The sequence below is a fragment of the Mizuhopecten yessoensis genome, unplaced genomic scaffold, assembly GCF_002113885.1.
Source record: "Mizuhopecten yessoensis strain PY_sf001 unplaced genomic scaffold, ASM211388v2 scaffold3961, whole genome shotgun sequence".
Lineage (NCBI taxonomy): Eukaryota > Metazoa > Mollusca > Bivalvia > Pectinida > Pectinidae > Mizuhopecten > Mizuhopecten yessoensis.
In genome coordinates this window covers 577,993-650,081 of record NW_018405306.1, presented here as the reverse complement: position 1 = coordinate 650,081, position 72,089 = coordinate 577,993, and the positions used below count along the sequence as shown (strand labels likewise).

Below are 72,089 nucleotides of genomic sequence, written 5' to 3'. Positions count from 1 at the left end.
GATTCTAGAGCATTTGTATAAAAAAAACTCCAGCGGCTAGCTTCCTGGAAAAGGGAAGGTAAGTAGGATTGTTTCACGAAGACATTACTACCACACGGCGCACACACCTGGCTCATAATCATATTAGTTCATTAAAGCACATCAAAAACAAGAATCCAGTTCTTATGTTAAAACAAATCCTCCTTAATGATTCTATACTTCTTGTTAGAAAAAGAAGAAAAAAAGTATACAAATACACACAATGATATCCGAACAAAACATGCTGAGTTAAATCGTTAATGGTTAGATAACAATATGACAAGATCTGCTTATGTGTGTAAAGGGTTATATTATTGATATAGACACAGCACTAACGTATGGTTATACCTCATGATTCCATACAATAAATTAACAAAGACTTTTGTGATTAATGAAAATCGTTAGTACTGCTGACATGAGAAATGAAGAAAGATATAACCCAGTAGAGCCTCAGGTAATTCTCAGTGGAAACAAACAGCATTCAGTACACCTGTTTGGGATGGTTAACGCAAAGTTATATATAAGTAAGTTTGAATTATATACGCGACACCCAATATATTTTTCTTGAGAGTAGATAAACTACATACATAACTTGTTCTATAGTTGGGTGCCGTTTACTAACTAACAGCTTCATATATCTTATGGATGGTGGTAGTCGGACACAGGATGTATTGTGTGGTATATTTATGAGTTGATTATTATCATACATGTAAACTGAACCTATATTCATACGTAGCTGTATTGGTGCCTGTTTTGATGGACAAGAGGGTAAGGTGAACCTTCGAATTAACAGATGCTATAACTGATAAAGCTTGCCGAGTAATGTATAAAAGACTGACCCAGTAATTCAATCGCCTGAAGAAACATTTATTTGATATATATTTTCCAAAGCTTCTTAAAATACTTTTTAAAAAGCTAAAAAAACAACCTTAAATATTCACACAAAACATCTTTACTGAACGAAATACCCACTAAGCAAGCGTTCGAAAAACATCCTTATATCACGTATTCTCTCATGTCAGGATTAGAATATATATAAGTTTGGAATTTGCCCTAGTATATAAAAGTTATTTCACCGAATTTTTGTTTCGTTTCCTTTTTTTCTTATACCAAGCCTGTCAAGCCTGGTAAGTCATGACTACATATTGTATACCGGGAAAGTTTCGCCTAATCAATTATTTGCCATTCATTGGTAATATCTCTGTTCGCCCAGTCAATTATTTGCCATTCATTGATCATATTCCTGTTCGTCCCGTCATTTGTTTTCCCTTCATTGGTAATATCTCTGTTTGCCAAGTCAATTATTTGCCATTCATTGATAATATTCCTGTTCGTCCCGTCAATTGTTTTCCCTTCATTGGTAATATCTCTGTTCGCCCAGTAAATTATTTGCCATTCATTGATAATATTCCTGTTCGTCCCGTCATTTGTTTTCCCTTCATTGGTAATATCTCTGTTTGCCCAGTCAATTATTTGCCATTCATTGATAATATTCCTGTTCGTCCCGTCAATTGTTTTCCCTTCATTGATAATATCTCTGTTTGCCCAGTAAATTATTTGCCCTTCATTGGTAATATTCCTGTTCGCCCAGTAAATTATTTGCCTTTCATTGGTAGTATTCCTGTTCGCCCAGTCAATTATTTGCCCTTCATTGATAATATTTCTGTTCGCCCCGTCATTTATTTGCCCTGGATTGGTAATATTCCTGTTCGCCCAGTCAATTATTTGCCCTTCATTGGTAATATCCCTGTTCATCCAGACAATTTTTTGCCCTTCATTGGTAATTCCCTATTTGCCCAGTCAATTATTTGCCCTTGATTGGTAATATCTCTGTTCGCCCAGTCAATTATTTGCCCTTCATTGGTAATATCCCTGTTCGCCCAGTCAATTACTTGCCCTTCATTGGTAATTTCCCTGTTCGCTAAGTCAACTGTTCGCCCTTCATTGATAATATCCCTGTTCACCAAGTCAATTATTTGCCCTTCATTGGTAATATCCCTGTTCGCCCAGTCAATTATTTGCCCTTCATTGGTAATATCCCTGTTCGCCCAGTCAATTATTTGCCCTTCATTGGTAATATCCCTGTTCGCCCAGTCAATTATTTGCCCTTCATTGGTAATATCCCTGTTCGCCCAGTCAATTATTTGCCCTTCATTGGTAATATCCCTGTTCGCCCAGTCAATTATTTTCCCTTCATTGGTAATATCCCTGTCCGCCCAGTCAATTATTTGTCCTTTATTGGTAATATCCCTGTTCGCCCAGTCGATTATTTACCCTTGATTGGTAATATTCCTGTTCGCCCAGTCAATTATTTGCCCTTCATTGATAATATTCCTGTTCGCCCCGTCATTTATTTGCCCTGGATTGGTAATATTCCTGTTCGCCCAGTCAATTATTTGCCCTTCATTGGTAATATCCCTGTTCATCCAGACAATTTTTTGCCCTTCATTGGTAATTCCCTATTTGCCCAGTCAATTATTTGCCCTTGATTGGTAATATCTCTGTTCGCCCAGTCAATTATTTGCCCTTCATTGGTAATATCCCTGTTCGCCCAGTCAATTACTTGCCCTTCATTGGTAATTTCCCTGTTCGCTAAGTCAACTGTTCGCCCTTCATTGATAATATCCCTGTTCACCAAGTCAATTATTTGCCCTTCATTGGTAATATCCCTGTTCGCCCAGTCAATTATTTGCCCTTCATTGGTAATATCCCTGTTCGCCCAGTCAATTATTTGCCCTTCATTGGTAATATCCCTGTTCGCCCAGTCAATTATTTGCCCTTCATTGGTAATATCCCTGTTCGCCCAGTCAATTATTTTCCCTTCATTGGTAATATCCCTGTCCGCCCAGTCAATTATTTGTCCTTTATTGGTAATATCCCTGTTCGCCCAGTCGATTATTTACCCTTGATTGGTAATATTCCTGTTCGCCCAGTCAATTATTTGCCCTTCATTGATAATATTCCTGTTCGCCCCGTCATTTATTTGCCCTGGATTGGTAATATTCCTGTTCGCCCAGTCAATTATTTGCCCTTCATTGGTAATATCCCTGTTCATCCAGACAATTTTTTGCCCTTCATTGGTAATTCCCTATTTGCCCAGTCAATTATTTGCCCTTGATTGGTAATATCTCTGTTCGCCCAGTCAATTATTTGCCCTTCATTGGTAATATCCCTGTTCGCCCAGTCAATTACTTGCCCTTCATTGGTAATTTCCCTGTTCGCTAAGTCAACTGTTCGCCCTTCATTGATAATATCCCTGTTCACCAAGTCAATTATTTGCCCTTCATTGGTAATATCCCTGTTCGCCCAGTCAATTATTTTCCCTTCATTGGTAATATCCCTGTCCGCCCAGTCAATTATTTGTCCTTTATTGGTAATATCCCTGTTCGCCCAGTCGATTATTTACCCTTGATTGGTAATATTCCTGTTCGCCCAGTCAATTATTTGCCCTTCATTGATAATATTCCTGTTCGCCCCGTCATTTATTTGCCCTGGATTGGTAATATTCCTGTTCGCCCAGTCAATTATTTGCCCTTCATTGGTAATATCCCTGTTCATCCAGACAATTTTTTGCCCTTCATTGGTAATTCCCTATTTGCCCAGTCAATTATTTGCCCTTGATTGGTAATATCTCTGTTCGCCCAGTCAATTATTTGCCCTTCATTGGTAATATCCCTGTTCGCCCAGTCAATTACTTGCCCTTCATTGGTAATTTCCCTGTTCGCTAAGTCAACTGTTCGCCCTTCATTGATAATATCCCTGTTCACCAAGTCAATTATTTGCCCTTCATTGGTAATATCCCTGTTCGCCCAGTCAATTATTTTCCCTTCATTGGTAATATCCCTGTCCGCCCAGTCAATTATTTGTCCTTTATTGGTAATATCCCTGTTCGCCCAGTCGATTATTTACCCTTGATTGGTAATATTCCTGTTCGCCCAGTCAATTATTTGCCCTTCATTGATAATATTCCTGTTCGCCCCGTCATTTATTTGCCCTGGATTGGTAATATTCCTGTTCGCCCAGTCAATTATTTGCCCTTCATTGGTAATATCCCTGTTCATCCAGACAATTTTTTGCCCTTCATTGGTAATTCCCTATTTGCCCAGTCAATTATTTGCCCTTGATTGGTAATATCTCTGTTCGCCCAGTCAATTATTTGCCCTTCATTGGTAATATCCCTGTTCGCCCAGTCAATTACTTGCCCTTCATTGGTAATTTCCCTGTTCGCTAAGTCAACTGTTCGCCCTTCATTGATAATATCCCTGTTCACCAAGTCAATTATTTGCCCTTCATTGGTAATATCCCTGTTCGCCCAGTCAATTATTTTCCCTTCATTGGTAATATCCCTGTCCGCCCAGTCAATTATTTGTCCTTTATTGGTAATATCCCTGTTCGCCCAGTCGATTATTTACCCTTGATTGGTAATATTCCTGTTCGCCCAGTCAATTATTTGCCCTTCATTGATAATATTCCTGTTCGCCCCGTCATTTATTTGCCCTGGATTGGTAATATTCCTGTTCGCCCAGTCAATTATTTGCCCTTCATTGGTAATATCCCTGTTCATCCAGACAATTTTTTGCCCTTCATTGGTAATTCCCTATTTGCCCAGTCAATTATTTGCCCTTGATTGGTAATATCTCTGTTCGCCCAGTCAATTATTTGCCCTTCATTGGTAATATCCCTGTTCGCCCAGTCAATTACTTGCCCTTCATTGGTAATTTCCCTGTTCGCTAAGTCAACTGTTCGCCCTTCATTGATAATATCCCTGTTCACCAAGTCAATTATTTGCCCTTCATTGGTAATATCCCTGTTCGCCCAGTCAATTATTTTCCCTTCATTGGTAATATCCCTGTCCGCCCAGTCAATTATTTGTCCTTTATTGGTAATATCCCTGTTCGCCCAGTCGATTATTTACCCTTGATTGGTAATATTCCTGTTCGCCCAGTCAATTATTTGCCCTTCATTGATAATATTCCTGTTCGCCCCGTCATTTATTTGCCCTGGATTGGTAATATTCCTGTTCGCCCAGTCAATTATTTGCCCTTCATTGGTAATATCCCTGTTCATCCAGACAATTTTTTGCCCTTCATTGGTAATTCCCTATTTGCCCAGTCAATTATTTGCCCTTGATTGGTAATATCTCTGTTCGCCCAGTCAATTATTTGCCCTTCATTGGTAATATCCCTGTTCGCCCAGTCAATTACTTGCCCTTCATTGGTAATTTCCCTGTTCGCTAAGTCAACTGTTCGCCCTTCATTGATAATATCCCTGTTCACCAAGTCAATTATTTGCCCTTCATTGGTAATATCCCTGTTCGCCCAGTCAATTATTTTCCCTTCATTGGTAATATCCCTGTCCGCCCAGTCAATTATTTGTCCTTTATTGGTAATATCCCTGTTCGCCCAGTCGATTATTTACCCTTGATTGGTAATATTCCTGTTCGCCCAGTCAATTATTTGCCCTTCATTGATAATATTCCTGTTCGCCCCGTCATTTATTTGCCCTGGATTGGTAATATTCCTGTTCGCCCAGTCAATTATTTGCCCTTCATTGGTAATATCCCTGTTCATCCAGACAATTTTTTGCCCTTCATTGGTAATTCCCTATTTGCCCAGTCAATTATTTGCCCTTGATTGGTAATATCTCTGTTCGCCCAGTCAATTATTTGCCCTTCATTGGTAATATCCCTGTTCGCCCAGTCAATTACTTGCCCTTCATTGGTAATTTCCCTGTTCGCTAAGTCAACTGTTCGCCCTTCATTGATAATATCCCTGTTCACCAAGTCAATTATTTGCCCTTCATTGGTAATATCCCTGTTCGCCCAGTCAATTATTTTCCCTTCATTGGTAATATCCCTGTCCGCCCAGTCAATTATTTGTCCTTTATTGGTAATATCCCTGTTCGCCCAGTCGATTATTTACCCTTGATTGGTAATATTCCTGTTCGCCCAGTCAATTATTTGCCCTTCATTGATAATATTCCTGTTCGCCCCGTCATTTATTTGCCCTGGATTGGTAATATTCCTGTTCGCCCAGTCAATTATTTGCCCTTCATTGGTAATATCCCTGTTCATCCAGACAATTTTTTGCCCTTCATTGGTAATTCCCTATTTGCCCAGTCAATTATTTGCCCTTGATTGGTAATATCTCTGTTCGCCCAGTCAATTATTTGCCCTTCATTGGTAATATCCCTGTTCGCCCAGTCAATTACTTGCCCTTCATTGGTAATTTCCCTGTTCGCTAAGTCAACTGTTCGCCCTTCATTGATAATATCCCTGTTCACCAAGTCAATTATTTGCCCTTCATTGGTAATATCCCTGTTCGCCCAGTCAATTATTTTCCCTTCATTGGTAATATCCCTGTCCGCCCAGTCAATTATTTGTCCTTTATTGGTAATATCCCTGTTCGCCCAGTCGATTATTTACCCTTGATTGGTAATATTCCTGTTCGCCCAGTCAATTATTTGCCCTTCATTGATAATATTCCTGTTCGCCCCGTCATTTATTTGCCCTGGATTGGTAATATTCCTGTTCGCCCAGTCAATTATTTGCCCTTCATTGGTAATATCCCTGTTCATCCAGACAATTTTTTGCCCTTCATTGGTAATTCCCTATTTGCCCAGTCAATTATTTGCCCTTGATTGGTAATATCTCTGTTCGCCCAGTCAATTATTTGCCCTTCATTGGTAATATCCCTGTTCGCCCAGTCAATTACTTGCCCTTCATTGGTAATTTCCCTGTTCGCTAAGTCAACTGTTCGCCCTTCATTGATAATATCCCTGTTCACCAAGTCAATTATTTGCCCTTCATTGGTAATATCCCTGTTCGCCCAGTCAATTATTTTCCCTTCATTGGTAATATCCCTGTTCGCCCAGTCAATTATTTGTCCTTCATTGGTAATATCCCTGTTCGCCCAGTCAATTATTTGCCCTTCATTGGTAATATTCCTGTTCGCCCAGTCAATTATTTTCCCTTCATTGGTAATATCCCTGTTCGCCCAGTCAATTATTTGTCCTTCATTGGTAATATCCCTGTTCGCCCAGTCAATTATTTGCCCTTTATTGGTAATATTCCTGTTCGCCCAGTCAATTATTTTCCCTTCATTGGTAATATCCCTGTTCGCCCAGTCAATTATTTGTCCTTCATTGGTAATATCCCTGTTCGCCCAGTCAATTATTTGCCCTTCATTGGTAATATCCCTGTCCGCCCGGTCAATTATTTGTCCTTTAATGGTAATATCCCTGTTCGCCCAGTCGATTATTTACCCTTGATTGGTAATATTCCTGTTCGCCCAGTCAATTATTTGCCCTTTATTGATAATATTCCTGTTCGCCCCGTCATTTATTTGCCCTGGATTGGTAATATCCCTGTCCGCCCGGTCAATTATTTGTCTTTCATTGGTAATATCCCTGTCCGCCCGGTCAATTATTTTCCCTTCATTGGTAATATCCCTGTTCGCCCAGTCGATTATTTTCCCTTGATTGGTAATATTCCTGTTCGCCTAGTCAATTATTTGCCCTTCATTGATAATATTCATGTTCGCCCCGTCATTTATTTGCCCTGCATTGGTAATATCCCTGTCCGCCCGGTCAATGATTTGTCTTTCATTGGTAATATCCCTGTTCGCCCAGTCAATTATTTGTCCTTCATTGGTAATATCCCTGTCCACCCGGTCAATTATTTGCCTTTCATTGGTAATATCCCTGTCCGCCCGGTCAATTATTTGTCCTTTATTGGTAATATCCCTGTTCGCCCAGTGGATTATTTACCCTTGATTGGTAATATTCCTGTTCGCCCAGTCAATTATTTCCCCTTGATTGGTAATATTCCTGTTCCTGCATTGGTAATATCCCTGTTCACCCTTCATTGGTAATATCTCTGTTCGCCCAGTCAATTATTTGCCCTTCATTGGTAATATCCCTGTTCATTCAGACAATTGTTTGCCCTTCATTGGTAATTCCCTATTTGTCCAGTCAATTATTTACCCTTGATTGGTAATATTCCTGTTTGCCCAGTCAATTACTTGCCCTTCATTGGTAATTTCCTCATTGGTAATATCCCTGTTCGCCCAGTCAATTATTTGCCCTTTATTGGTAATATCCTAATATCCCTGTCCGCCCGGTCAATTATTTGCCCTTCATTGATAATATTCCTGTTCGCCCCGTCATTTATTTGCCCTGGATTGGTAATATCCCTGTCCGCCCAGTCAATTATTTGCCCTCCATTGGTAATATCCCTGTTCATTCAGACAATTGTTTGCCCCTCATTGGTAATTCCCTATTTGTCCAGTCAATTATTTGCCCTTGATTCGTAATTCCCTATTTGCCCTGTCAGTTATTTGCCCTTTATTGGTAATATCCCTGTTCGCCCAGTCAATTATTTGCCCTTCATTGGTAATATTCCTGTTCGCCCAGTCAATTATTTGCCCTTGATTCGTAATTCCCTATTTGCCCTGTCAGTTAATTTCCCTTAATTGGTAATATCTCTGTTCGCCCAGTCAATTATTTGTCCTTTTCCCTGTTCGCCCAGTCAATTATTTGCCCTTGATTCGTAATTCCCTATTTGCCCTGTCAGTTAATTTCCCTTCATTGGCAATATCTCTGTTCGCCCAGTCAATTATTTGTCCTTTTCCCTGTTCGCCCAGTCAATTATTTGCCCTTGATTCGTAATTCCCTATTTGCCCTGTCAGTTAATTTCCCTTCATTGGTAATATCTCTGTTCGCCCAGTCAATTATTTGTCCTTTATTGGTAATATCCCTGTTCGCCCAGTCGATTATTTACCCTTGATTGGTATTATTCCTGTTCGCCCAGTCAATGCTTTTCCCTTCATAGGTAATATCCCTGTTCGCCCAGTCAATTATTTTCCCTCCATTGGTAATATCCCTGTTCGCCCAGTCAATTATTTGTCCTTTATTGGTAATATCCCTGTTCGCCCAGTCAATTATTTGTCCTTTTCCCTGTTCGCCCAGTCAATTATTTGTCCTTTGTTGGTAATATCCCTGTTCGCCCAGTCGATTATTTACGCTTGATTGGTATTATTCCTGTTCGCCCAGTCAATGCTTTCCCCTTCATAGGTAATATCCCTGTTCGCCCAGTCAATTATTTGCCCTTCATTGGTAATATCCCTGTTCGCCCAGGCAATCATTTGCCCTTCATTGGTAATATCTCTGTTCGCTAAGTCAATTCTTTGCCCTTCATTGATAATATCCCTGTTCACCAAACCAATTTTTTGCCCTTGATTGGTAATTCCCTATTTGCCCAGTCAATTATTTGCCCTTCATTGGTAATATCTCTGTTCGCCCAGTCAATTATTTGCCCTTCATTTGTAATATCCCTGTTCGCCCCGTCATTTATTTGCCCTTGATTGGTAATATCCCTGTTCCCCCAATCAATTATTTGCCCTTCATTGGTAATATCCCTGTTCACCAAGTCAATTTTTTGCCCTTGATTGGTAATTCCCTATTTGCCCAGTCAATTATTTGCCCTTCATTGGTAATATCCCTGTTCACCCCGTCAATTATTTGCCCTTGATTGGTAATATCTCTGTTCGCCCAGTTAATTATTTGCCCTTCATTGGTTATATTTCTGTTCGCCCAATCAAATATTTGCCCTTGATTGGTAATATCCCTGTTCACCAAGTCAATTATTTGCCCTCCTTTGGTAATACGTTCGCCATTGTAATTTCGCCCTTTGCATGTAAGGACAAAACAGCTGTATGATGCAGTATGATTATTTTTGCCTAACTGTGTCTATTACCAAATTTAAGAAGTGCAATAGCCTTTGCGTCTTTCTACATGTATACAGGTTATGTTGTTAATAATTTTCGCTGTCGTGATAAAATTGCCTTCAAAATAGGCGAAAGGTAGATTCATGCAAAAAAATCCCGGTAAACAATACTTCACATAAAAAATATGCTAATTATCCAGAAATAAAATATGACTATGTGTTTCAGATATCTTGCTCACAAACAACTATGGAGTTGGATGGCATTGTAATGAAACAACCGGTTGGTATGTATCTATTAAGTTTACATAGACGGTAATGCTAATAAGGTTTCGTGGAACAAAGTATGAAAACATTTATACAGAATCCAAAACAGATACGTAATGAATATGGACTAGTTAGGGCTCCGTATCGGAGATACGGGTGCCCTATAGTAATCACTCTGTCTGTCTGTCTGTCTGTCTGTCCGTCCACAAATTTTGTTTTTGGCTGATAACTTTAGTATTTATTGACCGATGTACATGAAACTTTGCCAAGATGTTCAGTTCACAAAAATACACATTGTTGTTCAGAACTTAACACAGAGTCAACTGACCTTAGGTCCAGGTTACAGGGTCCAAAGGGTCAAGGTCAATTTTTGTATTTTTCACTGATAAACATTTTGTTATGATATTAAGAAGCAAAGTTGGTCGGAATTAAAGAATAAGTCAACTGACCAAAGATCAGGGTCACTGGGTTAATGGTCAAGGTCATTTGGGTCCAAAGGTCAAAGACAAAGTGGATCTCTGACTTTGACCCTGGCTCTTGATGGATGAGGTACATTATGTATATAAGGTGAAATAAAACAAATCAAAGCTAACAAATGAGTATTGTACCGGTATTTACATTTCTGTTAGCCCAGCAAATATGGAGGTAGAAGGAAACAAGACTCACATCATAGTAAATGTAAAATGTATATTTTGCTTCCTTGCGATTCTTTTTGAAGTCCAAATGTCAAACGTCAAACTCAGCTATAAGGGCAAATTGCTTCTTGATGATTATGGGGGGGATATATTGCCACAAGACGGGGCCCTTACTGACCTGTCAGTGTTCTAGTTAAACAGCATTTCGACGGCTAAACCTATACTTTCTAATATGTTCAAGACCTCTTTACTTAGGAATTAAAAAAATCTTGTAGTTCAATTTATCTAGATCATTAATATATAGATATCAATTATTTTATTTCAACATACATTTATTTTGATTTTGATTTTTGCAAATTTATCAAAGATGAATTAATTAATCTATCAGCATATCAGGTATTTTAAAAATAGAATATTTTATCACATATTACATTTTTTAATATATTACATTTTTTTAAAATATTCTTCGTTTAAACATGTATATTCTTTTTTGAACATCTTCTAATTTTATCGCCGTCAATATCAAGTCAGATTATGCATGAAGGACATATGTGTTGGAAGATCAATTTGTATAATCGTGAGAATATAAGTAGTCTGTAAGACACAAGGTTATTTATGATGAAGAAAAACTATCCGAACCAGTTATCATGGAGGAATTTAAGCAAGCTGCAGTAATAATAACTAACCCTATATTTAGAAAACGAAATTGATAAACTAAAACTGTAAACAATGACTCACAAACTACCTTTGATTGGTTGGATTGCCTAACTTACAAACATACACAGTTTTAGTGCTATTTTTATATATGTAACATTTTCAACATGTATCATTCCAGCCACCAATGAAAGCACTATTAATGCTTTGGACTACTTGGCAAATCTGGATTTCGTAAAGATCCGGCAAAAAGTGGACATAGCTGAACGTAAGTACCACACGACATACCAATGCGCAATAGCCTGGGAAATCTCGTTATTATATTGGTCGATTGAGAACTATGTGTCATCTCAGCTCGATCTATTACCATAAGTAAAACAACGACCCTCGCTTATCTGCCTTTATGTGTGAATGCCCCCGTTTACTGTCAATCCGTTATATCCCCATTCGCTATGCTCTGTGAAATACCAACTGGCATACCCTGGATAAGTATTTCCATTCATGGTTCGACACCGATAATTAAACGACCCAAGTCTAATACAGGTATTTTATGAATGGGTTCAAAGTATTACTGACTGTACCTGTTATTTTGCTCTAATATCAGAAAACGTCAATTATAAACATTACCAGCCGTGTTAAAGAGACACGTCAATCAGCTACAGTGAGATGACCCTATTATGTTCATATTTTGAAGGGAATTATAGGTTTATAGATAAACATCCTTTATACAGTAACACCATACTTCATAAACTTAATTACCTAAGTGATCCATTAAATCATGTTTAATTCACTTCTTCTGAACATTTATGGAAACTTATGAACAACTTTGTGTTTACTATCTGAAGGCATACTTTCAATTTTAAAAACTATATATTTCCAATGATACAAAAGCACGTGAAGAGATATAAATATTCTTGTGTATATCTCTGTAGGCGATCACTTCCCTGTAAAGGTGTATAACATGAAATGTTCGTTGTGTATAAATATTCGTGCTTTCTATTGAACCACGAAAATACTTGCAACGAATTTGAATGATATACGTGTATACAATTTGTTAATATAGGATATCCACGAAAGGTTTGTGCCACGAATAGATTTAAATGTCTTCAAACCACGAAGGAAAGTATCCGCCAACATTTCGTGTTATACAGTCGTGTTTAGTTTTAAAAGAGATTAGAACATCTTCGTGTATATTATCTTGAGGTGATAGTTTTTAATCCCTGCATTTTTTTTTATCAGTTTTAACAATTACGTACGTATTAATATTTACCGATTTAATGTTGTATCAATGATCAATATATCCAATGGTATTCCGTCTTTTGCGTATTGCAGAGTTATCTTCTCTTGGGAGCAGGCATTGATTATTACGTCACTTGTTTGTGAGAATAACGTCATCAATTTTTGAGTTAACGACGTAATTTTCTCACACAGACCAATGACGTAACAATCAATACCTGCTCCCAAGAGAAGATAACTCTGCAACACGCAAAGACGGAATATGACACCCTTACATACGTTCTTTATCTTAATTGTTTCAGTCATAACACCATGGGAGGTACAAAATCGATACGAAGTGTGCGATGCTAACGACAGAGTCTTCATAACCGTCACAGAAGGTAGAGTAGTCACGTGATCAGAAAATACGGTACTGAAGTCACGTGATCAGGATGTATTGTACTATAGTCACATGATAAGTCAATCGGGAACCGTCGGCACTTTCCGTAAACGAGAAAATAAAAGTGCCGACGGTTCCCGATTGATGATAAGTAGGTATGGCAGTGTAGTTTTGTGATCAGTATCTCAAAGGGTTTTATGAAGAGGTATGCTACAGTAACTTGTCATGTGAAGGTGAACAGGAAAAACATGTGGGAAATTGTTATTGATAGATTAATGCCAATAACTATATTAAGTAATAAGTGGCTCTTTCAAATTTTATCAATTCGTTCTGAGAAAATTCGTGAACATTTAAAATTTCAATCAGATTGGGGAATATTTTACTCCTTTTGTAGCACTGTAAAAGTGGCATCTTTGCAGGATTATAGAATTAACGATTTTTGCGGTATACATTTTTTCCGCAAAAATGTACAACCTGTGAACTTACTGAAAAAATAATCCTCTCTTCCCTTAGAACTTTCTGTTATGTCACTAGAATATATCTTGTGATATTAACAGACTAGTTAATCACAAAAATATCATTTTTACTGAACACTAATGTTAAAGACACCAAAACCATGCTTTGTTATTGGTAGATACAGATTTTTTAATGCTACTGTTATCAAATTGATTTCTATTTGTCTTTGTCGATTATGAGATGAATGAGGTACATGTTAGCGCTGTGACAGTTTGTTGTAAATCTCAAAAAACTAATCATGCAATTATGCTCTGTCAATACGTCAACTCTTTGGTGTTAAATGTTTAATTACTTTCCCTATCTTTACAAGTATGAGGCTACTGTATGATTTACGTTAATTTAATAGACGACTTTAACCTTTACTAATGTAAAGAGTCGAGTCTCGGAAATTTCTCCAAGCAAAAGAAACTCGGTTAAGAGTTTGTGATTTTTTAAAATATTAAAACAGAAATCAGTCAAACGTATCACATGTATGAGCTACATGTAGCTAGATGATTGATGACTGGATAAACAAAAGACGGCTTTACATATGACCTTTATAACCTTTGCAGAATCAGCCACATGCCAGCGAGTGTTCTGCACCGCAAGTCAAAGATCGCTTGTGCTCCATATCCAGGATATAAGCGGCCAGGTAAGACATCTATTTATAGATATTGTTTTATATTTGAAATGTAAGCAATACAACCATCTTCTGAATCATCTTTAAAATACCTTTAAGAGAAACTGCTTTATTATAAATACTTCAAGAAAATACCACATTGTTAACAAACCCGTAAGAACCCGTATGTGTTCCGAAAGAGTAAGCGTATTCTTCATTGGCTACAAACCTTCGTAATACCACCTCATTAAACTGAGAATTAGGGAAGTGGAAACTTAACAACAAAGTACACTGATGAGCATTATCAAATATATCGATCTTCATATCACCCTAGAGACTGAGGTGTTTCCTGATGGCAACCGTCAAACGTGTTCATAATCGTCACTGTGCTGCGTGTCCCAAAACCTTGATTATTAAGATAGTTCCTACGTAAACTACATATAGTAACCATAGCGGTGTTTATATCTATTATCCTAATGGTAAACTGATGCATCGAGTATTCACTATAGGGGACTAGTAGGCTTTCGAAAATAGCACTGCTGTATACTACTTGTTTACATGAGGAGACTACTGTGTAGCCGACACAGCGCAGATTTTGTCTTTTCCTCTATGCCTTTTTATGCAGAACCTGTCTCTATGTAGGCAAAACATTAAATAATGTGACGTTTTATTAATGCATACTGCACACTCCCCTTTAATTTCATTTTGGATATAACTAGCTTGGCCGGGCAAGAGAACTATCGCTGGCCAAATAGCTCAGTTGGTTAGAGTGACCGACCGTATTTTGGTATGGGGTGCAGGGTTCGAATCATATCGTTTCGGTTCCGTTGCAGCTTGTTTTCCTCTCAGAACACTATCGCTAATGTTTTTGTTTGTTTGATCTTTATTTATACATTTATATGTTCACATGCTTTCCGCATGGTTTGGTTTCTTGTTCAGAAATTCGTAATCAAAACTATAGTCATATCAGTAAACGGTTGTTCATTCCTTGTACATTTATATTTGCTACAGCAAACCTATTTTCGACCGGTTTTATTATATTTATTGTTTCGCAGCAGTCTCCTCGCACCTCTGGTTGACCAGTTGTCATACAAATTTGGCTGGAAGCCATGCGGACTTTAAACATATAACAAAAAAATTGTTGTCTTGTCTTTTTTCAGGAGCTTGCCCAAATTAAGAAAGACTTCAAATGCTGCGCAGGAGGAAGTGTGTGTGCTAAAGCTGACTGTTGCGCAATGGAGATGTTTGTCGAACGACCCGTCGGTCAACCAATAGCACATGTGAGACAAATGTAAGTAACTGTACATTGATGTCGAACTGCCAGGAATGTGAGAATACCTAGAATTATATTGGTCAAATTTCAGAAAATCTGAATATATCTGAATAACAAGGTTAAACTTGTACTTTATGTGTGAACGGTATTGTCTGGTCTAATGAAAAACAGCGTGAATATGTATTAAAATACTGTAGTCGTAAAATTACATGCAATGTGAATGTGTGTATAAATATCATGATCTGATTACCGAATTTAATTGTGTAAACCAAATTCCGATAACGTCCATCGTATATGAGCATGCTTGCTTATCATGGTCTGGTTGTATGCAATGTGTGAGTATGTATGGCATATTTATGTATGTCATGGTCTACTGAGACATAGTGTGAATGTGAATGTATGAATACTTAAGGATTAAATCCGATTCTGTTGAGGTTCATTGGACATAAACCTAAATGGGTCTTGAAGCAAATTCAGTGAACTGCGAATATCAAATTTCACATTTCCAAAAAACAAATTGAGGTTTTATTAAAAAAATAACCCACAAAACAGCAGGATTCAAATCTTGTATTTACATTACGTGTGATTTCGATAATCCTAAAATATTAGACTTTTGCAACCCTGAGCAACGAAAGTTGCAAAACCATGTGACGACCTCATTCACTTTGGAACCTCCTCCTGATAATATAAATCTTTCATAGCCTTTGTAAATTATATAACCTTTGTATGTACAGGACAAGTACACTGTTAAAATGACATTTATGTAAACAATAGCCAAAAACCTTTACTTAAACGATTCAAACCGATTTTCCTATGTTGTCATGACTACCCGTTTTTTGGTAGGTTTTACTGTTGTTTCCCCAAGTTCCACGTGTTTGATGGGTATGGTAAACAAGTATTTGAAATGACGGGGCCATGTTGTCCATGCCAGGGACCCGGATGTTATGATGATTTAGAGTATCCGGTAGGTACTTCCATTTCTCAAAATAGCAAGATATTGTTTAATTACAAAATCAAAAGTGTAAAATATGCTGATAATCATAGCACTATTCTACTAACAAAAATGTTTATTCATGTTTCCCATATTTCCCCATCGCGACATCTGCTTTATGGTAAATGCTTTGGTAATTTGGAAATATATATAACATTTCCCACAGTTGAGCAATTCTGGGGGATCGGATTCCGGTGCCAAGGTGACGAAGATCTGGGATGGAGCTGGACGGGCATGTTGTACAAACGCAAACACGTTTGGCATTCACTGTAAGTATAAACTATTGATATCCAACCAACACTAAATGAATACCATAAAATGATCAACAGAAAAATACGACAGCTAAAACACTTTATATATGAGTAAAGGATAAACAGCTAAAACAGATACACAGTCACTGTATATATGAGCATATACAATGACTAAATATATGAGCATGCACAGTGAGTAAAGGATCTGATAGCTAAAACAGAAACATTGTATATATAAGAATGTACATCGTGGAAAAGATCTGACAGCTAAAACGGATACAATGTATATATGAGCATGTACAATGAGTAAAACCCTTCAAGGTGTTTTTAGTAGAATTATACTTATTCACTTCTATTGATTTATATTTTATATATCAATCTGAACTTTTCATATTTTTCTATAACATGTTTTTAGTAATTGAACTGATGAAAAGAGTTTCATGATGAAAATAATGATGAAAAATGATATTTTGTTATTCCGTCAGTACAAATACAGTCACAAAGAGTAAAAACAACATAAAAGCATCGTGATTTTAAACGTGACGTCATGATCGAATTAAGACACATCATATCACCAATTGAGCTCTTTACCAAAACCCACTTTACTGTTCCACTCCTTAATCATCGAACTTTAGCGATGATGCAAAACTTTATACTTAATTAAGAACGTTCAAATTTATCCTCCGTTTTTCCAGTTGTGAGTTAGTTTGCCGATCATGCCTATCTCGTATATAATATAAAATATAAACAACTTTTTTTTATGTTAGTTCCTGCCAACATGGATGTTCAAAAGAAACTTTCCCTTTTTGGAGCAGTATTTGTGCTGGTAAGTAATACGTATGCTGATTTTATACACTCTTATTCTTCGTCCCATATTCGTTCAAGTGTATTCTGATTTGTGTATCAAAGGATTGGTGACAATTTTGGCCTTCTAGTACCTATCATCGATAAGTAATATTTATTTTGTATATATACCTTTGGGTTATGCCGTCATAATATGACATAAACTGATTAAGGTCAGCTTGGAGACAATTCCAAGACATGAGGGAGTAAAGTTGGGGAACAAAACCACAAATGGTCCCGTTTTACACTTTCATAATAATTTTAATGTTTTGTGTAAACATAAGCTGCACATAATACAACGACGGAAAAAGGTAGCACATAGTTGGCAGGAAAGTCACTGTGGCCTTGTAATATTGGCTTTTATTATATGCATGAACATTTCTCGCAATCACATTGGTCGGATCAGATACACGTGACCAGTCCTCAAAAACTCATGTAGACTGGTTATCCGGTGAATATCGATTTCTAAATATAGCCTACATGGAAATCCCCCGGAACCTGTCGTAGCGCATGCGCAGTTAGACCGAAACGCCATCTGTCAGACGATAAATAGAAGATGGCTGTTGGCGAACTTTTCTCCTCCGTTACATCAGACAATTTCCAAAACCATTTGGGGATAAAGATGCTGTTAACATAAAAAAGGCCATTGAACACGCAGTGCATGTCCTCCATGCTTATCTGAAGAAAAAGAACCTAGACGATGTCTTCGAAAGATACGATGCTGAAATGTTGCATTCAAACCTGGCTAAATCGCGTACAAAAATCAGAACCTTGAGTTTTGTTTTGTTTTATTTTATTGTTGAAGCATATAATAAAACAGTTAAGGGCTTTTGTGCTGGTAAATATGATGTTATATGAACCTGAAAGAGTGGTATTGACCGAGGCGAACCAGCACAAACGTCCATAATTGTATAATATGTCATCGATTCTCTCTACAAATGCACTTATCGGTGATAGCATGGAATTAGATTAGTTATAGATCTAAGTCCGTGGTGATAGCAACCAGAAGGCCAAAATTGACATCCATTTTTTTTTTCATTCTGAAAAATTAAACACGTACTCTTTTTGTCTGTTTTCTTTTGGGAAGAGAGTTATTCCTTCGTTTAAAAAACACATTATAGATCAGTTCACATCTCTTCACTACACAGTAATTTGATATATTTAAAGTGAAAAAAGATTATAGAATATCATTATGTATTTCTCTATTTTAAAGGATTACTTCATGTTTGAGAGTAATGACAACGAGTGATCACAGGAGGATGTATGGATCTTGCAGTCCGCTAGTATGGAGATGTATCATCTTCAGCAACTGAATAGCGGGACGTTCTCTCGTATGGAGGTTTTATCTACGCTGTGAAAAGATGATTTTATTTCCATCTTTCGCAAACATGTTGTTCCAACTTGTTTTTGTATTGTATACATGTGTTAACAGTATTACCAAAGCAAAATGTATGCTTTTCAAAACACAGACTTTATTTCTGAAACTTCAATAGTTTAACGAAGAATCTCATTACGTGGAACCGAGACGGCTGTCACTCCTCAGGGTGAATACCAATATGTCTGACGCCGGAGTAGGATGAATAAGCTGATGTATGTGTTCGTATTAACAACGCACCTGTGAATATTTCAATTTCTCATCCGGACCTTCAGTTTGTATTAAATGGAGCCTAATAAAAGAGGGATAACTTATAAATTTGTAAAAAACATTCACCACTCTGATATTAATCCATACATCTTTTTCCAGTGCCTTCTTGATTAAGGTTTTGTTCTAAGAATATTCTTGGTATTTCTTATAGGGTGTCTGAAAATAATATTATTAAACAATACCAAATCAAATCTGGAACAAACACAGTTCTCAACAAACGTGATTTATTTCAGAAAACAATAATGGCTCGGAAACAATCTACACTGCGAAATCTCAACATTTCATACCTGTACTTTTCTGGATCATACGTCGAATTTCGCTTACACCTAATGGTAAAAAAAACACACGTGTTGCTGGAACTATAAACCAAGTCAGGGGCCATTATTCTGTTTTCATGGTGCAAAAAAACCTCATTGGAAATAGGTTTTTCCGAGACAATCGTTCCCGTGTACAGTGGTTAGTGATGGTTAGATGTTTAATTTCAAAACCTCAGTTAACGCTTTTTCCGAAATATTTTTTAAATATTGAAATCGATGTCAATTGAAAGATATTTCAAAATAAAAAATGTGGTATCTGCATTGACTCTTTGGTAACCAACTTTTAGATATTTAAGTCTTGCTGGAAATATGTATAAACAACTAACTATGTATTGGTTCAATAACAGAAATATTTCTAAAATATTGAACAACATTTTTATTTAAGACAGTTCATCCAGCTGTCAAAACATATATAGTATACATGATATATATTATGTGCATTGTAACAGTTTTGCGTGTATAATCATCGTCTGTTGTTAAAATTACTTATCAATTAAACATTGACTATAACAAATATTGTTTAAGTTATTGTGTTACACCACAATTTGATAGCTTGGTTTTAACGTAGTACAGTTCCTTCGAGGCTGTTTATTCTCTTACCCTGGACTGGTGTACCCGCACTTTTACCAGTGTTAGATTAATATAATCTTTCACCCCCTTGGGGGTGAGACGGGGTAATCTCAACCCGAGGGGGAAGATTCTTAAGTTGTCAAACACGAGGCTTGCATACTTTTTTTCAGCTTAAGAATCTTACCCCGAGGGTTGAGATCACCCTGTCTCACTCCCAAGGGGGGGAATGATTATTTTTCTCTTACCCTGTTTACCCTCTTATGTATTTTATGGAGACGTTACATCAATGCAAGACAATGTTGATGTGATGCGGCTGAATTGTCGACGTGACGTCATTGTATTGTTGCCGTGACGTCATGGTATTGTTGCTATGACGTCATACAATTGTTGAGAACGTGCAAAGAACACGTGTAGCTTGTCTCAACCCTATGGTGAGATAAGAAAATCTCACACCGGTCAAATGGTGGATATCCCTGTCCTGGGTAAGATAATTCTTTGTCTCACCTTAGGGTGGGGGGATTCCCCTATTCATAACAATGGCATGACGTCACTTCAACAATACAATGACATCACGTCAACAATCCATCAACGTCACGTCAACCCTGAATTTGCCATGTAACGTTATCATTACATTGTGTATATGATACACAATGGGAGAACAGGGTAAGAGAAAAAGAATCATTCACCCCAAGGTGGTGAAAGATTCTATTATTCTCTTACCCTGGAAAGGAGTATCCGAAGTTTTCCTGGTTTGAGATGTCCTTGTCTCACCCTAGCCATAACAATTGTATGACGTCGTGTCGAAAACACAGTATCGTCATGCGAACAACGCATTAACATCACGTCAATAATGCATTGGGCCTGTAACGTTAACATTGAATGATAAATATGACAGTGTCAGCTGGGTAAGAGAACTATAGATTTTCACACTATGTTTTCAGGGTAGATTTATAGCTATCAAACTTGTAACTAACGTTGGTAGTTTTCTGGAAGCTAAGATTACGGTGACATATCATTTTTTCATTACTTAATTTTTGAGATTCTTGTTCTTAGTATTTATTATATACTGTCTAAAAATAATTATTGTATACAAACAGAAAAATAATCGCCGTTCCAAAGGAGGCAATTTTGATATTGGATTCACGTGCAGTCAACGATGCTGTCTTACCAAAACGAGGTCGGAACCATTCCTTATGAATGACCTTTGCGGTTAATAAGAAAAAAGACAATTTATTATTTAAATATATAATACCTGTCTGCAAACGCTATTTTATTTCCTACCTATAAAAATATTTTTGACTGATGAAATTTTTCGAAAGAGAAGTATTAGTTACTCATGCTTTTGTATGAATATCGTTCCGAACAGATATAACTAATGAGAATGTTTCGTTTGTATTTTGTTACTTAACTTCAGAAGATCCCTTATAAATACGTATTATCACTTGCCTTCCTAGTTGCTCAACCAAACCATTATTCAAACTAGCTACATGTACCATTGTAATACAAGAATTATGCGTAATTAGATGTCTCGCCTGTCCCCACTTTGAGCATAAGATTCATTGTGTCAAGCATTGCAAGTTTGAGCCGAATTTCGGAATTTTACATTTTATAAACAAGTTTGGCAATACATCAACATGGAGGCATAAAAGGAACAAGTGCGACTTGTAATGGGAGCCGGCCATTACATACATGTATGTCGCCCCCTATTCATAAGCAAATGTAAATAGGAGAATGGATCTCGCAGTGCCATAATACACGTACATACCAAATTTGAGCGAAATCAAAATATATGTGAATTTCGACCAATCATGCAGAAGCCAGTATACAACGACCACCTTGTTAGATCAGGAAATGGATGCTGCGGTTGAGTTCACACTGCAAATATACACTTACATACCGATTTGTAGCGAAATAAAAAAAAAACTGAATTTCGACCAATCAGAAGCCAATATACTGTGGCCATTTTGTTAAATCAGAAAACGGATGTTGCGGCAGTTCGGAGTGACAAAATACACCCACTTAAAAAATTTGAGCGAAATCGAATAATATCTTAATTTCGACCAATCAGAAGCCAGTATACTGCGGCCATGTTGCTGTCTTATTCTGTTGAAACATTGACGTTGTAACCCTAAAGATGGTACTGATTATCCCAACTTACAGTCTAAGTATAATCCTTAGTGCAACACTTTAAATGTTTGAGATACAGCATATACCACACAGCTAAAGGCAAACGCTTTACATTAAGGAAGATGCTGTTAAAGTCACTTGACCGCGAAATGTAGGCCACATTCAACATATCATGCATGGTAATCCATGGGTTATAAATATAAGACGCGTGTATGGTCCTAGTTTGGTTGGTCTAGCACTTATACTTTTTGAGAAACAGAGCTAAATGCAAAAACTTAACATTGATGAAGATGCTGTCAGAGTCAATGGACCGTGAAATATAGGCCACATTCAGCATAGGATGCATGATTTGAAATACACTATGTCTCAAATAACTACAGTCCAAGTTGAGTTAGTTACACTTTTACTTTTTGAGATACAGCATGAAACACACAGCTAAACGCAAAAACTTAACATTGATGAAGATGCTGTCAAAGTCACTGGACCGCGAAATATAGGGAACATTCAGCATAGGATGAACGGAATACAGTCCAAGTTTATTTAGTCCAACACTTTCACTTTTTGAGATACAGCATCAATCATACAGCTAAACGCAAAATAATAACATTGATGACGATGCTGTCAAAGTCACTGGACCGCGAAATGTAGGGCACATTCAGCAAATAATGCATGGATTGAGATCAAGTATGTAAGACGCATGTATGATCCTAGTTTGGTTGGTCTAGCACTTATACTTTTTGAGAAAAAGAGCTTAACGCAAAAACTTAAGGTTGACGTCGCCACCGGAAAAGTAAAACCCAAGTTCCGCCTCCGCGACAACAATCGCAGGCGAGACAAAAACCGAAAGGTATATTTGGAATATTAAAAAGATCGCTTGATTAATCTTGACCATTTTCTTCTTAAACAAATGTTCATTCTATCAGAACTTTTGACTTTTTCACTCTTAGCCATACTTCGTACAATTTACCAGACTACAGGAAAACCTTTGTTTTTGTAACTATAAGAGATAAAAAAAAAGAGCACAACAATGTCCTAAGGATGAAATCGTAGCAATTTACCAGTTCCAGGTTGGCAATATCTTTGTTGAGTTCGGTGTCAGGATTTTCTTGCAGATCGTAGACATTCCTCATATTAGACTGAGGTTCAGCACAGCTAGCAACAAAAACCTTGCCAATTCCCTTAATTGTCCGTTGATATATCACAAAGATTTGTGTTTTCTGTTATTAACAAGACATCTATTTACCACATCGATCAGATATACCCCCATGAACTTGATATCAAGGACACTAGACTCTCCTGCTTTAGGTACTTTCCTCGATCGCTTCTCACAACATGACCGACAGTAACGGCTCACTACTAAGCTGTACGATAAGCGTGGCGATTTCAATTTTTAGATCGAGAACTTTCCCTTCCTCACTAGTAGCATCCCTACATCTTGAACCCTAGGGTGTTTACATGTCGCAGTGTATTCGTTACTAAAGGAATTGACCAGAAAATCATTATTGTCGTGAAAATTGACGATAAAGGACCGACAAACATACATCATAAGGTTTCCAAAGATAGGTAAATGAAGATTGTGAAAAAGTGTCATAGTCGCAATTATGATCCCTTGGAAAATTGCTCATTCGCATTGGTGTGCCTTGTTGTTGCTTTTCAACTGACCCGATTTCAGGTATAAGAACGTGATATTATTTTGATTTGATGTTTAAGTTTAAAAGATGGGTGTCATCAATGAATCAGAAGACGCTTACCCTTCCGGAATACCTGGCTTTATACTTTATCAAGGGTCTCTTTGTAAACATTTCCTTTGTTCACATTTGCTTTAATTTTATGGATTTGAAGTTCGAAGTGCATAGTGTTACTTTTTGTTAACACTTTGATATACTCTTGTTGTTTTTCGCTGTGCTATCAAAGGCAGAAAATACACACACCACGCAATCACTGTGTTAACGGCTAAATGAGCTGACAAATCTCCAAGCAAATGAAACATTTCCACAACACCTTACACAATTAACTATCCTACACAGATTATAGCCACGTATACCTGTAGGTGATAAATTCGACGGATGTATAACGGTTAATCACTGTTTATACACAAGATAACGCAACTACCACGGTCACTGTGTTACAGGTACATGTAGCCCTGAATTTACCGTCGTGGATCAGGCTGTCATGGACAGGTAAGACATGTTTGTTTAGATACCCTGTCAATAACCAGGTATGCTACGTCTTCATATAACCATATCCGGTTCCCGTATTCATGGAACTTTTCTCATGCTCAAGCATGAATCCTGTGATAATCCGACTTTCTTGTGAGTTGCTTAAATCATGTCACGAGGTCAAAAAGGAAAGTGTAAACATTGGAAGTAGTGTTAAGCTTATAGTCCCTCCCAATTGCTTACATATCATTGATAAGATATGATGTTTATATTTCTTTTTCACTGCCACAAGTGGCTTGAGCATAGTATCTTGGTTTGAGCATGAGAACGGTTTCAATGAATACGCACCCAGGTGTTCACCATACTGATAGATATGCTCCAAGAATCTTTTATCTTTCTTTGTCTTGACGGGGCAATTGCATTTCAATAAATTTTATTGGACAAAAACAATTGAACAATTGGATGAGACAATAGATTTTTTAACCTATGTAAGTCTTCTCCTAACCGGTATAGATGGACAGAAAACATAATTAAATACATAGCTCAACAAGACACACTCATATACACTTACAAACATATAGGCTAGAACATTCAACCAAGTTATAATTATCAGAAAGAAAAAGAAACATTATATGATGACATTTGAAAACTTATAAAATACTTTCTTAGCATATCATATATATGTTTGTACACTCAAATCACGCTCCATAACACACGTACACACACACCCTCACACACACACATATATAAATAAGGGGGATTATGAACAATGCAACATACGATAATGTGGTATACTTTCAGTGTTTCCTCAATGTATATTGGCTTTGAATGCTGGATTCGAAATTCGATTAACGAATCGTTTCTGTTCTTGTGTGTTGATGTTATAGTTAATGTTTTGCCTATACCGATATCTACTACATGTATGCCTATATTCAATATATACTGCACAGTGGTTGATAATAGGACAGGGTCACAGTTCGTGTTTATGTATTATCACCACAAATAAGCAATGGTTTTGATGATAGCACAGGTTTTTGAGATAGTGGTTCGTGCTCCGACATACACAATGCAACTGTCACATGTTGATTTGATGGCCTAAAAAGAACTCTAATTATCATAAGGGGCAACTAACGTTAAATTGCATAAGTGGGATANGGGGGGGGTTGGAATTATAATGCCAGAAAAGATTTGTTAATAAACTTATAATATATAGACAATTAGTTAATATTTAGGAATTCACGAAAGGTTCATTAGACTCGTAAGAAAAAAAAAACAATAACAAGATCCACTATATAGAATTACACTCACATGACATATTTTTTTCAGTAAAGCTATCATCATGTCATCTGTGAAATTGCATTTATTTACCAAGGCAAAAAATAGCCATTTGGGAAATAAGAAATAATATCCACGTTTTGTTTTCTATGCAATAGAATCTGTGAACGGCGTAAATCTGTTGGTGTCGAACGAACCAACTACACTGTATGCATCCTTGATACGCTCGCATACGCTCTCTAGATGCGACTCTGGTATGTGTCATAGCAAAATCGAAGGCTCAGTGTGCAACACCTTGTGGGTGAGACTAGGAGACGAGACCAGTTTGATCATTTGATGTACATCAAAACAATATGTAGGTTGCATAACGGAACAATTGTCTGGCTTTGAAGTCTGGTATCGCTCCTCTGTAAGCTTCAAAGGACAGGTATCAGCCTAGCGATTGGTCAGTGGGTTTTTTACCCGAGACCAATCAAATAGCTAGCTGCATTCCTTCAAGTTTGCTATGACATATTCCAAGGGTGCAGAGAGCGAAAGTGAGCGTAACCCCTGGAGTATCGAGGATTCACTGTATGGAGTGTTTGTTTAAACATGAACTGGTTTAACAACACCCTTAATTTACATTTTGTTTGTTTTCTTTGAAGGGAGGCTTTATCACGTGACCTTGAGACCAAAGGTTATTCAGTGGTTTCCGGTGTGGTGACAACAGAGGAGTGTGACATATACACCCAGCAATTCAAGGACTGGGTGGCCAAGTTTGGCGACGACTTGCCCTTCAGTCATGACTCCCTCATGCACTACTACAGAGTAGGCCACTTTGATGCCACATGGAGGGTGCGACTGAAGGCCAAACGAGTCTTTGCCTCTCTATGGAACACGGAGAAACTCCTGAGCAGCATGGATGGGATAGCTATTGGTGTACCGCCTGAAATCGGTAATTCATTTTCTCAAAAGAAAGGATAAATTACCTCTTTTTTATTTCTTTGAGGTGTTAAAAGTCGATTGCTAAAAATCATTTAAAAAGAATTTTGTAATGTTAATGAAATAACAACAAAGATCGTAGATGAGATATACAAAAATAACGATCAAAAGGGATGCTAGCGATCAATAAAAATATCAAAATTTGAGTCTTTGCTTAAGTTTACAGCTATAACGAATTAATTTAACTTAAACTGAATTGGAATATATATATACACGTTTAAGTTGCTACATTGACGGTTATTACATTGCTTTATACTGAATCGGTGCAATAGCCAATTAGGTTTACTTTTATATAAATCCAATTTCATTTACAATTTGCACTAAGGATCCAATTGCAAAAACTGTTCTGAATATCATTCTAAGACATCCATCATATTTATCACCTATACTGTAACGTTGTATTGATTGTACCTTTGTTTTTACTTAAAACAGCCAAAGGAAAATATAGAGAGGATGGGAAAAGCTGGCTTCATCTGGATCAAGGGCGAACAAGAAAAGGACTTCATGTATACCAGGCAGCAGTATATTTAGAGGAAACTTCTGAGAGCGATCACTGTCTGAGAGTTCTTGGAAATTCTCATCTCTACCACGATAAATTCCAGGAGGCTTTTCCTGATGCCATGGTACTTGACGATGAGGAAAACGAAGAGGAGTTCTTTCTCTTCAAGCCTGAATGGGTTGACTGGTACAAAGAACAGGGATGTACAGAAAGAATAATAGCCGTGCCAAAAGGGGGAATGGTGATCTGGGATTCACGTACAGTCCACGATGCTGTCTTCCCAAAACGAGGTCGGGTCCATTCCGATAGGTGGCGCTTTGTCGTTTTTGTCTGTATGGCACCAGCTATTTGGGCTACAGACGCAGATTATAAGACGAAGCAATTTGCATACGATAATTATCGAAGCACTGCCCATTGGCCTGCACAGAAGAATATCGTGTTCAGGTCTACAACAGGAAATCCGTATACAAGGGATCTGAAACACATCTATGCGGTGGAAACAATGCCAGATGTTGCTAAAACCAGGGACGCGAAACTACTAGCTGGTCTGGAACGCTATGATTTCAATGACGGTGCTCCGAATGATCCCGGCTGGAGACCAACGTGGGACAAATCATCAGTATTCTCTCCCCGATACAGTGGCACTGACACATTCTGACGCCTTAATAGCTGGCTTTGAGACATTCGGTCGATCGACACTGCATTCTTACAATAAGACGTTTTTTTGCCGATTGGGTGGAAGTCACCTTTAAAACAGTTTTCGCTTTTATTGGAACAGTTCTGAATGTGTTAAATGAATGACGTTTTGATTAAAGCATCTGAATTAAAATAATGCATATATTTACCGTTTGTATGTGTTTTGCTGTGATATTTTCGCTTACTAAAGGTACATCAAAATTGGGCCTTTTTGGCAGGTCAATTACGTTTAAATACACTTTCCTTATGAAAGCTTTAATTTGGCTGTGGGTTCTTGCCGTGCTAGGTACATTCTGAATAACAACGCTTTATTCAAAATTAAGTGTCTTTTGAATAGAAGTTTAAGGACTACATGGGTTTACCAAACGATAGACAAAGTGTAGCCAATCAGAGGTTCCTGGCGCAGCAGGGACATCCAATAAAATATGAAAACTTCCACAAGGAAAGTTTATCAAATCAAACGAGACCTGTGATAGAAATGACCAATCAGAAGTGACTTACCAAAGTAGTAACAACAAATCAGAATATACCTATTATAACAGGCCTGAGTATTAGGAAGCTCTCGTCAATCACCGGATACAAAAATCATTATCGGAAGGTTATATAGTTTATATAGTGTAAACTAGTATATTACTAAAAACATTTAAAATGTAATCAGTTAGAAATAATTATGCTTCAGTGTGCTCTACATTTTTATAACTTATTTATGTTTTAAAGTTTGAAATATTGTTTAGATAAACTTCTTCCCATGTCTACTCTCATCTCCCATGCCTATGCCCGTTTCAGAATGCAAACGTTGCCTTGTGTTGCTCTATTTTTCTTCTCTCCTGCATTTGCACGCCGGCTGAAACGCTTTGTGCTTACATAGCGGTGTCTAATTCTTCCTTTTCAACTCGATAACATCTGCCGATTCCCTAAATTACCTTATCATGCATTGACTCGTTTGTAACGTTGTCAGCACTGTATTGTATGCTGAAAGGATCTAATTATAACCCGTTGTTCTACATTCATGACAAAGCCAGCATCTTCGCTCTTGAACTGGTCCCCTTTAACAAAGGTTCTTCAGCGACAGTATAGTTTCTTGCACCGGCCGCAGCTAGATTCTGATCCTCAATGGTACATACAAAAATATAGCACCACATGTCTGACCATGAAAGTTTCCACTTTGGCAGGTTCATTTTTTGTCTTTACCCCTGCGAGCCCGTTTCAACTGTCCTTACTTTCCGGTCCCTTCTTCTTTTCTGTGTATTTCCCCCTGAACCATCGATCTTTTCTCATTCTCGTCTGTTTCTTCCCACTTCTTTCATTGTATTGTCATTGCCGTTCTGAATAGGCTAGCTGTGCCGACGATGTACCGGTGTTCAAGAAATGTCTTGGCCTGCTCACTGACTGACTGACTGACTGACTTGCAGTCGATTTCCTTCGATTTCCTTCCTATCTTATCCTGCATGACTTATCTTCTCATCCTTCGAGTCTCGCTGTGTCAACACCAGTATAGCCTGTTTGACCTTGCACTTCTCCACTTCTGACGACAGTGGAAGCTGTAATCAAGATATTAGGCTGAATTCCCAAAAATGTTAAATGTGTATCAGTACGCTTGTATTAACAAGAAAAGACGGCTAAAAACGAAAGAAATAAACATTATTTAAAAAAAACTTATTCAGATATGAAAAATAAAGATATTGTAGGAAAACATACACCTGTGTCATGGTATTTTGAATATCCGAGCGTTAACCGCTGCGCACATAGTAATGACTTAATTTTAGCTATTGTTATGCAATGTACTAACAGTAATTTCTGGCATTAACTTTACGAAGCAATGGGAACAAACTTTGATGAACACAAATGATGTTTATTTTCAATGAATAATTAACATGTGTTAATCAAAGCTAATTTATTTTTCAGAATATGCTCTTTTTTAAAAGAAATTTTAGTCTCAAAACATTTATCCGGATTTAAAACCGTTATTTGGTTTAAAATTTACACACAATCAATATGGCGGCCCCCGTGAATTTACAATTGTGAATGACAGAGAGAAATCCACGTTACCAAGATGACAGAAATAACAGTAACGCCACTAGGTAATCATTCTGTAATATTTTTACAATATGTTAAATGTTTATTTGTGATAAAAAGTAAGTGACAAGTGGTAAAATCTCTCTTTTTCTCTAATCGAATCTTGTGATGTGAAACCCGGGGCAGGCCGCTAAAACTGATCATAAACAAAGGCTCCCAATTTCGGTCTCTTATATTCAATTTTAGAGTGTAAAGTCAACACCATATTGATGTAAAAACATTCGAATGTATGAAATACATTTGTGTAACTTGGTAAGATAATTGTCTAGCAAGTAGAAACTTACGGAATGCTTTTCTTTTGCAGGTGCTGGGCAGGGTATGTAGCTTGGTGTTACCGAGGACGTTGACATTGCTAATATCAGCTTGAATCGGTTTAAATTATATCTTGCTGTCACTACAGGTTAAATAGTATAGTCAGTCCAAACTGAATCATTATAAAAAAAAACTGGTTTATGTATTAAACAAAAGTCTGTACATAAGTAAATGAGATTCTTTTGTTAAACTATAGATTAATCTAACAGCATATGTAGCAAATTTAGATATGTCATATTTCAGATGTTGGCCGAAGTTGTATTCTGCTCTCTATTGGTGGCAAGAATATCATGTTGGACTGTGGAATGCATATGGGATACAATGATGAGGTAGGTTTGGAGTGTAACTAAAACTATAGTATGAGGTACTGTGTACATTTCATTTTTTTTTTTCAATGTAGAAGTGTAATAGGAGAAAGAGAAATGTATGGCCAGACCAGGGTTCGATCCAGGGGCCCCGAACTTGAGATGGACGCTCTACCAATTAAGCTTTCTGGTCGCCGACAAGCAACTAGGTCAAGTTCTGATATCCCTCCCTCCTTTTTCTTAGTCTTTGCCCCCGAAGACACAACTATTTTAGTATTTACAACCCAGGTTCAGGTATCTCCTTGCCAAGTATTTACCCAGCGTTTGAAACAAGGGGTTGGCAAGCTGGTCAATTTTGTAAAAGTAGAGCGGGAAATGCGCCACAGCCAGAATTAATTTTGAATCTGGCACCCTCCAAACTTGAATGCTCTACCAATTGAGATACTTGGTTGCCAACGATTGCCCCAGTATAGTTCTGCTTCAGTAATACTTAAGATGACATGGTTCTTTTTATTTGTATGTGCTGCAGCGACGGTTTCCTGATTTTACCTATGTTACAAAGGAAGGGAGACTAACACAACATTTGGATTGTGTTATTATAAGGTAAGGGATTTCAAATTGTAAAAAAAAACTATTTTTTCTGTGTGTAAATCATCTTGAATTTACTTTACATATGGTCTAGTAGTTCACTAAAGTATTTTGAAGCATTCCTGATAAAAGTGTTGTCCTTATAAGCTGTTTCTGTATATCTATGTCTAATATTTCTTCCAGCAGCAATGAAACATATTTCAGCCCACCAAGATTGGGGTTGTCATTATTATGAACGACCTCCTAAAACTAAAACTCTTATCCCACTTTTTATCATAGATGATAGAAAATTTCATTTCCTGAGGTATTCATTAAATCATATACCAAACAGCATCTGGCGAGCTAAAATGAAGAATTCGTGACGAGTTTCATAAATTTCTTATGAAATGAAAACAAGTGTTATTGTGTAAGATCCTTTTTATCACATAATCAAGATTTGTGGCATTTATTTGAGTAAAACAACAATTTTCATGCAACTTTGAAATGTTAAAAGCAGCCATTTTGACTCAAGTGCGTAAGTGTTTGATGTCATATACTTGTCCTAGGCGTGACGTCACAATCGAAACAATTGAAACTTACAACCAATCGTAGGGCTGATAGGTCATATTACATGGGGTAATACGCGCAAAAAAAATATAACATGGGTATATTCACCGGATAACACAGTATATTATGTGATAAATCACGGAATTAGATTGTTATCTAAGTCCGTGGATAAATATATATAACCTTACTCAAACCTTATACAAACTTAGGGGTATTAAAAATACCCAAGACTGAAGATGCCCACTGGGCACATTTTTTGGTATCAGACAAAAAAGATAACAGTTTCTGAGTTTGAAGTTCTAAGGCACATCATTAGAACTCTGATGTCGCTCTCTGACATTGATATCGTTGACTATCTTTTTTATTGCTACAATGTTTTTGGTATATGTTACTTGAATACTAATACTTTTTGCGATTTTTAATTTATGACTTTATGTCATATATGACACAATTTTTTCAGTCACTTTCACTTGGATCACTGTGGAGCACTGCCCTACATGTCAGAGATGGTGGGGTATGATGGCCCAATATACATGACACATCCAACCAAGGCTATTTGTCCGATCCTGTTGGTAAGCATTGACTCGCACCCTGATAATCTGTGAAACTTGAAATAGAATAACATTATAGCATACTTGCAAACTTTTTGAAACTTTCATGGGGGACATTACGAATGCACAGAATTAAAAGCATCAATAACATGTGGTTATATACATTGTACCTACAGGTAAAATAAACAACACTTCTAAATGGCATCTTTGGAGCTGTTCTTTCAGATGAAATTATCTGATCTTAGAAAATAGGATTAATTTATCAAGTTCACTGGTAAAAAATGCTCAAGTTCAAAATCAGGAGTCTCCTTCCAAAATAGGGAGATTTGGCAAGTATGTTGTTATCAACAACTTCTTATGAATATGACTTTATTTTTTGGAAACCAAAACTTTAATAAAATTGTGATATCTGCTAATTTCTTATTATTTTCAGGAGGATTACAGGAAAATAACAGTGGAAAGAAAAGGAGAGACCAATTTCTTTACTTCAGAAATGATTAAAACTTGCATGAAGAAGGTTATAGCTGTCAACTTGCATCAGACCATGCAGGCAAGTATCTGCTGAGTTGTCTCCCTTAAACTGTTTCCAAATTATCTTTTTTCGTTTGAAATTAAGGATCCACAAACAATTGCACAAAAACCTGTTCTATGAATTGGAAATTATCTAACTTGCAGGACAATAACTTAAGTAAATAATTTCTATAAAGAAACCCATATGCCTTGTGGAATATGTCGAAAGATTTAGAACACGGATATGTCCTGTTTTAAATTTACCATTTCTCATAGCATTCCTGTTTTTCAAAATCCCCTTGTCTTAGTGATGTCTTTATAAATTTGATTTATTACCAAATGTCTTAAGGACACCAGGGCCCATATTCATGAAACTGTTCTCAATTATCGATTTTTATAACCAACAATATTTGAAAATCATTTTTTTGTATGACCAGGTTGATGATGAGATGGAGATCAAGGCCTACTATGCTGGCCATGTGTTGGGAGCTGCCATGTTCCACATCAAAGTTGGGCAGCAGTCTGTTGTGTACACAGTGAGTTCACAGGAACTAGTCATTTTAACAAATCTTCTCATCTTGATAGTGTTTTCTCTTGGTGTTTGGCTATTTCAGATATTCAGGTATGGGGGCAGGGTGCTACTTATTCAGTAAACATTTCTTGTTCCTCTGTGCTCTAATTAGGGCCCAGCAAAATGCGGGTGCCCGATAGTAATCACGGTGTCTGTCTGTCCGTCCGTCAGCACTTTCGTTTCCGGAGATTATCTCAATCCGGAGGGCCAAATCTTTTGAAATTTCACATGGTTATACACTGTGATGTGCAAATTTGCAATAGTGATTTAAAGAATTCCTAAGGTCAAGGTCTCTGTTACTAAAAATAGAAACGGGAATATACTGTCAAAAATACATCATATAACTAAGGCCCTTACAGAAGGCCAAATGTTTTGAAATTTCACAAGATGGTACATGTGCAATAGGACTTTAAAAATTTTCGAAGGATGCTTTGCCATTACTTTAAAATAGAACAGGGCATATACTGTCAAAAATCTCTGTTAAATGGTCCTTTCTGAACAGTCAATGATCACTTTTGCTTTTGCTTGGTGCTTATACAGGAGCTACACTGTCAGGCATACAGCAGGGTCTTTGCTGACCTGTCAGTATTCTAGCTTTAGCAAATTTTGCCGAATTCGATTCCATGAAAATCCCTGCAAAATGAACAGCAAATGAATCCACCCTTACCATAGCACTATGTGAGATTGCCACTAAACCTGAACAATGAGAATTATAAATTCTGCGAAATTGACCATTTTAGCAAAATTAAAGACAGTAAAATAATATCTGTACTAAAATGACCTTATTGCCATGTCTTTCTTTTCTTCATTGTACAAAACAATCTTTGTAACTTGATGAATTCTGTTTTGTCGAAAAGTAAATTTATAATAGATGAATCAACCATTTTTAGTTTCCAACATGAAAATCATGATGTTGCAAAAGTCATTGCTGGTTATGATTTCCAAGCATATCTCAGCCACAGTTTATGAATGGGCATCAGACTTTGTATAAAGGTACATCATGAGAAGGCAGTGTATTATATCCTAAAATTAAGTCACTGTGACCTCAATGTCACCTTTAACGTTTACCTTAAATACTAAAGTACACTGTAGTACAGGTGTCGATCATATCTCAGCCACCGTTTCCTTCATCGGCTTCAAACTACATACATATGTTCGGAGCGGGGGTATCTGTGATGTCCATGCTTTGAGTTAAATCAAGTTAATATTTTTTAGGGCGACTACAATATGACTCCTGATCGGCACTTGGGAGCGGCTTGGATTGACAAATGTCGTCCTGATTTACTTATCACAGAATCCACATATGCTACAACGATCCGAGACTCCAAGAGATGTCGCGAAAGGGACTTCCTGAAGAAGGTCCATAATTGTGTAGATAAAGGTGGAAAGGTAAGTCACTAAACAAGACAATATTTGAATTCTTTATAAGTTTGCCAGTGAGATATCAGATTCTGTCAATATGGTGTAACTGATTTCTTTTACACTGCATCAGATATTAAAAGTGATATCGTTTTCATTATTGACAAATCAGAACTGTTCTTTCTATTCACTGCATACAAGGCTGAATGTTCTCTGACAAAACAGGGGTTGAAAAAATGGTTGTTATGGTGCATTTTTGCTTCATACAATAGGCTATTTACTAAACTATAAAATTGCTAACATCTTTCGTAACAAATCTTTCCAGATTATAAAAACGAAAAAAACAGAGTTGTGTTTTGGAGCCGACTTAATATTCAAAGATCACACAATAAAGTCCAAACTTTTTTGGTGCAGTAAAATTTTCATCGTTATATGTACATGTACTTAAAAAATCTTATGGATTTCCCATTAGACACCAAATATATTTCACTTGTATTGCAAATTATATTGCACTCATGAAACATATCACGTCTGTTGTTACCACCAGGTATTGATCCCCGTGTTTGCATTGGGACGTGCCCAGGAGTTGTGTATCCTGTTGGAGACTTACTGGGATAGAATGAATCTCAAAGTGCCAGTCTACTTTTCCCTGGGACTAACAGAAAAGGTGAGTTTTCAAGACCAAGAATCCTGCATATTTGTTTGATTATAATTGATATTTCTCTGAATTAGTGAAATTTACACAGTTCAGACTATTTGAAAGGGCTGAATTTAAAGGGCTTATCCGGAAATAAGTATATGAAGGAATAGGGAGGCACTTTTTATGGCCCAAACATCCACAATTGTTTTCATCCTGGGTTCCCCTATACAAATATATAATTACAATATTTTATAACTTCACCATTATAAATGAAAAGTGACCTCCTGCCTGCATGCCATCCTGCCCTCCGTTGCACATGCTTATATCTGGAATAGGCCTTATTTACATTTAACATATTCAATTAAATTCTATAATGTGACATTGTGAATACACAAATATTATTTTACTGGTCAAAAAAAGCATTGTACAAATGTGATTTTTTAAATAATTCAAAGCATTTAATTTCCATGGTAGTTCTTTTCTTTTACAATATATCTCTACAGTGTAATTAACATACAAGTCACTTGCTGAAATACAACAGAATTTAAATCCATGTTTTTTTTCTCAGAATAACATTTATTAATAATCAGAGACTATCATTAACGATCATGTATATTTACTATTTTCAGGCAAATCACTACTACAAGCTGTTTATTACATGGACTAGCCAGAAAATTAAAAAGACATTTGTGGAAAGAAACATGTTTGAGTTCAAGCACATAAAGGTAGGTCTGTGTAGTTAAAGTAACAAGTAGTCAAGATTACAAGTACTCAAGGTTACAAGTAGTTAAGGTTATAAGTAATCAAAGTAACAGGAAGTCAAGGTTACAAGTATAGTCGAGGTTACAAGTAGTCAAGGTTACAAGTAGTCAAGGTTGCAAGTAGTCAAGGTAATAAGAAGTCAAGGCTGCAAGTATAGTTAAGGTTAGAAGTAATTAAGGTTACAGGTAGTCAAGGTTACGAGTAGTTAAGGTTACAAGAGGTGAATGTCATAAGTAGAAGAGCCATTATAAGGGGATACAAATACGTACCTTGCTGGCGGGCTATGGTTAAAATGTATTTTGGTACTATAGTAATGTTCAAATTATACTCCATACCAATCAAGTATTTTCACTTCAATGGTAAAATCCTTATTTACGCTGTGTTAATTTGGCCTTTCACCTGTAATTACTATGTATTGTATGCATTGTACCAATATTTAATGTCATGATAAATTGCCTTAATAACTAAAAGTGAAAAAAGGTGGAAGTTAAATTACGGGATACATCACTCAGCATTCAATATCCTGATGCATTTGGTCCATTTTTCAGCTTCAAAAGTTCTACAAGTGACCAAACAAATATCTGTTGAGTAGTCAAGTTAAGAATGTGTCTATATTTATAAATGTACATGTATATATTGAAATGATTTATTGTGTCATTTTTTCAGTTTTACAGTTTATGACCACCTCTGTCTGTTACTACTGGTAAAGGTATAACAGAATTCAATCTATGATATATGGTTTGCCTTTCAGCCATTTGACCGGGCCTACATTGACAACCCTGGACCAATGGTGGTGTTTGCCACTCCTGGAATGTTGCATGCTGGGCTTTCACTGCAAGTCTTCAAACGCTGGGCACCCAATGAAAAGAACATGGTTTGTAATCTTTGTATGACTGATAACCTGTACAAACTTTTGAGATAATTCATAAGTTCTCATGTAAACTAAACCTATATGTTATTTCAAATTTATCAATTCAAATTAAAAAGTCACATTTGTGTTTGTTTTTGACACATTTCACTTTTATATGAAATTGTTCAAATCATTCACCCCTGAAATTTCATAATGAACTATTCCAACCTTTGAATTGGAAGAGTTCATGTGTCTTCAAGGGTGAATGAGTTAATTCAACCCAACATCATGTTTTTTTATTTTTACCCTGCCTTGTTCTGTGTCTTTCCATAGGTAATTATGCCCGGCTACTGTGTGGCGGGAACAGTGGGACATAAAATCCTTAATGGCGTCCGGAAACTGGAAATGGAGAACAAACAAATGGTGAGATATATGCTCTATAGTAGGGGATCCAGTTGTACGAGTTTTATAAGTATAAATTAACTCACAATAATTACATAAGTCAAGCGTTAAAACTGAGATTTTCGAACCAAATTAAAGTTAAAATCTTGTGCCTTCAGGTTTTTCTGAAAGTGGTACTTTTAAAACCCAGATTATGTGCTTTTTTTTTAAATTTTATTTCTTATAGAAATAATGATATTTCAAAATTTCATCTGTCAGATAATTTAATTTTATCTGTACGATAAAGAAATTTTATCTGTAAGATAATAAAATGTTATCTGTATAAATTCATTTTATTTGAAAGATTGTCAAATTGTATCAATAAGAAATTTACTCTGTATTAAAGATAATCAAGTATTCAGACAATATAACTTCATCTGTAAAATACATCTTGCTATTTTTGAAAGGACAAAATATTGAGAGTTTGATTATCTTATAAGTTAAATTAAATTTCATTGTTTACTTCATATAGTACCAGTACCTTTACTTATCAGCAATGTATTTTAAGTTGAGAAAAATAAAAATATTAAATATATTGATTGGTTATCTCCCTTTTACCTTTGGCCATATTTACGTTTACAGTTGGATGTGAAATTAGCTGTGGAATATATGTCGTTCAGTGCTCATGCTGATGCTAAGGGTATCATGCAGCTCATTAGTCAATGTGAACCCCGTAATGTCCTGCTGGTTCATGGGGAGGCAGTCAAGATGGAGTTCCTTAAGACGAAAATCAAACAAGAATTTAGTAAGTCAGCTGGCTATGGATAGTCTGTTCAGTGACGTGGACCAGTAAAGTTATACTAAATTTGTCCACAGAGTCTATATCTGATTTTGGTTTCAGATGAGATATATTTTTATCCCAACATATTACAGCATTCATTATAGCTTCATTACATTGTTTCCCAACATATTTCAGCATGCATTATTATTTCATCATTTGTTTTCTCTGAGGGCTATTCAGAAATAAAAATATAGACATAATTAGTATTTAGTTAATATCTAAATATTAGAAATGCTGGCTTCTCACCGTACACATGCTTTTTGTAATGCGCTCAAAGTTTAGTGCATTGTTAGATATCAACAGATATAGACTTGGCACATTCCTGAGTTGGTGCAACTACATTATATGTAATACAAATACTATACTGAAACATTAATTATTTCACATGCGAAAAAAAAGTCAGTTCACTGCTTGAAATATATATGTTCAACTTTGCAATACCTAATTCAGGAAATAAAACTATTATTGAAAACTGCAGTAACAAAGATGATCAGTGAGCTTAATTTTTTGCAAGATTTGATTGAAATGTTTAACCCTTTCACCACTGTAGACCATAATGGTATCATCCAGATCAATGCATGGTAGAGTCTACTAAAGTTACATAGGGGTAATCTTATTTATTAGTCTCCACTGAATCTTATTGAAGTTATTTTTGCTTTGAAGGTATTGGCTGTTTCATGCCAGCCAATGGGGAGACGGCTGTTATGGAGACGAAACATAACATTCCTGTCGATATTTCACTGTCCTTGTTAAAGAGAGAATCGGCCAAAGTTGGTACGTAGTATTAAACACTACAAAGTATCTACAGTGACTTATCATACAAAAACACAGATTTAGCATGTGTTTGTTTGTTATGAGGATATTTCCGCGGGATGATATTTTAACGATTTCGTGGGTCATTAACAATATCGTGAAATATGATCTGCAGAATAATATGACAAGCATAAAATGACCTGGGATATAAACTTCGTAATGTTGTCATGAAAAAGCGTGCATGTGGGGGTTGTGACGATTGCTATACATAGACAGTAATGATGTTTGTAAAAAGGTTATATCACACCTGTAATGATTTTTTAGATGATTTGTTTAACAAAACATACATGACTGTTTTTACTTAATACGTTGTAATAAAGCATATCCATTTGACTATTTGACATTATATATACTAAGTGCCCAGTCTCTATCCAAAACACTGCAAAAATTTAGTTCCTTCACCTGGCTAGATCGTGAAATCATAATCAGTGGGAATTAAACCCGCATAAATAGCCTGCTATATGGTAATTATGCTTCTTTCATCAACTTGTAACACTACTACAAAATCACTTCAGCAATGACGTTGATATCCGCTTATGACTGCTTTTAAGAGAGAGCACAATGAACAATGAAATCTGTAGTTCAGTCTTTTCAAATGATTCTCATGACGAGTGAGTTTCTTGTCCTCTGCCTGTCTAAATGTTTGGACTGAGGACTGTCCATATCAGATCTAATACTGGGAATAAGATTCATCAGTTTGATTTAAATAATAAATGCTAAGTTTACTTTGAACAAAAATAGGATTTGAAAACTTACTTTGCGAGCTTTCAAAAACATGCGCTCTTTGCTTGACAATGAAAACGGATATTTCCGAAACCTTGCAAAATAACTTTTCAATTGTTGTTTGTGTTCAAAACAAACTAAGCATTTATTGTATGTCACCTGCAAAAGTCTTGTTTCAGACAAATTTTGAAACTCCCAATATCTGAATTTAAATCCCCTACATCTGTTGTTTGAATTGTGTATTAGGCAGATTTTTTTAAACTCAGTCTTTTTTACAAACAGTCAGGGTCTGGCATTGAATCATCTTATATTCCTACAACAATAGTTTGGCATGAGGAGACAAGCCCAAACACGCTACTAGATCAACTCCTGGGTCTAGCCCTGCCCCTGGGGACTTATATTAATCCTGAGTCATAACATGTAAAACATTTGAAATTCCCATTCATTAAGAAATAGTTACTAGGCATAGATTAATAAATTTATGCCTAAAAGAACATTGTGTACCACGTTCCGAGGGACTTTGTCCAAGGGAAATAGCTGAGGCTCTTTTATTATGTACGCATACATGTCATTCGGATCTCAGCCAAATTTCCGTTCAAATATACTTGGTCCTTGGAACTATGGAATCTGTTGTTGTTTAATAAAATGGAAGATTGCAGTTCTCCTGCAGGCTGTTGAGCAATGCCAACAGCATCCTTGATACTCCAGGGGTTACGTGCACTTAAACTATATGCTCCCCTCGAATATGTCATGACAAAACTGAAGGCTCAGTGTGCAACACCTTGTAAGTGAGATGAGAATACTAGTTAATTTGATCATTCGATGTACATCAAAAGAATTTCACAGTCGCGTAATGGTAACATTGCCTGCTTTGAAGTCAGATGTCCCTTCTCTGTAATCTTCATAGCAAAGGTATCAGCTTAGTGATTTTTCTGTCTTTTTTTTACCTGAGACCAACCAAAAAGCAAGCATCTTGCCTTCAACTTTGCTTAGACATATTCCAGGGATGCAGAGAGCACAAGTGAGCATTACTCCTTGAGTGTTGCGAATGTGCCAAAACGAGAAAACTTGGTTTTGAGTATTAAAAAGCCTATTCCTCTTGACAATGCAGTTAGGTTTATTTCAACCAAACCCTTGTCAATAGGAAATCAAACTTTATGCAAATGATGTGCGCTTTCTTTCTGAGTCTGAAAGCAAAGCCTAAAATGTAATTGGAAACACTTTTGATATGTATAACTGTTAATGAGAATAATTTGCCTTGCTTGCTTAAATATCCAGATGAGTGATATAACCCTCTGCTAACTGCTAATTTCAAGGATTTGAATATGCAATTCCTTTGAATGGAAAATTTTCCATTTACAGGTCTGCTTCCCCCTGATGCGAAGAGGCCAAGGGTTTTACATGGGGCTCTGGTGATGAAGGGAAGTGTAAGTCTCTACAGTACTTTCCAGTTAATATCACTCTGTTTATTATCACTATCTGGTTAATATCATGTTTCCTTGAAACCCTGTTTTTCCCTCAGATATATGTAGCTTCTGTTGTCACTTGTTTTAATATGATCAATGTATACATACTATCACTTCATCACAAAAAATACAGGTAAATGACATTCACTGATGATACAGCTTAGTATTTTGTGAAACAAGTTTCAAGGGTCAAGGTATTTACTCAGGTAATTAACTTAAAATCATGGACATATATCATCCTGATGATGACTACGCACATAGCAGGCTGAAACCTCAAATGACTACTGAGTGTTAAAATTAGTTATTTAACACTCAGTAGTCATTTGAGGACGTAATGATGAAAGGGCGTCCCAAACCATTATTTATAATTTAGTGTGGAGAACTCTTCTGTATGTAAGATAGATAATTTATGATAAGAGTTAACCCCCTTTCCACAGAGAACCACTGTGTAGATGAGAAGTAAAGTTTCCCAACCATTCATGTGAGGTGTTGAGTATCCTTTATTCTTCATGATATTAATTGTGTACATATGCATTGGCTGTATTCTCTTCCCGCAAACAATTTTACAAAATGTGGGCCATTGGTCCCTTGTTATATTTCATTAATATTTCATTTGATTAAATCAAGAAAGTTTGCTCGAATTGCATAAGAAATAGACAAAGAATAACGCAGTCACAATCCTGAATCGTGTTCTGTCCTGTTTGTGACACAGAAGCTCCAGTTGATTGATGCAGCAGATGCACTCCAGGATTTCGGCCTAGCCGAGCACCAGCTTAGGTTTACTTCCACACTAGCTTTCGATGAGGAAGGACCCACGACAGAAACTGCTGACAAAATTTACCAGCTGGTGAAAAGGTATCAAGCCTATTATATTGTGGTATACATGTCTGCTCCAGTGGTACATTATCACATTGTTGCTATAAATATACCCTGGTATTAATAAGCCCATGCCTGATTATAAGCCCAACCATATCGCTTGCAGTTCAGTAGAAATGCAAACAAATGCTAAAATTTCATTGTCCTGTAATAACTTCAAGAAGAGTCAAGCATGATATGTTGGCCCCCTTATTGGAACAAAGTTCCTGTATTTTGTGACAGCTGAATTAACTGACCAGGCACATTGTGGCTCAGTGACTTGTTTTCATCGGTTTAGACTGGAGACAACAGTCATTTGCACTCTTTGCTTGACGAAGGAAACAGACGTTTTGGAAAGCTTGCAAAATAAGTTTTCTATTGCTGTTTGTGTTCAAAACAAACCTAGCATGTATTATTCATAACCAAACTGATGAATCCAATACCAAAAATCCTATTTCTTTTTACAGTAATAGTAAAATAAACAATATACCACCACATATTTTGCATGTATTTTTCCCCTTTAAAACAGCCAACTGAAGGACTTCCCTACCCACTATTCGTCAGATGGTAGTATCACCATATCAGATTCTGTCCTGGTCCAGGTATCTGGAGATGAAGAGTCCAAGTCAGTCTTGGTGTCATGGTCCTACCAGGTACATCTAAAGCATAATTTATCTGATATCTTCGGGATCACATAACCACTGCAAAAAACTATAACTAAACATTAAAAGCTGTTTTTTCCGGCAATACCTTTGATATCAATTCTGAAAAGAAAACCATATCTTGCAGAACTTTTTTATAAAAAAAATCATAAACTTTAAGATGATTTAAACAAGAAACGAATCTACAACAGTGATCTTGGTTAAAAAAAAAATCATACAAAATATACCTCACTCTATAATATATAATATATTTCAGTACAAATTAATAAAAAACATATTAATGATAAAAAAATGAGTGAAATTAAGGCACAATTTTTCTAAAAGGAGTTGAACCAGAAATGAACTGAATATGGAAACTGTTGGGCAAAGATTGTGCATGCAGGGTTGTTATTGCGAGTGCAGACGGATAGGGGCTAATCAGGGTTAATTTTCACAGCTAGTAGAATCAAACACATAAAACAACTGACATCATGGACAAATATATGATTAATATATTTTGGTATAGACTTATTCTTGAAATATCTTTGAACGTTTGACTAAAGTACCAACATTTTTCTTTTTTGACATTTTTTACAGGACGAAGATGTTGGAAGCTACCTCTTGCAGCTGTTAAAGTCTGAACTTGTGACCTGAAGTAACCTACATCCAATGATATATTTATATATATAGCTAAGTATAAATGAAGGCAGATTATGTCGTGAAACCATCTTATACAAAAGTGCTTCATTAAAGTGAAACTTTTTTGTGCATCCACCAAATTGACTCTGGTGAGTTGAGCCACAGAAATATTGACTCTTACAAGTTGAGACAGGAAATTGACTGGTGAGTTGAGACAGGGGAAATTGACTCTGGTGAGTTTAGACAGAGGAAATCGACTCTGGTGTGTTTAGACAGAAGACATTGACTCTGGTGAGTTTAGACAGAGGAGAGTTGACTCTGGTGAGTTAAGACACAGGGAAGTTGACTCTGGTGAGTTTAGAACGAGGGAAAATGACTCTTGTGAGTTAAGACAGTGCTGCAGCAGGAGTTAAGATGGATGATTGTTAATTGATCAAATCTAACATCTGCAGAGGAGCAGAAGGGGGAATCACATAAAGCTGGACTTGGTACAAAGAATGCCTCACTTTCCAGATGCAGTTATTGACGTACTTGACATACATTTGTTTAATTTGTACATCAGTGAAAACAGATTCATATTTGTTGATGTGAAAACCAAGTTATCCTTGATATTCAGATGTAAATATTATTGAGGAAGTAACACACTTGGTGGAGACTAATCTGAAAACGGATTTATTACTTTCCTCAAATTGCCAGTTACCTGTCTGCTATTTACAACATATATAGCAGTCTGCAAAGTCGTTGGTAACCTGCTAGAATTGTAATATTTCCAGAGATCAAAGAGTCCAGGTCAGCCTAACAGGAAATCATCATTTTGTGTCAAATTTCACAATAAATAATTTGTTTTGTTTTTTTGCATGACAAATAATACTAAAATTAAATTAAAGGTTGTGTTATTCTGTAGCAAAAAAGTTTTTGTGCACAAAATGTGAAGATTTTGATTGTTAGGTGTCATTTAAAAGCAAAACAAAGCACCTTTTGTGAATTATTTTTAGCTTATAGTTATAGTTTTTATAGCTTTGATGTGTAGTTGAGAAATGTCTGCAAAAGTTACAATTTTTCTTTTTTATTTCTTGTCACTAGCATCTGAAATTCAGATACATATAATTTTGGTTATTTGGGGTGCTAAGTACAAAAATATGTGATTGGGATGTTTAAGTATTTGAAAGCCTACTCTACATGAATGATTGATCATAGTTCAACCAAATTTACTATAAAAAATTAAAAAATATAGGAGTCAAAAGAGGGAGAATTTGTGGTGATGAGAATATTGCTTAAATATCAAGTTGAGCAAAGCAGACCCTGTGGGCCATTTGTTCTTAAGTCCTGGAGCATTAGATGATTATGAACATGGTTTGTACAAATTATCATTTAGTGAATATACAGGTTAAGACCTTTAAATGAACTTTGACAGCACAAAAATTGTTATGTCACAGACAAAATGTTAATGTTACTGAGAAAGAAAGGTTGGTTACCTGTGATGATATTTTCCTTTATATCAACTTGTATTACTTACAGATGTTAAACATACATGAACCTTGCGAAACTATCAATAAAAATGAATGTAGTAATTCATATTAAATGAACTGGAGAGAAATCATCACTCATTTGGGAGCTCAATATTTCATTACATTTATGCTCCAGAAAAAAAATTGATGCATGGATATTCCTTGCAAGGTTTTTGATCAGGTTACTAGCGATGGGACGTGCCACAGATTTTTAAAGTTATAGTTGTAATTCCATGTTTTTATGGTAAGCGGGACAACTTTTCTTTATCTGTCGTCACTATAATATGATTTGTGGAGTATTTTGCTTGAAGCTTTCTGCAAAGTATTTCAGTCATGAGGAAGCACGCTTAAAGTCGGCATAAGATCTGCGCTATCACAAGGAACTCAAATATATACCAACTTACCGCCTACATCACATAAGCAAACACTACACACATGAGTGTACATCTTCACATGACATCATCTGTTAATAGGACACTTAACTCAATAAACCAATCAGGCGACTAGTGATTGAACGAATATGAAAAAGTGAACTTAATAATGTAAAAAATGTACTTGCCAATAAAACTTTAAGATTAAATGGTCTTAGGGGAACGTATCATTGTCCATCATACCAGTGATCTAAACGATTGACCTTTGGTCAGTTCCTTGACCGAGAGCTACTGTGTACCAGTATCAAAGTAAACAGTACTATAAACATGACAGTTTGAAGACCTTGTGGTGTAAGTCAACTGTACTCAATGTATTAGCCTAACATGAAGAAATAGTTATAGATAGCTATACAGTTAAATATGTTTATATAGAACACCAGATGGGGCCAAGTGGTTAATGCCGTAGGTCGTTGGTTTTTCTCCGGACCTGCGTGGGGCAGTCGCCATGTACTGGCAGCAGGTCGTTGGTTTTTTTCCGGAACTCCGGCTTTCCTCCACCAACCAAACCTGGTACGTCCTTAAATGACCATAGCTGTTAATAGGATGTAACATACAAACAAATCAAACCAAACTTGGCACGTCCTTAAATGACCATAGCTGTTAATAGGATGTATCATCCAAACAAACCAAACCAACCCTGGCACGTCCTTAAACGACCATAGCTGTTAATAGGATGTAACATACAGACAAATCAAACCAAACTTGTCACGTCCTTAAATGACCAAAGCTGTTAATAGGATGTATCATCCAAACAAACCAAACCAAACCAAACCTGGCACACCCTTAAATGACCATAGTCGTTAATAGGATGTAAGATACAAACAAACCAAACCTGGCACGGCCTTAAATGACCATAGCTTTTAATAGGATGTAAAACACAAACCAACCAAACCAAACCTGGCATGTCCTTAAATGACCATATCTGTTAATAGGATGTAACAGACAAACAAACCAAACCAGGCACATCCTTAAATGACTATAGCTGTTAATAGGACGGAAAACACAAAAAAACCAAACAAAACCTGGCACATCCTTAAATAACAATAGCTGTTCATAGGATGGAAAACACAAACAAACCAAACCCAACCTGGCACGTCCTTAATTGACCATAGCTGTTAATGGGGTGTAACATACAAACAAACCAAACCAATCCTGGCACGTCCTTAAATTACCATAGCTGTTAATAGGGTGTCAAACCCAAACAAACCAAACCTGACACATCCTTAAATGACCCTAGTTGTTAATAGGATGTAAGACACAAACAAACCAAACATGGCACATCCTTAAATAACAATAGCTGTTCATAGGATGTAAAAAACAAACAAATCAAACCAAACTTGGCACGTGATTAAATGACCATAGCTGTTAAAAGGATATAAAATCCAAACAAACCAAACCAAGCCCGGCACGACCTTAAATGACCTTAGCTGTTAATAGGATGTATCATCCAAACAAACCAAACCAAACCTGGCATGTCCTTAAATGACCATAACTGTTAATAGGATGTAACATACAGACAAACCAAACCTGGCACTTCCTTAAATGACCATAGCTGTTCAGAGGATGTAAAACACAAACAAACCCAACCTGGCACGTCCTTAATTGACCATAGCTGTTAATGGGATGTAAAATACAAACAAATCAAACCAAACCTGGCACGGCCTTAAATGACCATAGCTGTTAAATATATATATAATAGGACGTAAAGCACGTCCTTAAATGTCCATAGCTGTTCATAGGATGTAAAAAACAAACAAGTCAAACCAAACCTGGCACATCCTGAAATGACCATAGCTGTTATTAGGACGTAAAACACAACCAAACCAAACAAAACCTGGCACATCCTGAAATGACCATAGCTGTTCAGAGGATGTAAAACACAAACAAATCAAACCAAACTTGGCACGTGATTAAATGACCATAGCTGATAATAGGATGTAACATACAGACAAACCAAACCTGGCACATCCTTAAATAACAATAGCTGTTCATAGGATGGAAAACACAAACAAACCAAACATGGCACATCCTTAAATGTCCATAGCTGTTAATAGGACGTAAAACACATCCTTAAATGACCCTAGTTGTTAATAGGATGTAAAACACAAACAAACCAAACATGGCACATCCTTAAATAACAATAGCTGTTCATAGGATGGAAAACACAAACAAACCAAACATGGCACATCCTTAAATGTCCATAGCTGTTAATTATATATGTAATAGGACGTAAAACACGTCCTTAAATGACCAAAGCTGTTAATAGGATGTAAAAGACAAACAAATCAAACCAGAAGAACAACTGAGATTAATCACTGCAGTAAAACATTTATAACGAACATTTATCGAGGCTTGGAAATCGATTCTCAGCACTACGAACCATAGCTGTTAATTGGATGTAAAACACAAACAAATCAAACCAAAACTGGAACATCCTTAAATGACCATAGTTGTTAATTGGATGTAAAACACAAACCAACCAAACCAAACCTGGCGCGTCCTTAAATGACCATAGCTGATAATAGGATGTAAAATCCAAACAAATCAAACCAAACTTGGCACGTGATTAAATGACCATAGCTGTTATTAGGATGTAAAACACAAACAAATCAGAACAAACCTGGCACGTCCTTAATTGACCATAGCTGTTAATGGGATGTAAAATACAAACACACCAAACCAAACCTGGCGCGTCCTTAAATGACCATAACTGTTAATAGGAAGTAAAATCCAAACAAATCAAACCAAACCTGGCACACCCTTAAATGACCATAGTCGTTAATAGGATGTAAGACACAAACAAACCAAACATGGCACATCCTTAAATGCCCATAGCTTTTAATAGGATGTAAAACACTAACAAACCAAACCTGGCACATCCTTAAATGACCATAGTTGTTAATAGGATGTAAGATACAAACAAACCAAACCAAACCTGGCACGTCCTTAAATGACCATAGCTGTTAATAGGATGTAAAATACAAACAAATCAAACCAGAAGAACAACTGAGATTAATCACTGCAGTAAAACATTTATAACGAACATTAATCGAGGCTTGGAAATTGATTCTCAGCACTACGACTTATTTATAATTAATACCTGGGGCATGGGAAGTTAGTAAACAATGGTCATGTAGCACAACCAGTAAAATGTTTTCCTGTCACTCACTGACTATACTTGTATGCACTCCAAAGTGTAAATTATGTACGACTTGGAAATAACTCGCCATCGGTTCCGCTTTAGTAAAACATGCTTTTAATTAACATTTATTTATTGATGTTTTAGGGTGAGGGGGCTAATGATGTTTTTGAGTAAAGCATGTTAATAAAGGACAGTTTTAAAATGAACCCATTATGAATCAATACATTAGCTCTTTACAATTAAACACATTTACATGGAACCCCAGGGACATAGGAAATATATCTTAATTAATAGATAATAATAAAGAACGCAAGAGTTCGACAGTAAACATGTTTTTTAAGAAATCCAGGGAACTAAGACATAAACACGACACTGCCGAGAGTAAAATGTTAATTATGAAACCCAGGCGACCTCGGACAATAGTTCTCTGCAAAAAAAACAAGTTTTAATACTCCAGGGAACCTAGGAAATAAGTAAACAGATGATAACGAACCAAAAACATTAGTTTTCTACAAATAAAAATACATATACATATACCTTGTAAGTTATCTGCGATAAAACATCTCTATAAGAAACCCGAAAGGAGCGAAAACATGAATTCCCTCGATAAAATTGGAAAAAAATAACCCTATACTTCCTATGACTTTCTGCATCGATTTTTTTTTTTTTTTTTATCAAATGGTGCTTCCTTAATTATGAAATATTTCCAATTATTTAAACAAACTACATGGGACATAAGGCATTACTTATCCACAGTAAAGATATTGATGATGAACACAAGGGGAACCTAAACCATTATTTCAAATGGTGAAACTTGTTGAAGTGAATCCCAAGATTCCCAAGACATTATATCTCTCATTACACTCAAAACATAAGTTCGCTAGAGTTTATAACAAACAAAGTACTAGTGGAAAATACAACATAAAAGTTATTAGTTTAGAGGAAGTCCTTTTGAAGTCTTTGACCCCAAAATAAATAGGATTCCTCTTATATAATCACCATGTGACGCTTTACGATTATCCTCTAGTGGGGGGGTTTGAGTTTTTTTCAGTGTATTCTACTTAAAGGACATTGAAAAGATCAAAGGTAGTCTGCTGATAACATTACAACACCGTTGTTCTTTATCTTCTATCTTACTTGTTTAGTGTTACTTTCTTGGCGGTATCTTCCTAGGCACCATCTCCATATCAACCCGGCTGTTGACAACAGTAGTTCAAATTGATTGGCCCCTAGCATCACCGGTGAGTTCAAGAAGGACGAAACAGCTACTGTATGATGCAGTGCAATTCATTTTTGGCATTCTGTATTAATGTATTAATTGCCAATTTTTAAAGGTACAATCACATGTGTGTGTGTAACTTTCATCTCTCATCAACCCCGCCGCGTTTGTAAGCTACTCTGTTAACTTCTGAATTTTCTAGATACAAAGTGGAAACTTACTGCACTGAGTGTCTGGTAAGAGAGTGCATTCTCATTCAAAGAGAGGTCTGTCTATACCATTGTATAGTTGTTTGTGTTAACAAAAGCAGGTTACAGTACTGGGAGATGGGCAGATAAAATGATTCCATTATACCCCCCCAAACAACGTGGAGTATTCCTATTAATCATGAATTTCGTCACAATGTCTAGAAATTGAAATGTCATAGCAGAATTGATTAATCTAACAAAGGTATTGACTCATTCATAATTGATATGGCTTGTAAAAAGGCTCTGGTCCAGTTATGAGTCCCCTACCTGGAAACCGGGGGGAATATATGACTTTCTGCATCGATTCCGTACGTCCGTCCGTCTGTGCGTCCGTCCGTCCGTCCGTATGTCCGTCTGTCCGAAGAGGTTTGTCAGCACTCTAGAGCCTTCATTCTTTCATGGATTTTGATGAAACTTTACACACATGTAAAGAATTAACATATCTTCAACAAGTTAGAGTTTCAAGGTCATCGGACTAAGGTCAAGGTCATTATGACTATAAATAGAAAAAACTTTGTCAGCACTCCAGCGTCTTCATTCTTTCTTGGTTTTTAATCAAACTTCACACAGTCATAAATAATTAAAATATCTTCGACAAGTTCGAGTTTCAAGATCATCGGATCAAGGTCAAGGTCACTATTGCTATAAATAGAAAAAACTTTGTCAGGACTCTAGCGTCTTCATTCTTTCTTGGTTTTTAATCAAACTTCACACAGTCAAAAACAAAATAAAATATCTTCGACAAGTTTGAGTTTCAAGGTCATCGGATTAAGGTCAAGGTCACTATTACTATAAATAGAAAAACTTTGTCAGGACTCTAGCGTCTTCATTCTTTCTTGGTTTTTAATCAAACTTCACGCAGTCATAAATAATTAAAATATCTTCGACAAGTTCGCGTTTCAAGGTCATCGGATCAAGGTCAAGGTCACTGTTACTATAAATAGAAAATATTTGTCAGCACTCTAGCGTCTTCATTCTTTCTTGATTTTTAATCAAACTTCACACAGTCAAAAACAAAATAAAATATCTTCGACAAAATTGAGTTTCGAGGTAAACGGATCAAGGTCAAGGTCACTGTTACTATAAATAGAAAATCTTTGTCAGCACTCTAGTGTCTTCATTCTTTCATGGATTTTAATCAAACTGCACACACTCATGAAGAATTAAAAAATCTTCGGCAAGTTTGGGTTGGACAGGTTCGAGTTTTAAGGTCAAATGGTCAAGGTCACAGTTACTATAAATAGAAAATGTTATTTAACATTCTTCCTTGCCTGTTTATCAAACTTCCAACACTTGTAAAGATACCTTTACAATCAACAAATAAGATTTCTTAGTATCTTTATTCCCTTACCGGTGAAACTGGGTGGGGGTGGCAGGGAGGGAGAAGAAAACAAGAATACCTAAAGTTTTCCTCGCTGTCTGTCCGAAGAAGTTTGTCAGCACTCTTGCGCCTTCATTCTTTCCTAGTTTTTAATCAAACTTCACATTATTGTAAAGAATTTAAATATCTTGGACAATTTCAAGGTAATCGGGGCAAGACAAGGTCACTATTACTATTTTAGAAAATCTTTGTCAGCACTCTAGTGCCTCATTCTTTCATGGATTTTAGTCAAGCTTCACATCATTGTAAAAAATTCCAATATATTGGACAAGTTCAAGTTTCAAGGTCCTCGGATCTAGGTTGAGGTCACTGTTGCATCTTAATAGATTGCGGGGGCCGGTAGGGGACATGTATTGCTTCAGCAATACTCAGTATGCTTGTTATTAATAGGTAATACGTCATCTATCACTCTTTCTGACCAATTTATTGGCCTTGAACATGGTTTTGGTATAGAACATCAAGGTATATTTCATTACCTACCATATAAGTTGAATAGCTTGCTGATTCACAAAAGAATAAGTTTATCGATCCCGTCGCCATGAAAAGCCTAGCAAAGTAAGATATTCTAAATGAAACAATTCTTTTTATGAAAATTTGTACTAAAGAAATACTGCTATACAGGACGTAAACTTAGAGGACTTATTTGACCTAAATTATCTGCCCTAGAATCATTATCTTTAGAAGGACAAAATACTATATCTGAAATGGCAAAAACTCTAATGAAAATGAAGGATAATAAAAGTCCTGGTTCCGACGGCTTCTCTGTTGAATTTTTAAAGTATTTTGGAAACAACTTGGGCATTTCATTCTTAGGTCAATCAATTTTGGTTATTCAGTTTCAGAACTGTCAGTTACTCAAAAGCAAGGAATTATAACATGCATCCCAAAAGGCGACAAACCCCGTAATAAACTAAAAATGACATACCTTGTCTTCTATTGTTTATTGATTTTGAAAAAGCTTTTGACTCTGTGTCTTGGACTTTTATTACAAAAACTTTAAATTTCTTCAATTTTGGACCATTACTTATTAACTGGATCAACCTTTTTCAAAAGAATATACACTCTGCAGTTAACATAGGAGGGAACTTATCCATATTTTCACTATCGAGCGTGGGTGCCGTCAGGGGGACCCTGTTTCTTCATATATTTTTTTTATCTTTTGTGCTGAAATTTTATCGATTCTATTAAGAAATAATTCAGATATCAGCGACACTGTTGTAAATAACAAAGACATTCTTTTATCTTATTTTGCTGATGATACATTTTGTACGTCTGTTATCCTTGACGGTTCAGAAAAATCTTTAAATGTAACGCTACAACAACTTAACTATTATGCCAGAATGTAAGGTCTTAAAATGAATTTCACCAAGACCCAGATAATCTGGATAGACAGTTAAAAATATAGTAATAATAAATATACAACAGAGCACAATCTTTTGTGGGGATGTACACGTTTTAATTTGCAAGGCATTGAATATGATGTTGATTTGCATAGAGTAGTTAAATTAAACTTTGATAAGAAACTTGTTAAACTTAAATCTCTCATAAGTTCGTGCAATAGAAGAAATCTCACTCCAATAGGTAAGATAACCATTATTAAAATATTGCTAATTTCACAATTTAATCATCTTTTTATAGCTCTTCCAAACCCACATGACTCTTATATAAAAATAAAAATAAACATATACAATTTTTTTGTGTTGCGAAAAGACTGATAAAGTTAAACGTGATGTTATAATTAAGTCATACGAACATGGTGGTTTGAAAATGATTCATTTAAAGTCTTTCATAACAGCACTAAAGGCAACGTGGGCACGGAGGATATATAAAGAAGATGCTAGTTGGACTTTCATTACTGAAAACTACATTGATAAGTTCTCTTTAGCTAATTGTGGAATTCATGGATTGAAAATTATATGTGAAGAATGTAAAAATAAACTTTGGAAAAACGTTCTAGAAGCACGGTATCAAACAATAGTGTCGTCCAGTATATATAATGAAAAAAAATGTGAAAATCCTTTGTGGTTTAATCACAATATCCAAATAAACAATAAGCCTGATTTCTGTAAAGAGTGGTATAGAAAAGGAGTGCTTTTTATATATGATGTTATTAAAGAAGATGGTTCTTTTTATAATTTTGTAGAATTTCAACATAGATATGATATTAGGTCCAATTTTTTAACTTTTCACAGTATAATTAGTGCTATAAAAGTTTATAAATAGTGAACAAGAAATCTTTGCTTTAGAAAAGAGTATTTGTTTACCTAATATACCTTTAAATCTTAATATTATATTAAGGAAGACTAAAGGGGCACAGGATATTTATGCTGTTTTATGCTGAAATGATACAAAACCCACGTCACAAAGGAAATGGTCTACGGATTTTAACATTCAGGACAAATTATGGAAAAAGATTTATGCATGTCCTTTTAAAACTACTGAAAGTACTAAAGATGGCTTTAATACCGAATTAACCATAGAATCTTAACTACAAACACACTCCTTCATAAAATGGGAATAAAACAAAATTCAACTTGTACTTTTTGTAAAAGAAATCCAGAAACAATTGAACATCTATTTTGGGATTGTGGTAAAGTATGTGAAATTTTGAGAGAACTAAAACAATTGCTTGCAACCAGTAATATTGATTTGAATTTTGACAAACAGGAATTTATATTTGGACAATTCAGTTCTAAGGATGCTGATTTGATAGTGGATAATCTTATCTTATTATATTGATTAAACAATATATTTTTAAAATGAAATGAGTTTAAAGAATCACATACTTTTTGAACTTAAAGATCTTGATAAATAAGCATAAAAACTGCAAAAATAATACAGACTTACAGATGTACATAATAAAGTGGAAAAATGGCTTCTCTTATAAGATAACGTGAACAATTATCAGTATAGTATTTTAAAAAGGGTTTGCAATTCGGAAATTTGGAAAAAAAGATACGAAATAATATAAACGCATTGTGTGTGCTTTGAACAAAAGTCTTATTATTATTATTTAATCGTATTGTTTGTGAGTCTATATAAACTACATTGGCCAACCTCTATTCTTTAAATCATGCATTTTTCAAATGCTCTTCTTTTAGAACACCCACGGCTTTCCGATCTTATCTGGATGAAAACTCAGATCTTAAGGACATGTACTGATCAAACCCTGTATTCTTATCACCAAGTTTCCACCTCATTTACTCAATTTTCTACTCTACTGGGTTTTCGTTCGGGTTGGTTGGGGTGAACCGATATTATATTTTTCTTTTGTTTGGCAACTCGTCATCGGATGGTTTTGTTGTCTTTTCTGTTCTATTCATAACTGTTGTCACACCACAGTGACCCAATACGCGAATAAAAATGAATTGCTGTTGATGACCTTTCCAGCAAGGACTACCAAACGTTTTAGCTAGCCTACCCATAGAGTGTAAAAGATTCCTGCTATCTTAAATGGCTAGAAAGTCAATGTAAACCATCAGTCACAAACAAGTAATCTGGTATATAAAATGTGTAACTTTTTTGTATCACATAAAAACTGGACACCAACCAATGGTTTTAAAGGAATTCTATTGATTTTGGTGTGAATAGGTGGTTAAAGTTAAACTCCTCGCGAAGCTGTTCTGAGTTCTAGTAGATTCTGCTGATATCTGTCTACATGGATGAGGGGATGTTTGAGTAAGCTTGATACCTAAATTAATCAATCTTTCAACCAATCTATTTGTCGTAAAGGATAGATAAACATCCCATGTTATGTATTACCCTGTAATTGATATTCATCTTCACATAGAATTTACCTGACTTCTTATCCCCTCGAAACGACAATTCGAATAAATATAGCATTCTGCCATTTTGTATGTTTGTTAAGCCCTTTCTCAGGAGTTTTTTTTTTGAGTGACAGATTTTCAAGAAACCCCTATTATATTTAGTCGTCTGTCAAATGTTAAGATCACTGAGACTGAAAACAGAATGTCACCATCACGCTCCTTGTCATAACTACAGTATCTGCATTTTAGACAGATTTTCATGAAACTTTATATATATATTTACACAAAACAACCTTGAACAAGTTCGAATATGGGTGTCATCATGCAAAGGTCAAGGTCTCTGTTACAAAAAGTAATTACACTAACAAACATCTGTCATTACTTACTGCGGCCGTATTTTGCCTGAATCATGTGTTTCTCTGATTGGGGTCATCTTTCAAAGGTCAAGGTCGTTGTTCCTAACAATATAATTTCACCGTCACATTCATGAATTTCATGTAACTTTACAATATTGAATGCCTCAGACATAAATTAGATAAGTTAAAATAAGGACCAAATCAGTCATAGATAAGATCAAACTTAATAGAAATTGGTTTTCACTGTATCGCTCCCTGTCATGACTCTAGCAACATCTTTCATACCAGATTTTGAGGAAACTTCGCGCACATGTCCCCTGTTTTTTTCAATTTTATGTTTGCAATTCTTTGTTTCAGGTTCCACTTCACGGATATTGCACTCCTTCCCGCGGAATGTTCTCATTATGAGTTTACCCTTTTACGTCCAAAATCACAAAAAATGCTTACATAATGTATGCAAGTGGATTCATATTTTTTGTGATACTTTGTTTCTGACTTGATGTGCTATATTTATTAGCTTGGGAGTGTACTTCTCATAAGCTCCTTTAGTATGAGATAAAATCTTTCTGTCAGTGATGTTGATAAAAATCCCGTCTTTGCACTGCGCTAATTTTTAACGTACTTCCCATGGGTTTTACATAATACCATAACTGTACTGGCAAGCTTAAGGATACTCCTTGATGATGACAATGAAACATGCCATGAAAGTAGATTCTCATAAAATAATTACAAAAGTGTCCATTAAAAAAACCCGAGGGATCAATTGTGATCACCAAGACTAAAAATAATATTGCTCCATGTACAAAATGCAATTTGCCTCACTCTGCTTTGTGATTGAACTGAAATGCCCCCAAGACTCAATGAGACGTGTACTAATCAATTGGTAATATAGATATTAAAAAGATAATCAACAGCATGATATGATTAGCCTTTGCCCAACCACAAAAATAAACTTTGCGTCAAACTGTTTAGCAAATACAAAGGTCCCATCTACACATTGAAATAATATCCTAAGATGTTGAAATAGCTGAGTTCACCTGCCCAAAGGACAAGTCAGCGTATTGTGTTGTCCGACGTCTGTCTGTCAACTGTCACTAAAATGATTACTAGTCCAGAATGTCGGGAACGATGTAGAACATAATGGGTCCCTCTGGGGGTGAATTTAGGTAAATTTTATTTTAAAGTTATTGATCTTAATTAGTCTAAAGTACATGTATCTTTGGGCCAATAAGAATCATTGTTGTATAAATAAAGGGTGTTGTTCCCTCGGGGGAAGAGGGATGGGGCAAAAGAGGGGAAATTTAGGTAAACTTTTTTATAAATCCTACTCCTTGAGTATTGGTAAAGGAATTTTAATCTTAATTGGTCTTAGGTAAGCAAAGGCTAATAAGACTCGGCGTTGTATAAATTAAAAGTGTGCCCATTGGGAAAGAAGGCGGAGCCAATAGGGGAAATATAGGCAAATTTAAAATCCTACTCGGTGAGTTTAAATTAAGCGGGTTTTCCGAAATTATTCTTGATTTTTCATGGGCAAAGGGGACTCAACTCAGTGTTGTATAAATGAAAGTAGTGGCCTACCTGGGGGCAGAGAGCTGGGGCCTGATAATGGAAATATCGGTAATCCTTAAACTCATATGACTGCAGATCAGTATGGGTTAAAGGATTGGAACATAATGTGGTCTGAGGGATCTATTTGGTAAGAGGACTCAGACTTTAAATTATGATAAAAAAGTGTAATATCCCAGGGGGCAAGTCCCAATCTAAATGATTGCAGTCAAAGATCCTTCTCTTTGAATTTAGAAAAAAAAATGTATTTTTACCTGAATTGGTGAGGAACATCCTTCGGCCAACGCGATTTGACGTTTGATAAACGTTGGTTGTGGCTATCCTTGGGCCAGAGGAATCGGGCCTTAAGGGGAAACGGGAAAATCTTTAAAATCCTACTATTTGAGTAGGAATACATGGATGTTAACAAGACTTGATTTAGAGCTTCCTTTTGGCCATTGAAAATTCAATCAAACATTTAATGAATAAAGAGCATGATCCCCTACTGGTAGAGGGGCGGTAAATATATGAAATCCCTTTATCGTGAGTACGGTGAAGGATTTGAACATCAATTGATCTTAAGATCTTGGGTGAAGTTGACACATCATTGCAAAAGAGGAGGCTTTGTCTTTATAACCTGTTGCAAAGTTTAGAGGTTCTGTAGGGAAAAAAAGGTAAATCGTATTTCCTAATAATAGGTAAAAGGGATTTTCACTTAATTTGACCTGGATGATCCTTAGGCCTTTTTCAAATTAAAAACGTTTTGAAGGGGAAAGTAATTAAGGCATTTGGTAAATTATGAACGATTCTGATTATATTAATGCATATTTATTGTCGGATAAAGACGTTTAAGTTATTACGTTTTGAGATTTATTGGACAAATACTTATTTTTATTTAAATTGCAGTAGAATGAGAAGATCTGTGATAAATGCTAAAAAATCTACAATTATGCTAAATGAACATTTATACAAATTCATCAAGTATTATCTTGAAATCCATCTGTTCCCCATTAAAATAAACAATAGCAGGTGCGCTATGAAGGCCTTTCTCGTATATTGTATTTTCAAATAGTTCCTTTACAAAAGCAAATCTTCATCCCGCTCCGTTCAGTACTGAAAATAGTCTCCCTTTCCAAGTCGAGATTGCTCTGCAAAGCTCGATAGGACCTGAAATATTTTAGTACCTCATATTCAGATCCAAGGGTATGACTTGTGTACCTTTTCCACAACATACAGTACAATTTTTTTGTCAATAAGATTTGTTGAGATTAAGACGAATATTATAGCCACACAATAAAAAGTACAGAACTATTAGGCTAAACATTTCTCTAAACATATGTGTCACCCAATTTGATATTTTCAACCCGATTCTTTAAAGTACAAAGGTCACAAAGACAGTGATTAAATCAATGCAGACACAGACATTTCAAGGTTGAAACCAGGCTGGAGTCACAAACGTAACATGTCTTAAAAGTAGAATAAAAATATTCTCGAGTCGCGAGACTCATAGGATAAAGGACGCTTCTCCTTCCTGAACACATGGTCTTTTTCATATTTTGCCCTATTTTTATCGATTTTGAGTTCGAATTACGGTTTTGTTGACATTTCATTCTTATCATTTTGTCTGGAAAAAAAGCGCTCACAACAACAGAGACAACAATATAATTGCGAAGAAATGAAACATCTATTTTAAAGTGCTGGTCATAGTCGTAGAATTCCAAACAAGGTAATCGCTTTACTGTACGGCTATTTTGTCCATTAAGACATCATCAATGTTATTAAAAGATCTTGTTTTTTATAACAAGTCATCCTCGATTCTCGAGGGTTACGCTAACTTTCGCTCTCTGCACCCCTGAAATATGTCATAGCCAAATTGAAGGCACGGTGTGCACCACCCTGTGGATGAGACAGGAAGACTAATTTGATCCTTTGATGTACATCAAAGGAATATGTCGGTCGCGCAACGGTAAAGTTGACCGGCTTTGAAGTCGAGTGTCGCTTTTCTGTAATCCGCCAGGTACAGGTATCAGCCTAGCGATTGGTCAGGTGGTTTTTTTACCGGAGACCAATCATATAGCTAGCCGCGTGCCTTCAATTCTGCGTATGACAAATTCCAGGGGGTGCAGAGAGCGAAGTTAGAGTAGCCCCTGGAGTATCGAGGACGATAGCAAGTAAGTTCTTGAATATCAAATTCACTTTTTAATTATCAATATTATTATTATTATTTTATTTTTTTTTGGGGGGGGGGGGGGGGGTCATCCAAATATGAGGGACGAAGGATTAAACATTGACAATATGAATACAATTATCTCATTTTACAATATCGTTTTTGCATTTTGAATACGTGAAAACTAACGACACTTAAACAACAAAGCAAATGTTATACCGATCATTATTCATTTTTCATCAAAATAGTATGCTCGGAAGTGATGTCGTGCTATTGAGTCAAGGTTATGACATTTCTGAGCGACTACACTCAAAAGATATTTCTTGAGTTTCCCCATTGTCAGTGGAAACTATACACTAAAGCTATTATATGCATGATGTGATCACCGCTGTAGGGAAATCATAAACTACAATCATCCTATCAATCTGCAAGCTATTAGGGTATGAAGGGTATAGAGTTTTATAAGGTAACGCCTATAAATACTGTCAATAATTCATCTAAAGCCGAACGTAAATCTCCAACAGAAAACAATACACGCGGAATATGAAAATGTTTATGCACTTGCACTTCAGTACATTTAATACCACCGAGAACAACGTACCCGCTCTAGTGACGTTTAAAGTTCATGGCGTGGTCATACTTTGTTTGTTTGTTGGAGGGTTGTTATTGCAACGCCTTTAACACGGTCTGTCAAATGGCGACATAGTGTTCAGAAAGAAACAGAAAGGAAATTTAATTAATTATGTTTTGTGTATCACGGTTAGAAAGTTTTATCAGATTTAGATAATTAAAATTAATTGAATAATTTTATTGCTTAAACCGAGAAAATAAATGCATTGTTGCTCTTGCAAATTGTAGGTACCAATTATGATAATGAGTATGTATAGGTGAAACATGAAACATTTAACGAAACATAAAAGAAACTAATTTTCTATTCTGTTACATGTTAAGTCGGACTTTTTTTCAACTTACCGTTGTCGTTGATGTATATTTCCCATAAATCCAATGCAACATCTATTGAAGTCTCCAAGTTGGCGTATGAATAAATTACCTATTTGGACGTCCAGGGCCCGTATTCATGAGACCGTTCTCATGATCAATCTCAAATTCTGTGATCAAGTCCAATTGTTTTTCCTCCCGTGTTTAGTTCATAAACACATTCTCCTTTTACTAATGACTTAGGAATAATATTGAATAGAGCAATAACTACTGCTTTCTATGTTAACACTTGACTTTTTTCCGTGTTACATGATTCAAGCAAGTTATAAGAAAACTGGCTTGAGCAAATAATCCATGCTTGAGCATCAGTTCGGTGTCATGAGTATAAGGCCAGGAATACTATTCTCTATTTATATCGTGACAAATTCAAAATAATAAAATTGCTCCTATGGTTATTCACTAACTTCAAGTCAACGATATCTGGATATTTTTACACCGATTTAATACAAATAAAATGGTTTCTTTGTGTGAAATGCAGGTTGATTTTGTTTGATTATGCTCACTGTTATGTCCTGTTTCGTTGTCAGTACCCCCATCCTTATGTATCAAATGCCAACTTAATCAATGCATGTGTCCTCGATGACACAGAAGACGCTTATCCTTCCGGACCACTTGGTCCTACAATACTTGTACTTTTTTTTAAGAGCCTACATGTAAATCTTTCCTTTCGTCGTATACAGTTAAGTTTTATCGATTTCGAGTTCTACATGTGATAACATGTGATATTTTCGGAATACAATTCATCAGTTTGGAACGAATTATAAAGGCTAAGTTTGTTTTGATTTCCTGTTTGTGTTTAAAACAAACTTAGACTTTATAATTAATCCAAATTGATGAATATTATTCTAAATATTGGATTGAAATTTGGACAGTCCTCAGTCCAAACATTTAAAAGTGTTAAAATTCATCCTAAAAGTACAGGGTTAGTTCAAGTCTGACTGCAGCTGCGCTGCCCTATCAACACAAGTAAGACTAAAACATCACAGACAGCGTTGAAATGCAGTTATTGAAAGAATCAGTTAGAACCATAAACAACACCATTGAATATTTAACGTAATATCACTATCAACAAAGTATCGACCATTTTGGAAAAAGGCACAGCTGATCAGACCAGGGCTTATCTATCAGTTCCTGACAACAAGTGAATACCCCGAATGGCAGAGAAGGAAAGTAGACAAACAAATGGAAAATAAAAGCAATTAAAATGGCACAAAGAAATAAAAACGTTCAAACACCGAGAGAAAAACTAACGACATGGACTTTATCCCATACATAAAAGGGTGTCTGAAGCACTTTCAAGAGTGTTGCACAAACATCACACCAGCACGCTCATACGACCACACTACACCATCAAATAACTATTAGTTCATCTGAAAGACAAATTGCTGAATCAATACAAAACAGTGTGGTTTACCAAATTCGAAGTAACAGCTAACCTTACATACATCGAAGAAACTGACCGGGAATTTGGAACACGCATTAAAGAACATAAGAAAGACGTTGAAACCATGAAACAGGAAGTCTACGCTAGAAATACAAGGAAGAAACAATACAATAAATCAGCCGTTACAGACCATGCTAACAAGCACAATCACATCATAGATTGGAACAACTCGAAAGTGCTTGAACGGGAGGACAAATGGAAAGTCCAGAAAATCAAACAATACAACTGGGCTAAAAGGAAGGGGGGTTCGATGAGACGATGGAGGTCACCAACTGAGTCATCACTATGACCTCATTTTAACATCCAATAAGGGGCGGAATGCTTAAACATGTTACCCATCCCCCTGCCTGCCTGCAGTTTTAGAATGCAACTGGGCGAAAAAGTTTCTATGTTTTTGACACCTGATTTTACTGATTCGGCACACTGAGACTTGGCAATTGTTTTTCAGCAGATAAGAATCGAAACACCGGTCATTTACAGAAAAAGACGTTTTCGAAAGCTCGTAAGATAGGTTTTCAATGCCTGCTTGTGTTCAAAACAAACTAAGCCTTCGGTGTTATATGTAATATCCATTATGACAAACAGAAATAGCGGCTATAAATCTAGTAAATATGAGTATGCCGTCGGTCTATCAGTGCAATTCTTTATTTTAATTATTATAACCTTATGTTGTAAATACGCTTGCTCTTTGATGACACGCGTGTTTATTTTCCTACATGGTAAAAACAAAAAACCGAATTATGGTATGTGTTTTTATCCGTTTATTCCCATGTCTTAAAAATAGGAAAAGGGCAAAAACAGATGACGCCTTTTCAAACCCTCAATCATGCAAGTCAGTACTTCACATGACATTGTTAAAGTCGCGTATATGCCTAAGGAGCTGGATACAAAACATATCAAAATACTGTATGCCAATAGTATTCATGTAAAAATTAAATAGAAACTGTTAGTTTATTGTCAAGTACAAAGGAAATAAATGCATATATCACTAAAATTAAAAGAAAACTTTGACTTTATACAATCTTGACGAAATTCCTGACTCAAAGCAACGGATATCAATGCATACCGTATACATCATCGATTATCAAATGCAAAACTATGTGTTCTTATATATTGATGAGCAACTATCTATTCAAACAGGACCTGGTTTGCTTCATATTCCATGAAGCAATGACGTACAACATATGAGATAGATTCATTGAGTGGAACCGTCTTCTTTTTTTAATTGTGACAAGACAAAAATCAGCGAAATACTTATTTTGCAACTTACTGCAATTTACTATTAATAAATTCTTTCCTGCGTTAATTTTTTTCTCCAGAATTAATTTTTCTCTGTGTTTGCAACAAGAAACCGGTGTCCTATTAAAAAGGCCAATAAATTATTGACTTGTAACAATAATTCCACATCGACAGAGGCAATATACCTTGATATCATACAAGATATGACGGTTAATGAGTCATCAAATATACAAATTCGTAACGCATCGGAAGATATCAAGATCGTGAAATGTTAAAGCAGTTCCTGCATTGTTGGTTTTATATGCTTTTAATATATATAAATATTAAATTACACGCTAATAATATACTAGTACAAGACATAATGGAAAACAATCAAACATAAAACATGGAATTGAAGTCCATGTGACAAGAAAATGATACAAAACAATAAAAAAAATCACAAGAAGACCACAACTCTCTTGGCCTTTCGCTGCTATACAGCTTTTCAGGAAAATGATTTCATTTTGAAGGTATAACCATCAACGTAACAACATAGCGGACGTAATACAAAACACACCGTAGTGACGTCAACAACAACAAAATATCGGGAGTTTTCGGGAGTTTCCGCTTGTTATCTATATATGTAATCCTAAATTTATCAATAAAGTTCAGTAAAAACTCAATTATGTTATTTATAAAAAAAAAATTGCCGACGAGATATCTATCGCATGTTGACTTTCTAATTTCTACTGACCTTTTGCAGTGTCGCCGATTTTCTGTAAACATATAAATAAAGGGACGGTCAAATCAGTTATTGTTTTGCTACATATTTGATACATACACTAACGTTTTCATTAAATCAAATCTTTTTAGCAGAAAACAGTAGCAGTGTGTTGAATAGCCCATACCAAATTGTGCGCAGCCTTGTTGTCAATCGTCATTAGAAATGGCACCAAGGATAAGGCAGTTAAATAATAAATCGGCAATTGTTTTGATTCAATCATACTTTTGTCCTTGAAAGTAGTTTTTAAAAAAATGAATCCATAGAGAATTAATTTATACTTAAATCAACCAAAATGTTCACGAGTTAAAATAGTATCGGTTTTCTGCCATACTTATGGTATTCAACATGAAACCATTTAATATCCTCTATTTATTCATTGGCTAGATATCTCCTTATAATGTTAAGATTAAAAATAAAAACAACATGATATAGAATATGAATGAAAAAGTTCAATTATAGACTTTTGTTGAGGTGAATATGTGGTTATATGAACCCGAGAAAGCGATATTAACAGAGTCGAAATTGTTCGATGTCTCTTTCTCAGGTCCATATAATCACATAAATGTACTCATCGGAACTAATAGTAATTCATTCTTAAAATAAATATCATAGTTTGTATGCAAATTGTCAGGAGGTGAATACTGCATTTGGCAGAGATGATTGTGACGTTATAATTGAAATGACGTCAGAAGTGCATACTGACCTATTGTTTCAGAAATGTTAACACTAAGTCAATATCACAAATCAGCGACTTCCACGTGACTATGATGCAACTAATGAGGATGTAGGAAAATTGTGTGTCATCAAATGTAAAGAATAACGGAACCTTCAATATACAATATCGAACATTCAATAACAATCACAAAAAAGCAATAAACAATTACAATGATAATCACTAAAAAAACATTTAAAAAGAGTGCCATACATACAATTATAAAGTCGTTTAAAGTTTAGCACTTTCGGCATGCCATACAAAATTACATGATACATATGATGCACAATAAATACAAAAGTGGTAAAAGGGCATATGTGTTCTTCTGAACAAAATCAAGAACTCTTAGAATAATCTTTCTGCATCTTACAAACTTGGATATATTTTTGTCTAATAGCAGACATAAATAGGCAGAAAAGGTTTGACTACAACGATTTGTCTCAATTACCTTTTTGACAGCTCTCCTGCAATAAATGCATATTGATATATACATTTCTATAGCATTGGCATGGAATAACAAGTTTTGTAAATTTTAAAGCCTTTGGGACTAAAAGGCAAAGGAGCGGTGCAGTTTTGAAATATCGGCAATCATTTCGTATTTTGCATGCTAACACAAGCTTTATCAGCCTCTTGTTTCGTGTCTGAGACAATATGCAAACGCTTGCACTAAATCTACAGATTTTGACATTTGGCACAATCATAAATAGAATGAATGGCTAATACCTGAAACGCTGCCACTCGCATGATTCTATTGCTCTTAATAATGTACTATCTTTTACATGTATATAGACAAAGTTGTCATGTTGACTCATTCAGGATAAAATTTATAGCAGAAAGCACAAAAGGTTCATTCTCACATTAATTTAGTACCATGGTCGTTTTCATTAAACGCATGATAGTTTTGGATACACACTATACAATCTATCAACGTGAACGTTATACATAAATAAGTATACATCTCTGTATACAAATTAAAGTTGGTTTGTCGAGCAGAAACAAGTTAATTGATATATCCTTAAAAGTTATTAATTTCGTTAGGTTGAGAATATTGTCATTAATCTGAATCCATTTCAAGTAAATGACATGTTAATTGTCAAAACAAGCCTTTCAACTGTTACTATGTTTGATGGAATACACTATGATGTATGTACATATTCCCCATGCGACATTTACGCCGTGGCATCTGTAGGTTTTTGTTTTATTTTTGTATGCTATTTTAGGAGTATTTTGAAATTCGTATTCATTGTCCTCCTCTTGCATTAGAACACTTTGTACGATCATGTACTGGTTGTCTGGGCCTGAGGGATAAACAGTTTAAACGCAATAAAAATGCAGACATCATTGTCTGGTATGCATGACAAATCTCTTTATTGTAGTGTGTTAGGTAGATCTATACAAAGCAAAGCAATTTTCTAGCAGCACGACACAAACGGTCACGTCTCATTATCAAATTAAAGGACGACTAATTTCAACATGGTTGTACTTCCATTCCACTGTATTAAAGGGCATTCACCTTCAATAATTGATAAGAAAGTCAAGAGCCTAATTATTGCTATTGGAATTATGTATCTTTTGAACGAGCACACTACGTAGTGAGTCCCAAGTATATTTTTGTATCACTGCCAAACTCATTGAAAATTGATTTATTTAGCTTGATGACTCTAGGTTTAATAAACAATTTTGAAAAGAAATGCACATCTGGCGTGACTTTAATTACGAAACATAAACAAATAAAGATGGAAAAAGGAGTTTTAAGTGACGAAGTATTCACGGTGTCATGCCAGGATTCAAACCCTGGACCTCAGAACATGATACCGATGCTCAACTGATGAGCTACCTTGTCAACGGTAGTGCAATGTACAATGACCCAGTTGTAGTACACATATATCCAAAACGATATTAACTCATTCATCCCTGAAATTCATAATGAACTATATCAACCATTGAATTGGAAGAGATCAAATGTGGTCGACGCGTTAAGGAAGGTTATGCAGCGTACAAAAACTTGTATTGGAATTGTCAAGTGTTTAGCATGCAGTGTTACAGGGATCCTTCACTAGGTTTTACAGTCGGAGAAGCTAATTACTACGTATGGTATACCAATTTTATGGAACGATAAGGAATATTTTATGTTGCAGATGTCTTTGTATCCTTATCAGCTAAATAATAAATGTCTTTAACTCATTCACCCCTGAAGACACATTTGAACTCTTCCGATTCAAAGGTTGGAATAGTTTATTATGACATTTCAGGGGTGAATGAGTTAACATTGTAGTAAACGGTGAGCAAATCTTGGTAGGCGATAATATTCCAGGTAAATGATCAGGTAAGAGTGAAGACTGTCAGCCTACTTCAGTGTTATTTGGAAGTACTCAGATTGAACACCATTGACTAGCAGTTTGTGAGGGAACAGAATGTATCTATCCAGAACATCTATATACTTAAAGTCTCTCTATCACTGCAGGCAAACAAATTGGAGAATCCCACTGGTGTTCCAGGAAGGCAGAGAAAGGTGGAATACTACTTTTGATGCAATTGGAAAATCAACGATTGCAAAATAAAAAGTCATCACGTTTATCATAGTTTGGAATAGCATGGTCATGATTGCTATACTATATGGTGATTATATGTAACACTGTCAAGTTTGTCTTTTCATGGGCTCTAATCATTTCGATTTTCGAGGTAAAAAAATGCCGCCTGACTATATCCTGCTGAGTAGAACAAATTAATCAATCCTTATCGTAGCACTATGAGTTTTGTCTGGCAAAATTACAGATCCCGCGAAATTGACTTCTTGTTCAAATCTGCAAAATTAACGACCTCGAAAAATAGACTTTACCGTCTAAGTTTTGTGGCAACTAATATAGGACCGTTTCTTCTATTTGTGATACAGATGTGACAAAAAAATACTGGCCTATTGTAACCTTGATATCACTCTTACCGTACCTAGTTATCCTGTCTTGTTCTGTTTGTCTCTCAAAGTACTTTATTTAACTCTATTCCCAGAATATACTGACCATTTCAGATGTCTTGTTAACGTGTGTGTTAAAGACTGACATTATTATATTTTTCCCTCATTTTACAGAAAGTGTTTGGAATAATGTCATCGAGCGTTTTCTTGTCCGAGAATTAAGAATTCATTCATTTTTTAGTTGATTTTGTTATTTTGACAGGATCATGCTTATCTTCCATTGTTTTTACGACTTTGTAGGTAAAGCGTTAGCCGGTTTATGTTCATGAATAACTGACTTGGTAGTTTGCCAAATCCGCATTTCTCGGACAATAAGATTGTTTAATTCTGTAACGTCTTGTTAATTGTATAATTTCCTCATTTTTGATAAGTTTCTGATTATGGTGTAACATGCCGTTATGCGGGATATTTCCGAAGGAGTGACATTTTTGCGGTTTCGAGGGTCCATAACGTAATAGCGAAAATATAATCTGCAGTATATTACGACAAATGTAAAATAACCACGATAATAACACCATAATCGTAATGACGTCAGGAAATAGCGAGTATGTGGTTGTTCCGATTCATATACATTTGAAAATCAAGAGTGTTACAAAGCCTATTCATCTGACTAGTGTACACTTTGTATGCCGAGAGTCCTGTTTCTGTGCTTAAACACCGCCCAAAAATTTATCCTTCATAATTATGCCTAGATCGCGAAGTTAGAAGTCACGAAAATGTAAGCCTGCTTAAATAACCTGTTAGACGTTATGTAGCTACCTGGACTACGGAAGTATATCCAAAGCAAACTTCAGGATATATTATTCGGTATTTACGAGTACCACAGTGGAACTTTCTAGATTCCTTTTTCCTGCAGTGGAACATTTATCCTTAACTGATAAAAATTAAAACACCGATTTCGTTATCTGCGTTGATATCAATTTTCACATCCAATGGGAATTTGTGTGAAACGATATACACTATTAAACACATTACAGCTAACGTGCACGCTATAAATGATTATAACTACCGATTCAGGTTGGTTTGCCAACAGCAACCAGACAAATGATATATCATTATGAATTATTAATTTCATTTACATGTATTTTGAAACTTTTATCATTATTCTTAATCAATTTCAAACTAACAAAAGGCATGTCAATTTACGATGCCAGCCTTTCAACTGTTACTATATTTGATTGAAGATATTATGATGTTCATGTATACACACATCCCTCATATGGGACCTAGGCCGTGACACTTGTAGGTTTTGTTTTATTTTTGATTAGTGATAATTGAAATTTGTAATCATTGTTCTCAACATTCATTCGGGCATATCGTCACGTTGTTGCACACCACGTGCCAGTTGTCCGGGCCAGAGGGATATATTTTGAAGGACAATGAAAAAACTGTCAGATGTGCATGACGAATATCTTTATTGTAGCGTGTTCAGGTAGATGTATGCATGTCAAGTTCGATTAACAATCCACAAAGCAAATTTCTTGCAACATCACAGATTTGGTCACATTCCATTTTCAAACTGTAGGATGAACTTGATCATTTAATTTCATCATGGTTATATTTCCGTTCAACCTTTAGTAAAATGAATTTGTTTTGTTATGTAAGTTAAGTGACTATTCATTGTATTTGCAAATTGTATTTCTTTGACTATCTAAGGGTTCCCGTACCATTATTTAAGACTAAAGCTTTACATCGGTAACTTGACAAGGTAGCCATGTTGGTTAACATGACGTGTTGTCAATAAGATCCTCCTAATCGATGTTTCTTGGTTTATTGTCTATTTCCATAAAGTCCCATATATTGCATAATTTCCTTATTATAATGGACGTCTGATTTTGGTGAAACATAAAAAGTTTTATTGCTAAAGATTGTAATAGCATCAAACGAAGGTAAATATTCCATATTAAGGATATGTTTGTTAGTGTAAAGGTTTACATGGAAACATTAACATGTTAATCGGAATGTTCAGCCCTGAAGACACAATTAAACTCTTACAATTCAAAAGTTGGAATAGTTCATCATGAAATTTTTTGGTTGAAGAGTTCATGTACATTACACGATTTAAAATATCATAGTCATGTGACTACGGGGTGTCACCCGAGCTTTCGCAAGTTTAGTAAAGTTTCATATCGATATCTGTTATATTGAAGTCTCCATGCTTTTACAGGATTTCATGACAGGAATGTGACTGTCCTATTCCTATCATATCATATCTGTCCATTGTGAGAGATTTTTTACATCGGTGGATTGCCACGATCCTTTTTCCTGGCGTCGCTAGTAACGGATCCCTGTACTACTTACTGCAAAAGCTGTAACTGGACACTGTATTCCACGGGTAAATCTTTGTTAAATCACATCTAAAAAGAAATTTGTATATTGGAGAACTTGAAAAACAAATGATAAGGACGATACGAAATAATCAACAAAAATCAACAACAGTGGTCTGAGTGTAAAAACTGTTACAAGGACCAATATTCGAACCCTGGGCGTCTAAATCTCGCCCTAGATACATGTACTGGTTTGACGTGTGTTCCGTTTCTAAGGCACACAACAGTTGTATCCAAAACGAATTTAAGAGGAAGTAACTCTATATGCATAAAAAGGCATAGTGGAATCCTCTCCTTGTCTGTCTACACTGGAACAGGGTTCCTTAACCTATCTCATATTTCTCTCTCTCTGGTGCATTCTTTAGACTTAACATTGCTGCCGGTCGGGGTGTCATGCAATCGTTCAAAATTTGATTGGCATTTCAGAGTTAAGGTTAAAAAAAAAGCATGACAAGACCGAAGAGTCCACCAGACCATTATTCAAACGAAATTAAAATGGACAAAAATGGCGCAAAGTGTTAAGAAATGATATATGCATATATAGCAAGAGCAATACCAAGTGTTTGGAACACTCTTAAAACATTAACATGAGACTCACGTGATTGAACCAATGAAACTTGGTAATTGATACAATATGTCAAACATCAATTAAATTGTCGAAAAAAAGGTAGAAGCGCAGAGCCCCTAAATGACAAAAGTACAGGAAGGCGTAAAGTGTCTATTATGAATAGTGCCACTACTCAAAAGTAATATCAGTCAGGGGCGTTCTCAGTCCTTTCTTGGGGTGAATCTCTTAGGAGCGGGTATAGGGAAGGGTTCTGGTAGAATAAAATCACCCATCCGATGGAAAAATGTATATGCAAAGAAAGAAACACCAGCAGAGTCTACCACCACACAGAGTCTTATATCCCACAGAGTCTACGACCCCACAGAGTCTATCACCCAACAAAGTCTACCACCCAACATTGTTAGACAAACGTGTTATTGCACACAGAATTGGTAAACCAAACATTTCGTCATTCTAGGAATAATCGGTGGTAATATGGGCCAAAAATGGCTTCATCATTGGCTATTTACAAGGTGGTAAGCCCACAAACAAACATCCCAATACGGTATTAGAGGTACGTGGTTAGTTGTAAGTATATTCATAAAATATATTTATGTCATCTCAGGTGTATTATTGGCTGTATAATTCACAGTTCTACAATTTTGTATGAAGATTATAATTAAGAAGATATTAATTCCATTGAGAAATACAACAGAATAAATCAATCAACCTTTTCAGCAACGGGTTGCAATAATGGAACAAGTATTCATTGTAAAACAAATTGGAAATTACAATTCAATAAAGAAATAATATCATCAAACTGTACAATTCCCAAATGTGACGTTTCATAAGTGTTATCTGACCTTGTTATCTTTCTGCCGTCATTAGGGATTTTTTATTGAAAAACATTTAGTAATTTATAATTATTTTTCTTGCATTTGTTTTTATGTGATGCTATGAATGAATTTGATTGTAAAAACGTCCTCTGAGATTAATGTTAATTGAGTCATGTAATAGACACGAGTTTTATAAGGTAGTCCAACCTTCAACATAGTTTGTCCGTTTACATGTACTACCGAGCTACCAACCCTCTCACTGCAGTATGGCAAGCGTGACAATTAGTCAAACGTTGTATAACAGAGCTACAGTGTATCAAACGTCAGTCTGCCAGCTGTAAAACATCTGAACTAACCCAATTAGTCAAATGTTGTCTAACCGAGCTACTAAGCCTCTGTATGTTAGCCTCCCAGCAACCCAATTAGTCCAATGTTGTCTAACCGAGATACTAACCCTCTGAATGTAAGATGTCCAGGCACCCAATTAGTCCAGTGTTGTCTAACCGAGCTACTAACCCTCTGTATGTTAGCTGCCCAGCAACCTAATTAGTCAAATGCTGTCTAACCGAGCTACTAAGCCTCTGTATGTTAGCCTCCCAGCAACCCAATTAGTCCAATGTTGTCTAACCGAGATACTAACCCTCCGAATGTAAGATATCCAGGCACCCAATTAGTCCAATGTTGTCTAACCGAGATACTAACCCTCTGAATGTAAGATGTCCAGGCACCCAATTAGTCCAGTGTTGTCTAACCGAGCTACTAACCCTCTGTATGTTAGCTGCCCGGCAACCTAATTAGTCCAATGTTGTCTAACCGAGCTACTAACCCTCTGAATGTAAAATGCCCAGGCACCAATTAGTCCAGTGTTGTCAAACCGAGCTACTTGCCCTCTGTATGTTAGCTGCCAAGCAACCTAATTAGTCAAATGTTGTCTAACCGAGCCACTAACCCTTTGTATGTTAGCCTCCCAGCAACCAAATAAGTCCAATATTTTCTAGCCGAGCTACTGGTCCTCTGTCTGTATGTTAGCTTCCCGGCGACCAAAATAAGTCAAATGTATGTTAGCTGTCCAACAACCCAATTAGTCCAATGTTTTCTAACCGAGCTACTGGCTCTCTGTATGTTAGCTGCCCAACAACCCAATTAGTCAAATGTTGTCTAACCGAGCTACTAACCCTCTGTATGTTAGCCTCCCAGCAACCAAATAAGTCCAATGTTTTCTAGCCGAGCTACTGGTCCTCTGTCTGTATGTTAGCTGCCCGGCGACCCAATTAGTCAAATGTTGTCTTACCGAGCTACTAACCCTCTGTATGTTAGCTGCCCAGCAACCCAATTAGTCCAATGTTGTCTTAACCGAGCTACTAATCCTCTGTATGTTAGCTGCCCAGCAAACCCAATACGTCCAAT

At 36.0% G+C, this 72,089-nt stretch overlaps 3 protein-coding genes across 5 annotated transcripts in view; all 3 read left to right on the top strand.

Annotated features, from left to right (window-relative positions):
• The window catches only part of LOC110448234 (phospholipid scramblase 1-like), a 29,994-nt gene extending 10,151 nt beyond the window's left edge, over positions 1-19,843 (top strand). For both annotated transcript variants that reach the window (XM_021494384.1, XM_021494385.1), the window contains exons 2-10: positions 9,969-10,026; positions 11,477-11,563; positions 12,834-12,911; positions 13,978-14,057; positions 15,185-15,315; positions 16,141-16,261; positions 16,455-16,557; positions 17,307-17,365; positions 18,596-19,843. In XM_021494384.1, coding sequence (XP_021350059.1) covers positions 9,969-10,026; positions 11,477-11,563; positions 12,834-12,911; positions 13,978-14,057; positions 15,185-15,315; positions 16,141-16,261; positions 16,455-16,557; positions 17,307-17,365; positions 18,596-18,631 — 753 coding nt within the window. In that variant the 3' untranslated portion in view covers positions 18,632-19,843. The remainder of the gene's footprint in view (positions 1-9,968; positions 10,027-11,476; positions 11,564-12,833; positions 12,912-13,977; positions 14,058-15,184; positions 15,316-16,140; positions 16,262-16,454; positions 16,558-17,306; positions 17,366-18,595) is intronic.
• Positions 19,844-24,083: 4,240 nt separating this feature from the next.
• Positions 24,084-27,804, top strand: LOC110448233. 2 transcript variants are annotated; one of them, XM_021494382.1, is made up of 3 exons: positions 24,084-24,221; positions 26,120-26,409; positions 26,889-27,804. In XM_021494382.1, exons 1-3 carry the CDS (start codon positions 24,214-24,216, stop codon positions 27,611-27,613), a joined length of 1,023 nt encoding a protein of 340 aa, XP_021350057.1. In that variant the 5' UTR covers positions 24,084-24,213; the 3' UTR covers positions 27,614-27,804. The 2 variants fall into 2 exon arrangements, with proteins under 2 accessions (XP_021350057.1, XP_021350058.1); XM_021494383.1 differs by lacking the exon at positions 24,084-24,221 and adding an exon at positions 25,732-25,830.
• A 1,838-nt stretch (positions 27,805-29,642) lies between these two features.
• LOC110448257 (integrator complex subunit 11-like) lies at positions 29,643-44,301 on the top strand. Its single transcript, XM_021494422.1, has 18 exons — positions 29,643-29,732; positions 30,032-30,043; positions 30,283-30,368; positions 30,874-30,947; positions 31,939-32,050; positions 32,463-32,579; positions 32,977-33,075; positions 34,326-34,499; positions 35,017-35,136; positions 35,739-35,834; positions 36,623-36,745; positions 37,055-37,144; positions 37,745-37,907; positions 38,607-38,717; positions 40,842-40,906; positions 41,658-41,800; positions 42,330-42,453; positions 43,039-44,301. Exons 1-18 carry the CDS (start codon positions 29,705-29,707, stop codon positions 43,093-43,095), a joined length of 1,794 nt encoding a protein of 597 aa, XP_021350097.1. The 5' UTR covers positions 29,643-29,704; the 3' UTR covers positions 43,096-44,301.
• Positions 44,302-72,089: the final 27,788 nt, after the last annotated feature.

Coding starts and splice junctions, on each gene's coding strand:
- LOC110448233 (XM_021494382.1), top strand. Junction 26,410..26,888: donor TGGTGTACCGCCTGAAATCG/GTAATTCATTTT, acceptor TACTTAAAACAG/CCAAAGGAAAATATAGAGAG.
- LOC110448257 (XM_021494422.1), top strand. CDS start 29,705: ATGACAGAAATAACAGTAACGCCACTAG. Junction 30,369..30,873: donor ATATGGGATACAATGATGAG/GTAGGTTTGGAG, acceptor TATGTGCTGCAG/CGACGGTTTCCTGATTTTAC. Junction 38,718..40,841: donor GAGAGAATCGGCCAAAGTTG/GTACGTAGTATT, acceptor TTCCATTTACAG/GTCTGCTTCCCCCTGATGCG.